This window comes from Coturnix japonica, chromosome 2, assembly GCF_001577835.2.
Source record: "Coturnix japonica isolate 7356 chromosome 2, Coturnix japonica 2.1, whole genome shotgun sequence".
Classification (NCBI taxonomy): Eukaryota; Metazoa; Chordata; class Aves; order Galliformes; family Phasianidae; genus Coturnix; species Coturnix japonica.
In genome coordinates, this window is record NC_029517.1 from 35,710,398 (window position 1) to 35,782,486 (window position 72,089).

The 72,089-nt window shown below is 37.3% G+C and overlaps 1 protein-coding gene across 1 annotated transcript; it reads right to left on the minus strand.

The window, feature by feature from the left end:
• Positions 1–421: 421 nt before the first annotated feature.
• On the minus strand, positions 422–21,117 carry AZI2 (5-azacytidine induced 2). Its single transcript, XM_015853955.2, has 8 exons — positions 20,886–21,117; positions 14,271–14,500; positions 13,837–13,962; positions 13,455–13,554; positions 11,773–11,924; positions 9,184–9,245; positions 5,791–5,906; positions 422–2,756 (listed from the first exon to the last, which is right to left on the minus strand). The coding sequence occupies exons 2-8, from the start codon at positions 14,493–14,495 to the stop codon at positions 2,371–2,373; spliced, it is 1,167 nt and encodes a 388-aa protein (XP_015709441.1). The 5' UTR covers positions 14,496–14,500; positions 20,886–21,117; the 3' UTR covers positions 422–2,370.
• Between the last annotated feature and the right edge of the window lie 50,972 nt (positions 21,118–72,089).

Here is a 72,089-nt window from a genome sequence, read left to right on the forward strand (position 1 = left end):
TCAGATCTCAGCACTTCTTAAATACCTCTCAGCAAACATCCTTTTCTTCCCCACTGGCCCCTTCTCCAGCATGAGAAGCAGCTCTGGTAAACCAAGAGCTTGAAGCAAAGCCTGGTAATTCTTACATATTGTCCAGCAAATCTTCATTTTCAAGTTCTGCTGTCACAGGTTGCCGGGGAACCTTTTGACCCCAGTAATATACCGCAACTAAAAGTAATTAAGTCCTTCAGGCTTCAACATCAAAGAGAACACTTCTCCCACAACACACCAAAGCACTCAGTGGGCTGTTTTATTCCTGAATGGAAGAGAACAAATCTCAGTTCCTCCACATTCAGAATGGCCATAATATAAAACCAAGTATTTAAAGCCAAGTAAAAAGTTTTTGCACCGAACACTAGAAAAGATTTCTAAGTTAAATCAATTTCAGTCAAAAATAAATTTATTTCAAAATCTTACATAGTAGAATTCCTTCATTGCACAAATCAAGAAGTATTCATGTTGATGGCTGTGGAATAATACACTAAAAATAAAACACCTCCATGAGGATGGGCTGGGAGGAACCCCAAGTAAGCTACTTTTGAACTAGGCACCGTGTACTTTATGCAGCCACATGAGAAATGCTTCCTGCCGCTTTGTTATTACACAGGTGGTTGGTTCTATCAGCTAAAGCCTAGTGACTTGGGTTTGTTTTATGCATATTGGCTTTTGTTCTATTACTTTCCAAGAGATTGTACTCCCCTGAGTCAGCTGTGTTCATTGGTCAGAATAAATTCCAGCATCTGACACCATTTCCATTAATCACAGACAAGCCACTATACGTGAGCAAGATAATAGAAAGATAAAAAAACCCAGTATCTGGTGAATGGGAAACATTACTTATGTATGCTGTTCACTAATACAGTAGAAGGTATCTGAAAGGCATTCTTTCAACTTTAATAGACAAACTGAAACAGGAGAAGATGGGCACCATGTGAAGCATTTATTCCACTGGGAAGAAAGTGACTGGAGCCACACAGATCCTGCAGCAACTTGCCTAAGTAACACCTTTACAGCCTGTCATTACAATGGTTATGCCATAGTCGTAACTTCCTCATGCTTTCTTGGGCAATTTTTAGTAATTTGTTACTTAACAGATGTGGAATTATTTTTTCCAATCACACTGATCTTAAGTAGGACATGTGAAGTTGAATACTTAATCCCCACAGACATCTGTAAGTAACATTTAGTACCACCTTCCCACTCATTACAGGTTAAAAGCATTCATGGATCTAAAATACAAAGCATTTTCCTTCTAAGTACTGAGTAGTCAAATCATTTACTAAACACTGTCGTACTCAACTCAGATAAAGAAACAGAAGTTTCTAAAAAACAAGGCATTAATTCTATTTACCTAAGAACATTTCTTGGCCTTAAGGTGAGACCCCTAAAAAAACCACTCGGACACACAGGCTACAAAGCAGGCAGTCACAATCTCAGTAACTTCAGTTCTCAGTGAAGTACTAAAGATACCAAAGCAATTATTCTATCAACAACTACTCCAATTAAATTAAGGCTTTATTTCTTTAATAAAAGAAAATTAGTAGCTTTAACAACCACACAAATAAAAAGTCAAGGTTCTGGTGGTGTGCAAAGGAGGCACGGTAAGGATAACTGCACCATGAATAGGATGATTCTGTGGCAGGCACCGCCGTGTGCAGTTTCCCACAGCAAGAATACGCAGTGGGAATTGGGCTGCTAAGATTCACTGCGTTCAGCAGCGTTGCTTACAATCCTTTTTTAATTCATCACACCCCAAGCTGTGTGATCTAAACAGGACAGCCTACAAGTGATTCTTCCCTTACCTCCATCTCAACATAAATAAATTTTAACCAACATCTCACCTTCTTAATGAAAAAAAATCACACAAAAAAGCATTTCTAAACCATAGGAGTAAGAAAGTTAATTGAGAGAGGGAAAGAGAATCCAGTCTTCACTTAATGACTTAATCTGTCAAAATAAACCTGTCAAAAATAAGCTCAGAGCTGTTACAAGTTTAACGATACCAAATACCTTCTTGAAAACATACAAATAGCAAATAAATACAGAATGAAATTTTATTTCAAGAACTTTTCGCTGTAATCTTTAGGAAACACGTGCTGTTTGCAATACAAGACCGCCTAAGCCCCACACTAGATTCATTCACATTATACCATCACAGCTTTAACTTTATGAAACTTGCTCCCGATTTACAGCAGAGGAAGACAGGGTTTTCTGTTTTAGGAAAAAAAAAAAAAAAAGAACACTTGAACCAATTTAATTACCTCTTCAAAAGTTCAATAAGGTGCCTATTCAGAATCATTCTAAACTGCCACAGTTCATTCTAAAAATTGCTTAGTTCTTGTGCAGACAGTTTTGATTACACTGATCCAGGTAATCTGCTGCAGTGTTCGACAAAATCTTATTTGTTTCCCAAAACACATTCTCATTAGGTTTTGGAGGACTCGGGAATACCCAGGAATTATCTTCCAGAGAGCTCTTCCCATAAGAATGGTGTTCCTGAAATGTTTTACCATCAACAGGAACGGGTCTCTCCTCTGTCCATGCGTGTAGAATCACCCTTTCAGATGGGATTTTCACGTCTCCTGGCAGAGGGGGTGGTGCAGCATTGCAATGTAATTTATCACTTTGTGAAAGTTTTTTGTACACTACCCCAGACGTCAGATTCTGCTTCGTAATATTCTTCAGCTCAACACATTCTACTGGTGCAGAAGAGGCAGCTGAAAAAGATTTTAAAAGGTTTTTAAATGGACTATTTAGTGTATTTTTCATATACTCTAAAATGTACAACAGTACAGCAGGTATGTTAAAGCACGGGTTTTCAACCTACAGATTTTCAAACCATCTTTTGCTTTAGTAACGACTAATTAAATGTTACAAACTGAATATACTAACTTCTTCAGTCAGAGTTCGCAAGATGAACCAGAGATCCTCGAATCACAAAGTCTAAATATATCCAACACCAACTCCCATTCCCCACTTCAACACTGGCGGACTGAAGAATTTTTTTGACAAGACTGGAATGAATGCTGAAACAGATGACTTCCATGTGCTTGGAAAAATTGACCGCATTCAGAATATTGCTTACACAGGAGCACACTTCTTCCTTCTTTACTAATTCTTTTAACAAGTTGTGTTCTCAGGCTGCCAAGAACCCAAATTCTCACACTCCATAAAGCAGAAGGAGGAAATGTATGTTCACAGGTTCCCCGTACTTCAGTATTGTCTGACTTTTGAAAGTAAAGCCACAGACTGCAATATTCAATCATCTGAAATTCCAGGCAAGTTTTTAACTGCATTAGAAAGGAAAGGATTTTGAAACAGGACAGTGTTCACCTGAAATGAAAGAGCTGCAACAGCACACCTCTGTCTGTTCAGACAGACAAAAATGCTCAGGTCATGTTTTTGTAGTGCTACTTCAACAGAGTAGATAAATGATTGCTACAGTTGAAGAAACTCACAGGTAGCTTTCCAGAATAGATGTGAATTTGAAATAGGAACAACTGTATTTTACATCATTTGTTCTTTGAAAGAACAAAAGGAAGAGGCACTATCTTGGTCTAAGTACGCAACTGCAACTTGTCACTAAAAATTAAAAGAGTGTTACCCAATTTGCAAATGTCAGCCAAAGGCACTTGCCAACAGTAGAGACACTGTACCTGGAAGAGTAATTACCTGGGATAATTTGGATTCAGCCTCTTCATCTTTGCAGGTCTAAAAGACCATTCAAGTTTCGGTAAACCTTTAGAAGCTTAAGGAGAATGGAGTCTACTGAAGCACATTTCAAGTACTACTATAGTACTTCATCAGTTGAAAGGTGGTAGTAATCATTAATAATTTATAGACAAAGAAGGCTTTACTCTCTGGAATATTTATGTTATTTTTTCAGATCCACTGGCTGTTTGCAGTGGCACACCCATATGCAAAATCCTGTGGCATTACAGCACCATGAGTGGAACAGCTGGAATAATTTACCTCCGATAATTCCTTAGATTAGGGCGAGTCAAAATTAAATATTTGCAGCATTCAAATAAAAACGTAGCCTCATAACTGGCAAATAACAGAGATGACCATCTTTGTGGCCATGTTTTCTCTTTGCTGTCAATGTTTTCCTACAGTTCAAGTAGATTACAGGGTATACACCATCGTAATGTAGCAACAACCAACACACCAACTGATGGCTGGTACCCTTGAGAAGTTCTGTGAAGATTCCTCTACACTCAGTTTGAGATACCTGAAGCACCTGAACAGAATTAAGATTCAAAACTAATGTTTCTCCTTTGCTGAGTAGTGTGTCCATGTTATACCTGCTATAAGGTGCTCTGCAAGGCACTGGGCAAAAATGAAGGCTGAGCTTCACGTGCGCTGTAGAAAAGGCCTTCAAAAACAACAACAAAAAAAATATCCATCAGCAGAAACACATTTGTTGATGTTAGCTCTTATTATAGATAGAAACTGAATGTTAACTGACAGTGCTAACATCAAAAACACAGCAGTGAATGGTGTTCTGCACACTTTACACACCTTGAAAGATAATGATCAGTAATGATAAATAATACAAAGCTTCACTCATCCCTGATATATATTCTCATAGCAGAAACTGGTTTGTTTATGGTAAAATAGCTAGCACTACAAAGGTTTTTATGCAAATCCTACCTCTGCTCAGCATAAGCCAATATGTTTCTACAAATACCAGCAGAGGTGTATTTGCATTACATTCATTAGTGTGGCTAATGAGCAACGTATACAAAAGAAGCTTTCATTTCCACTGAAGCTGTGTGTAAGAGTAGGTGGACATCTGAAAATGTTAATTGTTTCTCAGCCAAGTACCAGAGAATTATCGTTAATCACTGTGGGGCTGTAGATAAGCCAGCCAGCCATTTACATGGAGTTGAATCCTGTCTTTGGGTCACTGAGCCCAATGCTGTTTAGAAACAAAAAAGGGACACTCGAGACTGTCACAAACATACAGTAACCAAGTTCAGATTCTCTGACCAATAGCTTCTGTATTCTGAACATAGTAAATACCACAACACAAGCAAGAGAAAAACACTGAGATAATCTAACAGACCAAAAAGTCATGCCTCAACAAATAAGAACCTTCCTGTAAAGCATTTGCCTCAAGAGAAACATACATAATGAAATAGAAAAAACATCTGATAAACTGCTCAGAGAAGTTATTCTCCCCTAAACTGTTTGCAAGGAAGCAACAGAAATAAGACAGTTTTATACTATCAGTCAGAAAGTCATCTTGCACAGCAGTCTGCCAGAAAACACAACTTTCCAGAATGCTGACAAAATAAATAAACATAGGGGAATTTCAGCCTATTAAAAGTCTAATTTTAAAAAGCTCCCAAATTAATACTACGCTAAACTGGGAAAATAAGACAGCAATTGAAATATATGTATTTTTTAAATACGAAGTAGTTGCGGTAAAAGGTCAAATACAAGTAAACTTAACACCTCAGCCTTGTGCACATAAGCAACACTTGACTGAGAAAAAAGCCACAAGGGGAACAGAATACAGTACTGAAGGAAAAACACATCAGCAACACCTTTATGTGTGAAGTTGACCAGTATAAGACAGAAGCAAAAGCAGAAAATGGGTAGGCTGGAACCATAATATAGCCTAGCTTATCAACTTCAATTGATGAGATTCTGATAAGATATGATAGCTAACTTCTTTTTTAAAATGGTACAGCTTGGATCTATGATTTGTTTTTGTAAGGTCTGTTACTGCAAACACTGACTTGCCTTTCTTGGTCGCTGTTAAGTTTGTTTTCAGTTTTCGTAGAACCTCAGTTTGCACTTCAGTCACTAGCTGCAAATTAGACATTTCTCTCTTCAGTTCCCAATATGCTTGCTGCACACTTTCAAAACAAACAAAACAAATCAGCATTAAATACTTGCCATCTCTGGTGCATCCACATGCTTACTAACATTTCCAAGGCTCACTGAGCGTTAACAGTTAATTGTTTTTGCCTGACATATATCACCCATTTTACTGGAGTATCAGAATTCAAAATGAACCAAGCACTTCTGATGATTACCATAAAGTGAACAAACTTCGTATGTTATAACCTTTATTAATTAAATGATATATATTACACAATAAATGAACACTAAACCGCAAAGGTAGGCTATTATATCTGAATGGCTTTTGATGAAAGACCATATGCACTATCACATGTTATGATAGTTATGTGAATTGATCACAGTCTTAAATACTCGATCAAAAATTGATATTGGGGTTTTTACACCATTCACTTCTCTATAATGATTTCAGACTTCATATTAGAGATACAGAGAGCACACACAGATCAAACTAAAATAATTCAGAGTGTTTCAGATTCAAGTCACCTAATTTATATTAATATACTGCTATAAAAATAATAAAAACTAGAGACCAATTTCATTACACCTGAATAGGAAATAATAGGAAATATTAAGCAACAGCAGCACTGTTCCCATGCTGAAGTTTCAAATAATTAGCTAGTAAGAAAGTGAAGATGAACAAAAAGCCACAAAATCCATCTTTACACTTTAAGAAGTTCAGTGAAACCTCAGGCCTTTAAATGCAGAATCCTTTTGGCAATGAAAGTTTTCTAAGAAAAGTCACATTTTAAAAAGCCTAAAAAATTAGACCAATCATTATTTATATCAAAACTGTCCAATTCTTAACTATATTTAAACATAAGAATGATAAATATAGAACAGCACCATCCAGAAGGAATTTTGTAACATAAGCTGAGCTCCTTTAAAGGATCTTACAAAGGGATGCCAAGTAACAAAAGTCTACTTAAATCACACATTGTAATTGCTTTTGTAGATACTGACCTAGAACCTCATTGCAAAGATTGATAACAAAGGAATCCCGGGTGTTTGGCTGTTTACCCTGCACTGTCTTCAAACACATAATATAAACTTTGATTATAATTCTCTCCTTGTATGTGCTTGTGTGCTCTGCCCACTCTACACTTTATGGGAAAGCAAAAAGTTCCAGCAACAGATACTCATTTTTTGTTCTTATTTTCTTTTAATAGAAAGCTACATTTTTTTTTTTAATACAACACTGAATTTAATCAAGTTGATCTTTTCTTCCCATTATTCTTATTACTACAGTGACAGCAAAGGAATGTATGAATTGTGCACCTCTCAGAAACACATTTCCAATATTTTGCCAACAGTCCCCAGCCTGAAAATCAAGAATATAATCACCTTAAAAATTAAAAGCTATATAATAAGAATTTAGAAGCAGTTCAACTCAATCTACAGTAAAATAGGTTTGCAAACTGAAAAGTTAAAGATGTATTAGATGGCTGCTGACAAATGTGCAATAACCACTTTATACAATATTAATGAACTGCAAGTACCTCTATCCTTCATAATCAGAGTGATTGCTTGCTACAACAAATGTTTTACATAAGAGTTTTCAGGGTTTTCTTTCCATTTTAATTTACCCTGCAGATTTTCAGACAGACATGTATTCCTAAAGCACTATATGCTCATTCACTATATGCTCACTATGTATATCACATTGCAGTAAACACTATGCTGCATGTATGTGAATTCTGACAGCCACCACCTGAGTGCGACTTCTTGAAATAAATTCTCTTTGTAGGATCAAAGAGAGAACCATTTTACCTTGAGCTAACACCTTTTCTCAGACATGTAAGACTATGAAGCTCCAGCAGAAACCACAAGAGGAAGTGAGAGTGCAAATGGCACAGTGTTATCATAATTTCACCAGAGAACATATGAAAGTCGTATCCACAGACACACTGCAGTCTTCTTTCTCAGTGACTGATTTCCCCTCTCTCATCTCTTCAGTAGCCCAGTAAGCACGAAGATATTCCTCTAATCATTAGGAAGGAATACTCTACCCTCTTGTGGAATATTGGAGAAAGTGCACATGTAGGTATAACAGTATAAGAGATGGAGACAGTATTTCATTTCTTCGAGGCAGAATATTCTGGAACTTTCAAGCAGTCATGAATTGTTTGTTTGCATAAAGAGTTAAAGCACGTTACCATGTTCTGGACTTCTCTGTTCCAGAAAGCCAGGGAACTTTTGGAGAGAGTCCAAAGAAAATGATGTGAATCCTAGAACAATTCCCTTATTAGGAATGGTTGAGAGATCTGGGACTGACTGAGATGGCATCTTATCAATGCTTACAAATACCTAAAGGACAGAAGACAAGAGGTTGGGGCCACACTTTTTTCCAGCAGTACAAGGGCCCAGCAGCAGAACGAAGGCCAATGGGCAAAAACTGGAACAGAGGAAGATGGTCCATTCAAACACAAGGAAAAACATCCTTACTGTGAGGGTGACAGAGCATTGGAACAGGCTGCCCAGAGAGGTTGTGGAGATATTCAAAACCCACCTGGGTGCTTTCCTGTGTAACCTACTCTAGGGAACTTGTTTTAGCAGCAGGAGTTGGACTGGATGATCTCCAGAGGTCTCTTTCAACCCCTAAGATTCAGATTTTGCAGTATACGTACTTGTTCAATGTGTGCCATATTAAAAACAGGATAACAGAGGACACCATTCAAAAGCACAAATTTTCCTTATTTAAATGGCTGTAAAATAAGAACAATGTTTTCCCTAGGGATTATAAGGAAAACTGCCATTTCTTTTTGTGTAGCTTACATAAAGGCACCTCAGTTTAAAAAAAAAAAAATCATTTAATGTGATACTTAATAGAAGTGTATATTCCAACACTAAGCAAGAAATCTGAAGCCACCAGACAGGCAAACATAGAAACTTCCTCATACAGAGAATGAAGAAATTCTTGAAAAATGAAAAGAGACTTGGAAAATAATCTACCAACCCCTCAACTGAACCAATTATTAAAGAGCTGAGTTACAAATCCAAGAGAATTTCATTTTATTTTTCCACAGGAGTCTGAAGATGTAAATATTTCCATCATTCTGGACTTCATAGACAACATTCATTCATCACAGGCAGTGATGGGGGGAAAAAAAAAAAAAAACAATTTTTTTTTTCAAATGAGTATGCCTGGACTTTAAGTTAGATTATGTTGTATGAATTAACACATTTGAAGAGGCTGTAAGAATATCTACTCACTCATGTAACTGTCTCTCAGTAAACTAAGTATAAAACATGAAAGCCACTTGATTTTCATACCTCTGAACAGCTTGCCTTTGAAGAATGTCTCCATTTAATGGATTTTCATCTTGGTCCTGGTCCTGCAGAACAGAATGAAGAAATCAAAGAAAATTAACAAACAAGCTCCAATTTATTGGAAAATAGAGCAATAAACCTACAAGTTAACTAATATGAAACATCACAAGTAGTTTGCATTTGTGCTGGCTACAGCAGTTCTCAAAATGAGCATAAGGAGCTCTGCTAAGAATTTCCACTTAAAAATGACTAAACAATCTGCTTATGTGAAAACATTCCTCAGTCGTGAATTCATTAATAAAACAGCACGGGTTATCTTACAACATGATGATCCTATATGACTAGACAAAGTGCTTCGAACCAACCACCCACACTACTTTTAGTGTTTACGGTTACAGCTGAGTCCTTGGAATTTGTGTTTCTTTGGGAACTAAGACTTGACAAAAAAAATCTTTGGACTTCCAAAGAGTTTGCAGTCTAGGTATGAGAACAGTAATGACTTTTCTTTCCACGCGTCAGTGTAAGACCTTTAAATCAGAGCAAACTCTTTCGCTGTAAATTCAGTTGCATACATTATTTTTATCATAAAACACAATTTATCCCTCAAGTCTGCAAGAGTGTTTTAAACTGTAATAAAAAAAATAAAAAAATCCATGGTCCTGGGCAACCAGCTCTAGGTGTCACTGTCTGAGCAAGGGGAGTTGGACCAGATGATCTCCAGAGGTCCAGTCTAACCTTCACCATTCCTTGTAATTCTGTGATACAAGCAGCCTCACAGAAGTTAACAGGAGCGTTTAACAAATCAAATGTGCATCTTGCTTCATCAGTTATGCTTCTACTCATCTCTCACCTGAGACGAGTTCTCACTCATACCCCTTTTTCTTCACATCCCCTTTCTATCATTCCTTCCAGCCAAAGATGCATTTTGGCACCAGTTACTGTGGTTTTATGGCAGTCTATTAAAACTTCAAGAAACTTGTCAGCATGATGTACAACACACTGCATCAACCACAATGCAAAACTTGAACAAGAATATTCACACAGAAAAAAAAAAAAAAAGTATATCTGATTTTAAAAAAAGCATCTGAAAATGTTAATGAATTTAATTAGACACTAAAAAAGAAAGTAGCACCTCGTTTTGAAAATAATGCTCACCTGTCATTACCATTATATTTCTGTAATTCCCCTGAGAATTTTCCCCTCTCCCTACTTCTAAAGACATTCTTACTGCTCATTAGAGATTCAATCTCATTGTTCATAAACTCAGTTGCACTATGCTACCCTCCATTTAAAAAACATTTTTGGTTTCTATATTAAGTAGTTAAAATGATTAAGTAGAAATGATATTTAAGGAGAGAGGTCTTTACTTCCGTTCTTTACAACAAAAGCTGCTGGCATAAGCATTATTTCATAGTTATGTCTAGTATTCCTCAGCAATGCTGCTTTACTCTGCTCATTCCAGGAACATTAATTCTCACACTGAAATCTACAATCTTCAATTATTTCTATAAAACTCCCTGAGGGCCTTAAAACTCTACAGAAATTTAAATACACCTTCCAAATTTACAAGTTACTGAAAATGTCTAAAATAAGACCAGACTTTAGTGAAAAACACAGCAGCAATGAAGATCAGCAAAACACCTTGCATACCTTCCAAGTAATGTGCTTTACCCCCACCTAGTGGAACAGACTAAAACTGAGACAACTGATGTAAGTTTCTGTGTAAGGTTGGACTGTGATGGCATTAGATTTTCAAGATCCTTCTATTCCCAATTTCCCTCTAGCACTAGAATAGTTCCTCCTAGCCTCAGATGTTCAGATCCTATTCTGCCCTCTATTTCACCTGTTTCCTATGGACAACTCAAGGTAAGATCCCCAACTACCAAATCCTGTTCTCACCCATAACCTCATCTGGGGCAATCAGCTTACAGTGTGAGCTCTGTTCCCTGTAACTGTGAAAGACTAGGCTCAAGATAATTCAACAAGCTGAGACTTCTTCATGCAGACAGAGACTTCAATTATTTCATGTGCTGGGGGGGGAAGCAAACTAAAAAATATAGAAACTTGAAAAAATTGGCTGGATTTCCAGTGAGGCTTAAAAATGGAATCTTGTTACAAAAAAAATCTGCCTTCCCAACAGACATTACCCCAAAGAGAAGAGGCAGAGTTCCTTAAACAAAGCTCATGTCCGTTTCTAATGCAAACATTCAACTGTTGCTTTTTTTAACACCCATAGTTTACCCAAACTTTAAAAAAAAAATAAAATTAAATTAAAAAAAAAAAAAAATTAGCCTGAGACAAATATCAGCATAAACCACTTCGATCTTAATGGGGTCCTAAAAGCAATCAGACCGCTTTTCTTTCTGATGTTACACTGTAAGACCTGGGAAACCTCCTCTATGTACATGCACAGTTTCCAGAACCAAGACAGCCTATGAGAAAGTTTAGATGTTTACTAATGTTCATCTTGAACTCAACTATTCATTGCATTTATTTATTTACTCTTTATTTTACTTGAAGAGTGTATTCAAAGTAATGCAGTAACGAAATCAAAACTATTCATACAAAAAACCACTTAAAAAATCAAAGTACCTTCTGTTTATATTTCTGCAATTCCTTTCTGAGACCATTGCACTCTTGCTTGAGGTTCTCTAGATCCTGTTCCAGACTGTGCACTTTCAGGTCACTGTTCAGCTTCTCTATTTCCCAGCTGGTCTGAGTACAACAATTCAGACTTTTCATAACTGTTCAAAAAAAGACAAACATTTACATTTAAGTCCCAGTTCAAGGACTCCTATAAATATACAGTTTCACCTCAACCAGTCCATACCCTGTATAACAGCCTAAGAAGAGAATGACAAAAATGCATGCTATATACCAACTTACACACTTCTTACAATGCTTTGAAAACATTAAGCCTCTTTTCCTCAGGCTTACACTGTTGCACAATTTACCCATTTTCTTTTTCAAGTTTGCATCTCAAGAAATCCCTAATAGAGAAAACAAAAGACACAAACAAAACAAAAGGAAAGCCTAGAAGTCTTTATTAAACAGAAATAAAATAACGTAGTTAGCATTAAGAAGCAACCTAGGATGATCCTAGCATCTCACCAGTCTTGGGAGGTTACTTTAAGACAGAACAGAAAGAAAACCCCCAGTCTTCAACTGCATAAAGTTATGCATTGGAAGTAGCACATCACATGCTTGGAAATGAAGGTAATGCAGTTTAAGCACTGCAATACTTAGAACTTTCCAAATGTCTGCACTTGTACAGGATCTGAAGCCCGATATATATTTTTTAAACTTTATACACATAGCGTTTTCTTATATACTGTTTCAAGAAAAGAGAACAAGGCTTTTTCCCCCTATGTTTTATCTTACATACCCATCATCAAAACAGCACTTCTAACAATGGCAGTAACAAGATGTGGATTTGGGCTTTTGGAATTGACAAAGAATACAGTTTGCTCCCACTCCTGCTTTCCAGCAGGATCTCTGCAAACCGCATTTACTTACCCTTCCCCATCCTCCAACCCTCTAAATAGCTGAAGTGCATTGCAGCTACAGCTATACAGTATTTTCTACTGTCATACCCCAACAGCAAGCCAAAGCACTACCCAGATCATGTACAGGTATTAAAGGAAGTGATACCAACTGCTGTATTTGATACCTGAAGTACTGTATCTCTGCTCCACTGATGAGAAGGTGATGAGGTCCAAAGATGCACGTCACTGACCTATTACAGCTGTCAAGTTGTGCACCTTTCTCAAATTATTAAAATAAACTGCAGCACAAGAACACAATAGCCTCAGGTCTTTACCACAGAGCTCCTTGCCTCTCGATAATTTAACATGCTTGTCATCATGGGGGTATTGATTGATGCTCAGCTGAACATGAGCCAGCAGTGTGCCCAGGTGGCCAAGAAGGCTTGCATCAGAAACAGCACTGCTAGCAGGAACAGGAAAGTGATTGTCCCTCTGTATTCAGCTCTGGTGAGGCCAAACATCAAAGGAACTGAAGGAACATTTGGACATTGTGTCGAGGGACACAGTTTAGTGAGAACTATGAGTGATGAGTGGATAACTGGACTATGCGATCTTGTGTGTCTTTTCCAACCTTGGTGATTCTATGATTTACAAGCAACACAAACTCAAAGTACAATATTTCACCTTCTTTACCTAACCACTACAGAGAATTTAAATCCTTAATGCTCTTAGTTTGCAATATAACCACTAAAAATAGTCAGTGTAAACCAAGACAGAGTAACTGAGTACCTTGCTGTGTTTCCACTTCAGTTTTTAGTTGTAAGAGCTCTACTTCTTTGGACTGCAACTGTTCATTCAAGTTTTTCAAGGATTCTGCGGTTTCTTTTGTCTATTTTCAGAAGAGAAAACATAGAGAAGGTTTTCTTCTATCACCTCTGACAATTCAACTTTTTTTCCTAAATACTAGATAAATACTGCTTTGATTTTTTTCAGCCTAGCCCTGTAAGAAAATATCTTAACAGTATTTCTCCAACACATAGCATCACCAGGTATATACCTGAAGGAGTGATAAAACAACTACCTCATATATTCAACAGATAAAAGTTCACAAATAACATCTACAAACTATGCCGTATTCACTCATGTTTAAATCCTTATTAAAAAGACGCACCATTTTATCCAGTTTGCTTTTCAGATTATCTCTGTCAATGCAGGCCTCTCGATAGGCTTGATATGCCCTATTGACTTGCTCACGTCCAACTGAACTGCATTCCTCTTCCGGACGGGAGCCACGCAGCTGCAAGTTTAACATGAGAAACAAGAAGTTTTGAATGTTATACAGAAAAATCACAAAATTCAGTAATTCAGTCATAAAAACAGCGCATCTCTACCCCTTGCTTTTGTACTGGCCCTCAAAGTACATTTACTACTCATTTTGCCCTTTATGTTTCTCTGCCCACTGAAGAAAACACTTCCAAATATAGGTACTCATTATAGAACACGTGCCTTACCAAACTTTTGAGTTCACATACACTTTGAAATTTGAAACTCAGGGCAACAGCCCATTTGTTTCTTAATGAAGATAGTAACTGCCTTCTCTCTTACCTTCTCTTCTAAAATTCTCACTCTTTTCTTTAGAAAGGAATTCTCCTTCTCTGTCTCCTTTAGCCGCTTCTTGATATCTTCATATGCAGTGACAAGTGCAAAATGGGAAGCAACAGACTCATCTCCACTGTAAGCTGAAACAGGAATCTCCCCATCTCTCTTATGACTGTTGTCTGCTTTTTCATGGTTCAAAATACAGATGTCATCCTCCACCAACTCCTCCATGACACCTGTTTAAAAAGGCAGACGTGAGTAAAATTCTCACAAGGGCAAATTCATCTCAATCTTAATCTTACCAAAAACCCTGAGACCCATTTTATATCTTACAATATTTTTACAAATATTATTTTACAATAATTTTAGAAAAAGATCCTTCACTGTTACTTTATACAAATATTTTGAGTATTCATCAGATTTATGAGCTCCTCATTTCTATTAAAATGTAATATCATCCAATAAACTTTGTTAACAAATACATGAACTTCAAAGCAATGTCTAATTAGATCTTTTGCAAGCCAGTACCGAACTACAGTCAAAGATTATACTTGTAGGAAATCAATTATGCTTCCTGGGCAGAGGCACACCAAAAGGAAGGTATTGAATTTGATCAGTTCTTGAATGCAAATATCCATAGATTTCTCAAGTTTTATAATACAGCTTTAGCATGTGAATTAAGGTACACTTAATGGCATGATTTGTCTCAACATGTGTGTAAAAAACTGGCAGTCAGGCCATCATTAGGCAAACCCACCTGGATGGCAAATAATAAATCATTGTCACACTGAGCTTTCATTACAACAAATACTACGCTACCATAGACTCCAGGCTTTAAGGCAGAAGTCCCAACAGCATTTCCCTTAATATTACTTGTCATAATAAACAAGTTCAAGGCCATTCAATACTGATTTGGTTAACAAGATTCCTTGCCTTTATGTGCCATATTAATGAACACTGTAAAGTATTCGAGCACATTTCCCCCAACCCTTAAGCAAACTAAGGATGTTAATAGTATCAAAACTGGAATCTCAACAGCTGCAGTCAAGAATGGAAACTCATGAGATATTCACACTGTATGTACTCAATAGAAACAATGAAAAGTAAAAATAACCATAATATCCACGTTCCATATTTAACTGCTACAGTGACAAAAAAGTGCAGTCATTCCAGCTTTACAAGGCGTACAAAGAAGTCTGTACTGCAGCCATGCCAACAAAAACGTATCTAAGTAAATAAACAAAGCCCGATAATAAAATGAACTCAGAAAAGTGCAGTTCCGAAAACAAAAACAACCTCCCCACCACCAAACAAATGCCAAAGTTATTTCTCCTGTGCCTGCTAAGCTCATATTCAAAGGACAACAAGATACAAGCTCATACAAGAATAAACCCGGCTGTTAAACAGTAAGATGAGCAGTTCTGTAAAGGTCACTGTGAAACACTTCACACAGCTCTGTTGTGCTGTCTGCGAAAGAAGAAAACTGGAGATAAAGTTTTGTTAATCAATTGAGAGAAATCCTTAAAAACAAAACGTAATCCCATTTGTATTAAATCTGTAGGAAATCCCTCACCGTAGCCTCTCATTCTGTTGCTTAAAGATAGGAGTTTGGTTTTCCTGCTTTTTCTACATCATTTACAACATATGAATGGCAGGAGGGGAACTAAAGAGCCTTCTGACACACTACACATAATCGGGTTATTCCACAAGTGAGGGCTCCCCACATCTGGCAGCACAGACCTCTGCCTTTTATTCTGTTTGGTTTCTCCAGCCCAAAGCTACACATGTATGTGCTGCTGCAAATGCCACACAGCTGTCACTCCAAAGCACTTGAGTGAATTTAGAGCTGCCTGGAATTCCAAAGCATGAGATAAACTGTGCTATGGTAAACATTTAACAAGAGATTTTCTACTAAAATATATGAAGTAATATGCAATACCAAGCTATTAGTATTTATGATTAGAATTATGTCCATCTCAGCCTACTTAAAGGAACTTTAATATCCCAATTATTACACAATCCATATCACAAAGGTCTCCCCAGTACAATCTGTACACGTTACGTTTATCATGTATAGAATGATCTGCACGTGAAACAGCGTATTTCAAAGGACCCTAATCTTTATTCCATCAAATAAATGCATTATACAAATAGCAGTATTAGCTTTTGTATGAAATAATTCATGATCTCTTAAAAAAGACACAACACAAACTACAACACTGCTGACACAATGTAGTATTAAGTTCTACTACAAGTATGTCCACAGCTTTTAAGCATATATGTGCGAGTAGACAGCACTCGTAAGCTTTCTTCTACCTAGCACAGAAAGGAAAGCTTTATAGAAAGCACTTCTGTTCAGTGACACAATGAAAGTTACAGAACAGCTGCAGGATTTAACATTCAGTATTTTGAGAATAAGAACCTTTTTCCCATTTCACAGAATCACAGAATGACCCGGGTTGGAAGGGACCTCAAGGATCATGTAGTTCCAACCCCCCTGCCTGGCAGGGCCACCAAACATACGCCTTTACTAGATCAGGTTGCCCAGGGCCCCGTCCAACCTGGTCTTGAACACCTCCAAGGACGGGGCATCCACAACCTCACTGGGCAGCCTGTTCCAGGACCTAACCACTTTCCTAGATTTCTTACTAATAATGGGCAGAAATGCTGCTCTTCTCTTTGTAGAGCTTTACAAATATTAGTCAGCAACACCATGGGAGGTAGTTAAATATAAAACATGCTTTACATATGAGGAACATTATTCAAATGGATTCCAGGACGCAAAGGCTCTAATAGCAAAACAGAGAGCTGCACAGGCTCTGTAGTTTGAAACCCCAACCTCGTACTTGGAGCTGGAGCTGTCAAAAGTGGACATTCACAGTCTAGTAACAGTCTACTAATGCTATCAGAACAGGGAAGGAAGATTAAGTACTGAAGGTTCCATAATGAAAATGAACAAGCATCAATTTGATCTTGGAGAATAAGTATGGAAATGCTTTAACTATAGATCAGAATAAAAGCACCAAAAATAAAAAGTGTAAGGACAATCTCAATAATAACACATTAAATAGGGCTAAAATAGATTGAAATGTAAGTACGGTTTATTCACAATACTAATTAAGTGGATTAGCTGTCTCTCCGTAACAGAGGAGGAAACGAACGCAGTATAAATCACAGAATGGCCTGGGTCAGAAGGGCCTGGAAATCTCACTTAGTTCCAACTCCCTTCCATAAGTAGGGCTGCCAACCTATCAGGCATCCTGCCTATCAGGAGATGGATGATCAGGCATCCATCATTTACATCTGAGAGCTTAAGTTCCCTGCAGCTCCAGTCCTGAACAGTCTGCTCTGCAGAAACAGTTTCGTTGTTGTTGCTGTTTTGTTTTTTTAGACAGACACTTGCTCCAATCTTAAAATCTTTGCATACATGCATCCCAATGGCTGCTAGCTTTGGGCACAGCTTTGCCATCCGTACAAAGTCCACAGCCCTGCCCCTTAGAATTCACGCTGACAAGGCCTCAGCTCTGCAGTTTCAGCACACTCAGTGCTCTTCACAACCACGCCAGCTATGTGAAACCTTCCAATTACTTTCACTTTGCTGCCTTCAGGAAATGCAGTTATTGTCTGTATGCTCTCAAACCAGATCAGCGTGGTTCATCTGTCACAAAATCTGCTTGAGCTCAAGCATACACCCAGATTTCCTCAGGAACAGGAAATATTTTCAAATCTCAAGCTTTACACAATAAATAGTCATCAATTCTCACAAAAGCAAGAGCAATAATAAAAATCCTGTTTTATAACAACAGCACTCCATAAATTTTACTCTCTCTGAATCACAGAATCCCTAAGAGTTAGAAGGGACCTCAGAAGGCCACCAAGCTCAACTCCCTGCAATGAATGGGGACATACACAGCTAGATCAGGTTGTCCAGAACCTTATCCAGCCTCTCTTGAAAGTCTCCAGGGACAGGGCATCAACCACATCAATGAGCAACCTTTTTCAGTGCCTTCATCTACCTTCTTTGAGCTTGAAGCCACTTCCCCTTGTTCCATAACCACAGACCCTGCTAAAAAGTCTGTCCCTTTCTTTCTTACAGCCCCCTTTTAGATACTGAAAGGCCGCTCTCAGGTCACCTTGCAGCCTTCTCTTCTCCAGGCTGAACAGCCCCAGCTCTCTCAGCCTGTCCTCATAAGAGAGGTGTTCCATTCCATGGATCGCTTTGGTGGCTCTCCTCTGAATGCACTCCAACAAGTCCACATCTCTCCTGTACTGGACACAATATAGTTTTCATCTGGTATTATCTTCACTGCTAATTTGCAAATGCTATGCACCCTCACCATAATATATTCAGTTCACCTTTTCATGAACACTGTCCCTCCCCACTTTCTGTGCCAACCATCAGAAAAGGAAAAGAAAATGGAGTTGTATTCTAATATTGTCCTCTGACACTTGAGGCCATTCCATCATATAATCCTGCCTATTAAGCAATCAGATGAATCTTGAGAGTCATCAGAAGCAACACTGCCAGAGGAATACCAGAAAGCAGCAATATGTGTTTTGGCTGTTGAACGTTTCTAGCATCAAACACAAGCATATTCAAAGGCTACTGAGAACTGTATGCTGTCACACTAATATTATCTATTACTTTAATAGGCATTTTTTGGTGTTGTCTCCTTCCTGTTTAAAAATGCTTATAGAGAAAAACACACCAACATCTTGGCAAATTAAGAAGGTTGCTTTCTTTGGTTGATTTGCTTTCACTTTCCAAAAACAACACCTTTTGTAAGACACGCAGTAAGCCCTAGCATCCCATCGTTAGTTTCCTCCCATTCAACTGAACCGTCAAATAAATTCATACTCTGTAAGTTCACACATTCACAGATAAGGTATTGTGAAAGCCTTGTGTAACTGCATTAACCCAACCAGAAACACCTTGCCTGTTGTAGCAATAAAAAGGAGAGTCCAACTAAATTGCACTGACAGCCCTCAGTCATAATGTAATTCATTAACATTCTCAGGCTTACGTCTCATCACCTTGAACAACCATGATCACTTGAATACAGTTTGCTAAAAGGAAGTTCTAAGTGGATGCCTTTCAACATTCAAGCTACTTATACTTCCCTTCCCAAACATCGTTTCTTCTTCCACAAGCATGCTGTCAAATCTTATGATCTTCTATCATTTTCTATAGCAAGAATGCCATGTAATAGAGTGCATCAGGCCTAGCACTGCCTTCAGGCAAAGGAAGCAGTCATCCCACTCTGCTCTGTGCAGTCTCATCTCAAGCACTGGTTGCTGGTTTAGTCATCACAATGTACGGAAGACAAAACTATTGGACATCATCTCAGGAGCTAAATGTAGTAATACAGTTAGATTTGTAGCAATTTCTGTGGCAAAAACTGTAGCATACAGATTCCAACCAGTAACTGGTATTACCAGCAGTAGCAGCACTCCAGTATCCAAGATATTCGATGTTTCTTCCTCCATAGACATCTTTGTTTCAGGGGAGCAGCTGACCTCCAAAGCCCAGAGAAGGCTACCACGATACTTATTCTACCCTCACTCCACCTTTTCCAGAGCTGTCTCCCAATAAGATCCCCAGGGAGGTGGTTGAGTCACTATCCCTGGATGTGACTAAAAACCATTTGGATGTGGTGCTCAGGGACACGATTGAGCAGAGAGTTGTCAGTTAAGATAGTATGGTTAAACTGAGGTCAGACTCTATCTTTAAGGTCCTTTCCAACCTGAGTGATTCTATGCTGATGCCACTGCACATGCACAGTGTGAGACAGAAAAGGAAACAAAAGCATTCCCTAAGAAATGCCAAAGCTCAGCTCCCTGGACAGCTTTCAGCCCAACCTGCTCATCACAACCGCAAGCTGCTGGAATCACAGAACCATAGAATGCCTTATGCTCTAAAAGACCTCGAAGATCATCCAACCCCATGCCCCAGGCAGAGCTGCTGAGCTCTATATCAAGCACTAGGTCAGGGCCCTATCAGGCCTGGTGTGGAAAGCAGACTTGTTTAAGGAGATTAATTTCCCTGCTAGGTGAAGCATGGGAAACTTAAGCTGTAATTACTCCACAGTTGACAGTGTTACATGCTACTAGTAGACCAATACTCATTTCTACTTCTTGCAGCCCAACACTGCTCACAAAGCCTGTATTCCCATCTGCTCCTGGATTCTACGGTGTTTCTGTTTTCACATCTTGCACCAGGAATCTTGGTTTGTTCTCTTTTAAGAGCTTGGTTTGCTGCTCACAAACAAAGCCACAGAACGGCTGGGGTTGGAAAGGACCTTAAAGCCGATCCAGCCCCAACCCAGTCTCGTGTGCAGGGACGAGGCTGTCCCGATCCCCACGCAACGCATCGTCATAACTCTCCCTGGTTTACAGGCAGCTGTCTGACAAGCTTTAACTCCTACCCGAGGCCGGCTCCCACCTCCCTCGCTCCCTCTAGCCCGTGCCACGCACTCACTCCTTACCCACGAATCGAAAGCAGGCGGGGGGCGGCGCACCAGGCTCTCCCAACACGGACTCGCTGGGAAAGACCACGGCCCGGCCGAATCCGCCCCCCGAGGATCCCTACCTCCCCAGCAACAAGGAGACACCGGCACCAACCTCTCCGGGCCCCGCTCGGGCCAGCCAGGCGGTCAGCAGCGGCCGTTCAGCTCGGCGAAGAAGCAGCGCCGGCCGTGGCGCCGTCCGCTCGGCTCCCCCCGCTGTCCCATCGCCTCCTCCCGCCGACCCGGCGGCGCTGCCGGAGCCTCCGCCACAGCGGGGAAGTCCCGGAGCGCGACCGGGAAGTCAACACGAGCCTCACGTGATGACGGAGCCGCATCGACCGGAGGCCGCCACCCCCGGAAGGAAGTAGAGAGGCTGGAGGTGCTCGGCAGGACTGCAAGTACCGGCACGCAGCGCACCGGGAAGGCCGCTGGTATCACATGGGATTCAACGTGCTCCGATACAGTGTGATAAAAGCTGTGACAGCCTGTCTGTATTAGATACGCTGACTAACTCAGAGCTGCTGAGCTCATACAGAACCTTCCGTTCACTAAGAGCTGCTGGATACAGCCACCAGTCCAACTTAGAGCTGTTTGTCTGACACTGTCCATTTGACTTAGACCATCTCACCTAGACCTTTCCATCTGATAGACCACAATGGACCACTCAACCAATTCAGAGCCAACCAATTAACTCAGAACCAACTGACTGAGAAGAATCTATCCAACTGACTTAGTTAGAATGGACTCACTTAGACTGACTGACCCATGGAATCTTACAGAATCACAGAATTATCAAGGTTGGAAAAGACCTAGAAGATCATCTAGTTCAACCATTACCAATACTTCCAGGCTGAATCATATTCCTCAGCACCACATCCAAATGTTTCTTGAACACTCCCATGGTCGGTGACTCCACCACCTCCCTGGGCAGTGCATTCCAGTGCCTGACTATCCTTTCCGAGAAGTAATACTTCCTAATGTCCAGTCTGAATCTCCCCTGACACAGCTTAAAACCATTCCCTCTAGTTCTATCACTGATTACACGAGAGAAGAGGCCAACCCCCAGCTCACTACAACCCCCCTTCAGACTTAAAACAAACTGACCAACTCAGAACCATCATACTTTCTCAGGTCTTGTTGCAAGACATTGTTAACACTGAAATGGAAGCAGCCTTAAACACATTTGAGAACTATCTTGATGGAAAGAGTCCTCGAAGATCATCTAGTCCAGAGTCCTGGACACTTCACTGCTAACCTAAAGTTAAAGCAGTGTGAGCTTCTGTTGGCACAGCCTTGTTCTCTCCACCTATTCTGTGTTCCAAGGAAGATGATGCCAGCACCTCCCTCTCTACTTCCCCTCCACATGGAGCTGCAGAGAACAAGGAGGTTACTCCTCAGCATCTTCTCATCCAGAATGGATAACCTGAGTGTCCTCAGCCTCTCCTCATAGGACATGCCTTCCAGCCCTGTTACCAGCTTTGCTGCCCTCCTCTGGATACAATCAAGGAACTTAATATCCTATGCAAAACAATGCATAAAATGTTTAAGATGAGGTCAAATCAGTGCTAAATAGAGAGAGAATCACTTCTTTCGACTGAGTCAAGACTAGTAAATTATCAAACAAAAAAATTAAAGATGATTTTATCATAAGAAAGCACTAACCAACAATAAAATAAAGTTGTTTACTGTAAACTAAATTAAACTTAATCACGACAGATTTTCCTTCAGGAAAAAAAATAAATAAATAGAAGATTAGATTAAGAAATGTTAAGGACACAGAAGACAACTAAACTGTAATACTGATGCATTAGAAACGTTTGCCTGGAACAGCTTATTCCCTGAACTCTGTTCAATTCTCTTGACTATTCCTAATGCAGGATTTAAATAACATACAATTAGAGCGCTACAAAATGTTTTTCTTTATAATTACAATAAAATAAGCTTGCTATAAAAATCAGCATGCTCATAAGAACATTTAGATTCACTTTTGCTAATGTAAAAGCTGCTTTAAGCTTTGCATCTATTGATTCAGTTTAGCTTAGCCTCCATAATAAATCTTATTCTTCATTCAGTGCAAATCCTTGCAAATACAAAAATAAGCTTCAGCCACCCTCCTCAGATGCTTCCCTACACTTGATGGCATACAGAAGTAGCATAAAGATCATAAAACATGCTCACAAAGGCAATGCCGTAGCAGACTTTCTGATGACTTTGCAATCCTTCCATATCACCACAGTAGGACAAAAGGGCGCATTACAGTATGGAGAAGAAAGAATATTAATCTACGCAATTAAGTCCTTGCTATGTATTTCTCTTAACTGTTGTTAAAGTACCTGTAGCTTTTTAAAATACAGATGGCATTTGCTGAGTTTTACTCTTTACAGGTTTACACTTGTGTTAATTCCTTTTCAAGAACCACTTACTCCTTTTTCAAGATAAAGTACTGAAACTGAGGACTGAAGAGGTGTCATGGCATAGTTTTTACTGAAACAGCCATTACTGTGAAGCTATTTCTACAATATCTTCATTAACTCATCAGATGTTCTCAGTTTACTCAACTTCATTTGCTATGAATTCCTGTTTTGTTTTTTTTTTTTTTAAGTCCTTCAAAGAGAAATGCTTATACACAGACCTGGGCAAAACATAAGGCCACACCATTAATTCTTCAGGCACCACAGAAGAGTTGTTCTGCCTGCAGAGCATGTTTTAGAGGAAGGGAGGTGATGAGGTAACGGCAGCCATGAGGTGTGCTAAGTAAGATTAGGGTGAAAATAAAGGCAGAAAGAACCTAAGCCCTCCCCCACTCATTGATTTCCTCAGCCCATTCTTTACAGAACCTGCCTTTAGCAGGTGTGAGAGGTAAGTTCAAGCAGCACCTTGGGTATAGCAGTGCATGCAGATAGCTGAAATCCTCACATTTTTGCTGACTGCGACAGCTGGAGCTTGTTAGCACTACTTTGAGAAGTGTATGAAAGAGAAGATTTAAGGTTAGTAATATACATTAGAAGTTATTAAGGAAATAATTTAGGATGTCTGTGCTTCAATACTTTATCAGATCATTAAATATTAAAATTAAGAAGCCTGGCTAGATGATTTTATTGCTACAAAAGCTTGAGTAAAAGCTAAGAATAATTATAATAAAAAAAAAAACACTTTATTTTCCTGTTGTAGGTGATACACACTTCCCACTGTTAACTCCAGTGTGTTTTTAATCCTTAGAGGAAAGAAAAGCCCTAAAGGTGAAGTACTTCAAGAGGGGTGAACTCAAGTGATGCTTTTAAGAAAGCAAGCTACAAGTGAAAAATACTTTACAGACTCTTTTGCCAAAAAGCAAGCAAACAAAAAAAAGCATCCTGCTTTTGAACCTTGCAGTCTGCATTAATCATTTTAATTCCAGAGCAGCAAGAGAAAGGCTAGGAGACTAAGGAGAAAGATCTGGGAAAAGGTATAATTAATTTCAAATGTGGTTACAGAGTCTTGTTTCTATCTAACAGCTCCTGCCTCACTACCATTGAAGGAACTGGCTGAAAGCTGAATTACTAAGCTCACAACTGGCAGCAGAGCAGCCCCTCAAGCATGTGGACAGGCTACCCAACAGCTAAGAGAAGAAAGCCACAACTCACCCTACCCCATCAGGTACTAGAAGCCATCTCTGGTGCCTTTTACACTCAGGTGCTCTTCTTCTGGAGGTGATGGTGCTGTATTAATACTGCAGGTACTGCATATACTTTTGTAGTTCTATCAGTTTACCTTAGTGCAGAGTGCCCTGAGTTAAGCACGAGGCTGCGTTTGCAGTTCTTTTCTTTGGGTCTTTCCCTTCATCCTAACTGTGTAAACTAATACAAGTTGTAGTTCCACATAAAAGCAAAGTGTTGGAGAGCTTTTTCTTACCACCACCCCCCCCAAACACACACACATTTCTGTCACCCTAAGAAGCCCTGCTATGAGTTAACTAGCCCTGGCTACAAGCTACTCAGAGTCTGTACGCTGAGGAGTGCTTCTTAATTAAACAAAGTAGATATGTGTAGTTTACTTCTAGTACTACTGCACTGGAAGCTGTATTAGTTCAACTGTTGAATCCTTGTAAGAAAAAAACCAAACTATTTTAGCGGACGAAAAATTAGCTTGTTAGGAAAGCATCAGAATTATAGCTTCTATTGTCATTAATACTTTAAGGTATTTCCTCTCCCTTGTTGACAAGTTGAGAGCAAACATTTGACTGGATTTGACTGAGATAAGTTTATTTTATGCTCATAATACTTATGTGTTAAAATGCTAAATTGATCTATATACTAAGAGTATTTGATTTTTATTTGTACTTACATGTTTTTTTGCGTATGTTTTTACTTTGTACTGTCCTTATTTGGGAGTTAAAACCAACAATTGCCCTCAATTTGCATTCAAGGTCACCCATTAACTTTTCTTTCTATGAAGCTAGAATACTTACATCCATCATGCATATTCTAAGCATCAAAAACTGACTATTTGAAGCTCCATACAGTGATTACAGCTGACTTCAGAAGATTTCTAGAAGTCACTTTTCCTTCTGTTTAGCGTTGCTAGGAGGCAAATATGCATTTGAATGAAAAGAGGTAGGAAGTGGTCTGTCCAGAACTAATTTGGTGGTAAACACTGCTTTAGAATGCTCATTTTCTTGAATGAAACACTGTCCAGACAGAAAGCTTCTGTTCTGAATGTGGTAATTAGAAACTTCTAGTCCAACTCATGGAGAAGTAAGTTTTAGATTATAAAGGAGTTGGAGGCAGAGTCATGAATACATTTAATATGATTTTTTTCACTGGCTTATTAAGTGTAGAATTTAACTAAAGGCTTAGAAATCATTTAAAGCAACACTTTTCCTTCCCTCTTTAATGTATGCATGCAGGTTTTTTTTCTTGCAGTTAAATTAGGATATGGTGCAATCAGGTCAGAGAAAACTGAGTCAGGTATTTTCATTATGATAAGGAAACAAATGTAATGATTTTATTATGTTTGTTTTATTTAAGAAATTCACAAGTGAAGTCAAATTGTTATTATCAATGTAGTATTAACTCTGGCTTAACATCCATCAAGTGCCTCCTAAAACAAGGCTGTGGCTTACCTACTGGTAGCTTTGGTAATTACTGTAGAAGAAGGAGGTATCTTCTAATAATCAATGGAAATCCCATTTTGCTTTGACAGCTTCTCATCAAAAACTGTTCTTTTTGTTGCTTGACACCACAGTTACAATTAGTCTGGCTGTTTCCTTAGTTTTGAAATAATTTTACTGCCTTACATAATTCTTGTATAGGTTAATTACCTGGGGATAAGCAGCACAGTATCTTCTGTCATCTTATTCAGAAGCTGCGTTATTAGTCATTATTGCATGAGTATTGTTATTTTCAAACCATTTTCTATTAAAATGTAGAATACAAGGTAAGAGTCTTCAGATCTTGTAGCTCTCTGAAAATGTTGATTTATAGAAATTAAAAAAAAAAAGAAAAGTCTTAAATCCTTAATCACTGTGCTTTAAGTGGATCAGAGGATCATGGCTGTCAAACACTTATTCTTGAGCAATGTATAATAGAGGTAACTGAGCCAGGTTAATCTCTGGTCTGTTGGGGTGCGTTCTGATGGCCTTCCAGTATGTTTGCAGTCCTGTAAGTTCCTTAGATCTTTCTTTCTTTACTGGGGATCTAGGTTACCCAGCTCAAGTCTGCAGCTTGTTTACACTGTGAGAGTGAGCTTTCTCAGTTGATCTACTTGAAAACCCATAGCCTTAAACAAAAAAAGCCTGGGCAGTTTTTCCTAATAGTTCTTCTTTACCTCTGGCTTGGCTTTTGTTTCCAAGTCAGTAAATTGAAACAGTTTCTCTTAAATGAGAAACCAAATTAGATCAGTTTGCATAACATTAATTATAAATATAAATATTTCACATTCTTTTGGATGTAAAAATTAAGAAATGCAGACATATACTTTACTTGATTCTACTTTTCTTCCACTTGGTTATTTTTCTTATTCTACTTTCAGCTACTTATAAATAAATAGTTGAAGCAATCTTCTGTATGACTTGTGACTGTCAGCTTGTTTGTGTCCATTGAGGTAAAACAACTGTGCCACAAGACCTGACTCTTCAATGATGAAAAGTATTCAAACATTTTTCACTAATGAGTTCCCTTACAGAAATCTGTTGTACTTATCATAGTTTTTAAAATATATAATACAATTCAACACATACCTTGAAGGGTTGGCAAAAGCTTGACTTTTCTTCAGCTAAAAAATGATGATCGAGATGAAGTATGGGATTGGAGTTAAGCATTTTTCATCATTGCTTGGCAGTAGCACCTGTCTGGAAATGCTATGTAAGCTTATACAAATCAGGCATGGTATTGTGGAATGAATATTAAGCAACAGTTGAATAAATGTTTGATTTTTGACAAGCTTACATGCAAAGAGTAAACTCCATGGAAATGGAAGCAAGTGTACTCATCCAGGTCTTCCTCTAGGAGCTAGTTTAGTTGAAGTTATACAGATGGCTAAGATAATGACTCAGATAATGCAGTTTAACTGCTTTTTTAGTTAGTTTTTCTTGAGATGTGTTCTATATGTGTGGAAATACTTTGTGCTCTTTTCCCAATTGTGAAAAGTAAGCCTGCAAAGTAAGAATTAGAAAAAAAAAAACAACAACAAACACTTAACAGTAGCTCATTCAATTATAAAACATCCTCAAGATTTTCACTTTTTTAGTAATACTTGTTTTTGAGCAACCACAACTTCTCCAATGACCTAGATGTTATTCTTTTAGTATAATGAAACAATAGATACATACAGTGCAATCATATTCCTTCCATCAACACAAACCTGCCAGCTCCCTCTTCTCCTCACAAAAATAATATCCTATTTCTCTGGGTCTTCTGTTTATTTTACTCTCTTAAGAAATTCATCATTATCTTACCTGCAGATTAATTTGTCAAACTCTGCCAAACCTTCATCCAGTGCTCTCTAACAGACAGCTGTTCTATTTACTGCTCCAGAGAAGTTCACACCAAACACTACACTCTCTAAAACAATGCCTACAGCACTGCTTTTTATGGTGCTTGGTTGTACAGTCTGTCTTACAATTGCCAAGCCTGTTTGCACTGATTCTAAACAGCTGTGGCACTTCTTGAAGGAAAGGTTAGCTCTTGATTGCCAAATGTTGTGCTGACAGAATGCATTGGTCTCTGCTGTAGAACATAAATGCTTTCTGATTTATTTTGTGAATTTTGCTTTTATAGCAATATTAAGAGTGTTGAAATTACAAAGCATGCATCTTGATTGTTGTTTCCACTGTAAGTTCTTTTCATTTTCATTCATTCTTGGCATTATTTAGGGTTGGATGAGGCAAGATGATTTTTAGCTGAGCAAAATTATGCAACTAGTATTTATCATAGTATGATTTGATTTTAGTATTAATTTGTCTTTCTAATTCGTGGTAAGAATTTCTGAATGCCTGTCAGAACAACTGCAATTATAAATTGTATCACGGGAGGATCATCTAAGCTTTGTCTATATATTTGGTGTTACTTTTTTATTATAATATGCTAATTCATGATATCAAAAAATGAGCAGTTAGTGTCCTGTCATTGCAGGAGTGTAATTGACATTGAAAAATTAACTTCTTAAATGTAACAGATTGAAATTGTTCTATGTTGATGCATTGGTTTACTACAAAATTGAGACAAAGATGGCATGTGTGTATATTATGCTTATCATATATTGTGTTCATCTTTGGAGCTTGCGGAGTAAGATAAGTATTGCTTTTCTTCTTCCTAATGCATTCCTTGCAACAGATTATGGCAATGGAAACGTGTGTAGGTCTCTCAAGGAGAATACTTGTGTGGCTGTATTTTCTGGGAGGTAGTTTCTGATACTCACTTTGCCTTAGTCTAGCAGTGGATAGTGATTACATGGTATGGGTTTGACAGCTGTGTTTTGAGTCCACTTAGTTGTTGTTCCAGTGTTTGGGTTGCAACATAACATTAATGATTACTCCAAACTCTTGTTTCAAATACTGAAAAGTAGAACTGTATTGTAGAAGTGGGTTCAAACTTAATTTAAGAGAATTATTATTTTGAAGGGGAAGAAGAAAATGCAAAGTGGCTGATTTTTCTCTCATCGTGAAGGTGTTGGATGATGGGAACACGGAGCTGTTTAATGAATCATACACTGCTAAAGCTATACACTAATCCAATTAGTAGGAGGTGAATGTAAAACAAAATGCTGCTTTACACATTGAATTTCTGGAGTTTTCTGGAGGTTGTGAACTCAAGTAGCTGGTTCAAAATTGGACTGTTGTCAAACAAGATGACAATTTTGGAGTTAAGGAACTAGTTCAAGAAGCATCTTCTGATATTCATGACACATTAGTGGATGCTGTAGGAATGCACTGGGAGAAACAGTCTGGACTTGTGTGTTCTCCCTAAACAGCATTCCTCTTGCAATGGTTTTTACTATTCTGATCTGCTGTGCTAGGTGGATCTGCAGCTGACGTGTGTAAAGGTGATAACAGATGTGTGAAGACAAAGTTCTTCCACATGAAATATTTGATTTTTAAGTCAATTTTTTTTATTTCTAGTAGTACTTACTGGCAGTCTTAAAGGAGATTAAAACTGATATGAGAAACTCAGATAATCTTCTTTTTCAATTCTTGTGATTATACTATTTTTGCTTTTTTTTTGTTTTTCAATAGACATTCAGAACATTAGCGTGCATTTTTTTTTTGCCAGTATGTACTACTGAAAATGTCTGATATTTACCATAAAGCTATTGTGTGACTGTTGCTTCAACTGCTTTTGAGTACTTGCCGGGAATTAGACTGCGGGTATAATTTCCTTTTAAGAACTTCATGTTGGTTAGTCTGCACTCTGGTTTATGCAGATTTGTGCCAGAGCAAATCAAATATGAAATATTGTCCTATTTTACATGTAGAATTCCAAAATAACTTATGGATACTTTGAGAATATGTTCTGTGTATGTTATCAACTGTAATCTTCTCTGCCTCCAGTTAAGTATATTAGCACTTCTTCCTTGAAGATGTGTGTTTCTCGGGTAGATGTTATTACTTTATTTTCAATAAATCAGTAATGCATTTCATGGCACTTGCTATGTTACCCAGTCTAGCTAGTGCTTATTTTTTTTATTGATGGAAATGGCAGAGTTTTAATGTAGCATAATGCTACACAAGGGTCAGAAAGCCTCAATATACAGTTTTTTGCACTGAAAACTATTGCACTGCTGCCATTTTTGAGTGTTCCAAGGCAAAGCATAGCTTTGTTCGTATATGTAGGTAAATAACTAGAAAAACGTGTGTCAGTGAACTGGAAGTTTGATAGCTGAGATTACAAAAGAAGTTGCTTTTAAATAAATAAAAGTATTGCTGAGAAATATATTATATTCAGTGATTGGTTTTAGGTTAGTTTTCCAAGCATTCAGTAACAATACTATAGATTTTTCCTTTTTTGTGCAACTTTACTACTTTAAGTAAAAATATCCTTTTTTAGTTTTAATTTCTAATATTTGTACAATTTTCAAAAGATCATTAAAGTTGACATGTAAAATGTAATCAGATGTGCCCTCAAGTCTGACACAGTGCTGACAATTTCAATACTTTCCTATTTGGTTTAGACTGGATGAAGGAATTTCTACGTGAACGGAGACAATGTGAACTTTTTGGCCTTTCTGCTGGGCATAAAGTATTTGCCAAATGCCTGATATGACTTCTGAACTCACCCAACTTATTTGCATATTTAGTAATAAGGCTATTTATGTTACTTCCAGAAACTTCAGTTCCTTCTCTCTACAAGGACTTGCATGTTCTTGTAAATAAAATCTTTCTTAAAGGAGTTACTGTGTTCTTGCCTTTGGCTGAAGTGTACCTTGCAGCTAGGACTCTGAGGAAGCTGTCCAGGCTTGAATTACTTGAAGCACTGGTATCAAAATTAACTCAATGTATATTACACATGATATCTGTAGATTGTTCCTCCAAAGTCTCCAGAGCCATCCACCAGCAAGAACTCCAAGGCAATATGATTCATGACTTTATTTCAATTTTCACATCCATCTGTTCTGGTTATTAGACACACCAGTCTCACTGTTGGAGACTCCCCCTCTGATAGAGAGGGATGGGTTGAGTGATGCAGCTTTATGTAAGGATTCCAGGGCTCTTACCCTTCTCCTTCTGTTCTTCGTTCAGAACTGAGCAAGAAATGCGTCTTTCAGTGCCCAAAACAGATAAGAAAGCTGCATTTTAATGAACATAAAAGAGTATATTTACTTTTATTATTACTTCGGGATTGGTATCTAGGTTTTTCAAGTGCCTCTGATCCAGCCTTTGCCAAGCAGATGTAAAACTCCATCAGCAACTTTACTGCTTATTTCAAAGTTTCAGGAGCAGATAAGTAGATAGTGGTATTTTGACATATTCAAAATGTGAGACGAACTATCTACAGACAGAGTTGTAACTTGCTGAATAGAAATTATTTGACAGCAAAAATGTGTATATATATATATGAGAATATGCATGAATTGAAACTTGATCATGAAAGTTCTTGTTTGATTTGTTTTGCAAGCTTGTGGTCAGGTAGATACACTCTGAATAATTCTATTGTAATGACATTTGTGGATTTAACAGTAGTGATACAAGTGCTTTCTCCCCTTTCTTACTAATAGCTTTTCTGTATAGCTAACTTAGAGAAGCTTGTCTGATCCTTGTATGATCTAAGGTATGACCAAGAAAGCACTGAACACAGTTGATTTTGTAAGTAAAGGTGCTATCTGGGAATTCAGGAGAAAATATTTGTAGCATAGCAACATGGTTCTGCTTACTTTGTATCTAATTGCAGTGTGTATGAGATACTTGTGCTTCCTCTTGGCCTCCTACCTGCTCTTTTCTGTCCTTCATTTGCGCTTACCTTCCTCTTGTGACTAAGACTGTTTTGAATGGTCTTAGTGATACTTAATTCCTAAACAGAATGTCTGTTCTGACATGGAATGTCAGAAAATGTTCAGAATATTAAATAAAATGTTCAGAATCGTTTCTATTTTAAACAATATTTTTAACTTCAAGTGTTGGATGTGCAGAGAATGAATAGCTCTGAAAAGGTGTACAGAGGCAAAGTATGGGGCAGGATGAAGGTACCTTCCCAAAGAGTTTCTAAAAGAGAAGATATGGCTTACTTCCCCAGGCACTAATCTTACAGATTCCTTGTCTGCTAGCACTGTGCCACAATGTAATTCAAATCCAATTGCATTCACAGCTGAGGGAGAATTACAGTAAACCTGGTGTTCTATGCTTCTGAGATCAGGTAAAAGGTTGCAATTTAGTCTGCTTTCCTCAGTATTTGAAGTATCATATTTAAGTGTTAAAGTATGTCTGTTTTAATGGTGGGGCAACATTTGAATTAGGAATTATTATTTTCATATGTCAGTATAGAACTTGGTATTTTGAGACTTGAGATCTGTCAGGCCCTACCGATAACGCCCTTTTAAAGTATCAGAAAAAAAACTAATATATGTATTCACAGAATTTAAGTAATACATACCTTTGATTTATTATTATTATTATTGTTATTATTACCCTCCCTGTCACCAGCATTTGTTTCCAAATTGTAAACATCTGTCACTGATCGTGAATTCAGACTCTTCCCTTTAAGCAGTGCAGCACGAGAGTGCTCTAACAGCGTTGTCTTAATGCATTTGAAATGTCTGACCACTAGATGTCATGCCCTTATCTTGGAATCTTAACACTGGCTAACAGCGTTTATTGCTTTCTTTACAACCAGTGTGTAAAGATTTTTTTTCAGAACTCTAATATTGTCATTGGAGTAGTATTTGTTTTTGAATGGCAACCATTTCTTCAGCTGCCTTTAATATTGCTTTCCATTTACTAACTTGCTAGTTAAGCTACTATTATTCTTGTGACAAATGCTCATTTGGATTCGTTATAGCTTAAAAACAAGCAAAAAATACCACTGGGAATTCTGGAATTTTCTTCCATTTTGACTGTAATGCATTTCCAAAAGGGTATGCTACCTTACTAGCGTCTTTGCCAATAATTCAGTTCTTTGGAGGCCTAATATTAATCTTCAAGCCAGGATTCTCTTCCTGGATCCAGAATACTTTATCTAAAGCTTTCAGTCCGTAAGGAAATCTGATCTACCTCACCCACTAATTCTTTTCTACCATCAAATGCATTTTGTTACCTCTTGAAAGAACAGTGCGTTTCCTTCTTGGCTAATCCAATACATCAATTTTCTGTTTTTTTTCCTTCATGCAGGATGATGTACACCCATTTCTCCAGAATTCTAAATTTCCCCATTTTTTCTGTCTTCCTATTCTTCCTCCAAATAACACTCTTTCCAAAAATAAATTAGGCTACGCATAGAGAAATACTCAAAAGCAAGAATCTGGGGAAGAGGTTAAAAAAAATCTATACACATAACTCAGATATAATGTAGAAATGGTTCTAGAAAGTCAGACTGCTGGGTCACTTAGCACACCATCTGTTTTCTGGTCAGTTAATGTTGAAATATAGCAAAGAGTATGGAAGCAATGCCAACATACCACAGTGGCTCCCTAGGATACTCTCCTAGCCTTCAGCATTTTACTGTTGTATGGCCTTCATTCTCAAAGGTCTTTGTGGTTTGTTCTTTTCCAGAAGTTGTTGTTTTGATCCTATGTCAGTTCTAGTGTGATGTTGCAAGGGGTCTTGTAAGAAGTAGGATCTTCCTTTGGTAACTTAACTTCCTTTGGTAGGAAGTAGGAACTTCCTTTGGTAACTGCAGTGCGCAGAAGTTGGTGCCCTTTAGTTCTTATACTGGAAGCCAGGAAATAATTCCATGTTCGCTTTCTGTATGCAAATCCAGATTGCATTTTACCATGCCAACGATCCCTTTTCTAACCTATGGAGTTCTACCTTGCCTTGAAAGTCATTTTATATGGTAATTGCTTGTTGCCTCTATTTTCATTACTGTTGTCTGGGGCCGTGATTGTGGAATTAAAATACCTGCAGCACCTAATTTGTGAGCACTGTGGAATCACACAGTGACCTGATGTTTTCTTCTGCTCCATCCTTAAATCCTAATAACTAGTTTACTCTTCATTGCTACCAAGCACCAAACCAATTGCATCAGTGTCTTTGTAGAGCTGTTGTAACATTAAGGTCATACTCGAGTGACAATTTTCCATTCAGAATCTGTAATATGGGTGAACTCAATTTTTTTCATATTTACAACTGTTTTTTGTTTGTTTGTTTGCTTGTTTGTTTTTAACTCTGGATTTGTTTTGAGTTTACACTGGATTTCACTACCCAGTCAAGACTAGAAAGACTTCTGCAGCTCCTTGTCCCCCTGGCTTTTATTCTTCTGGAATAAGTAGTATCAAGAGACCTTATCTTAGCATTTACTCACTGTTTTAGATAGTTTATGAAGATGTTGCACAGATAAAGCCAAGCATAAACCATTTTGGCATTTTATTAGGGAAATACCATTCCTGGGAAAACAGACCAAATTTCTTTGCTCTTTTCTTCACTTTGTCATTGATTTACTCATTTGAGGCATTCCACGATCATCTTGTTTTGAGAGCTTATGGTAAGGAACTTAAGTGCCTTTTGGAAATGTGAGGAAATGGTATTAACCTGATTTCTTTGTATTTGCAGACTTCAGAGAGTTCCAGTGGATGTAATAATCTTTACATCTATCTTCATTCTCTAGAGTAATCTGTGATTTTTTTTTATTCAATCAGCTGAACGATCTCACAGTGTTTCTTCAAAGTAATGATTCAGCAGCACTACTTTATACCCTTTTCTCCATACTAATGCTTTATGTTCTAGCTCTGTATCCTAAAATTCACATGGTACAGCTTTTGCAGTGTCACTGTGGATGTACCCTCATCCACGGTATTTTCTCTTCTAGTAGCACAACTTCAACATTAAGAAAAAGCAAGAGAATAGTAAGATTATCTTTGCAAGTTTTTAAAAAGGAACAAATGGCATTAATTGATGTGCTGTTTGCTGCCACCCTGTGTCAGTCTTAGCCTTTCAGTATTCTGCAAAGCAGAAAGTCTACAAGCAGGGAATTTGCGTAAAACAGGAAGTCCTTTGTCATATAGTTCAGATAGAATTTTCCTTCAGGTTAAGAGCTCTATTAAATCCCTAAGCTGTTTTGAATGGTCCGTGCAGTTGCTAAATGAGCTGCTTCCTCTCCTAAAAAATCTGAAACGTAACCCAAAAGCCTCTCACAAACAAAATTCCAATTCAGTTCTGCCTGCATTATTGTCTGAGTAGTAGAATTGAGGTACCGTTTTTACTACCCTTAAGATGAAGTGTTTAACTCATTGAGTGACAGTCTAGTCTATTTCTTTTGGAAAAGCTGGTGAGTTATCTTAAGGCTTTCTACTGATGTGATACATCTTCATGTAAAACTGTAACTATAGTTTCTGTCTTGAATTGGAGTTATTCCAGGTGCTGATGGTAGGTGCACAAATTAAATTATGTAAATAGAACAAACATCACTTTTTCAATAATCAGTACCTTAATCATTAAGCCTGATTATGTGTTTCATTTCATCTTCTGCATTATACTTTTTCTTACCTCTAACTAGAAAATTACTCGCATTTCCTTATATCCTATGCAATGATTGTCTGCATTCCTCTAAAGATGTACAGAGGCCTTTGAAAAAAGATAACTTTGTTAATAACGGTGGTTCTCTCTGAATTATCACCATATGCAATACATCTCAGCCTCTGCATCTTCTGCAGCAAAGTTCACTTTGCTTAAGGTAGCACAGATGAGGATTAACTCAGTGTGTGACTACTTCACTCTCAGATATTCCCAAGTCAAGTTTTAAGAATCACTGGAATGTGGGCAGTGCAGGAGGAATTTCCATCATTCTCTTTTATTGTCCTAATCCCTGAGCTGCTCGTCCTTGCTTCATCATTTGCCCACGGAACTAGATCAGTCAAGATGGAAATTCAATTGGCAAAAAAAAAACCAAAAACACCCAAAATGTAAATAGGTAGAAAATAATGTGACAACAAAGTAAAAAACATCCCTCATTAGTGAATACTAATAGAAGGTGCATAAAAGATATTGCTGAGGATTTGAAGAAACAAGTATTAGAATAAACTGCACAGTGTGGTAGATTTCCTACATGCTGAATGAACATACACTTTTCTAACACTTTTTGGCTTATCCTATTTGCACTTCAGTAATCAAATGAATGCAGAATTGCTTTTGTGAGCCACTAAAGGAGAGAGATATTACATGTGATGCTCTTTATAGTAAATGGCTTTTGATATTAAAAAAGCTGCAACGTATTTATGAGAAAACTCTGCAGATGTAACCATTGACAGAGCCACTGCTTTGTCTGGAATAAAATAGGAATTCCTAGAAGAGGTTACAGAGAACATCATGCATTAAACTTTTCCAATGCACTACTCATAGGCAAGCGATTTACAGGAAAGATGTTGGAGCCAGAAGTGCACAAAATGCTACAGGATGTTACCAATGTAGTTAGCTCTGTGAAGCAAGCCTTTTAAGCAGCAAAATCTGGACAGGACTTTGAAATGAGATGGGAATTACCATGTATATCCATGACTGCAAAGCAGGCGTTTGCTGGTTAACTCATAGCAAAGTGTTTAAAACAGCAGTCAAACTTGAAGTGATTGTATGGTTTTTTTTCTGTGTTTTTTCTTTTTTTTGCATTTCTTTTACAGACCACTGTTGCAGTTTTGCTGACCTTTTCTCTGATGATTTGTGGCTGCATGTAGTTTGCTACCTGGCAGGTATTTTTAAAGTAAACCCACTTAATGTGTCCCTTCAAGGTGAAGCTGATGTTTCCTTCTTTCTCAGTGTTAAAACTGCTTTTCTAAAGAGACCTGTGCTATGGAGACTTGTGCTCATTTTGAAAATGGATGTTTAGGAATGCTTCTGTTAAGTGATTTTGTTGCTGGAATCAGTGCAAGTGATACTTATAAAACCCTATCATATCCTGCTACACTTAAGCCTAGAAATAGAATTTTCTAATCTGTTTCAAAATTTTCCAAGCAATGAATTTCAAGGGATTTTGAACACTATTTTAAAAAATAAAAACATGTAATAGCTTCAAATAAGTTTAGAAAGCAACAGATTTCAAGCGTGGAAAACAGGCAACTGCAAGTCTAATATGAAGAAAAAATTCTTTGTGTGTTTGGTGGATGGGGTTATAAAATGAACAACGTGATTTAGACAGCACAGGCAGCAATTAGTCTTTCTTTGGTTCTACCTATTTCTGAGGTGACTTTTTCATTGATGTCCTCCATTAAAACCAACTGTCAGAATACACTGAACATAGACCCAGACCTTTGGATTACTGTATCAATAAGTGTTTGACCACAGCCTTAAAAAATAATGAATTGTGTTCAGTCACATAGCTCTGGCTAAAAATATACATGTACTTATTTTCTAAACTATATATGTACTCCTGTTCTAGTGTTATACACATTTTGAAACACAGAGAAAGTAAAAACTAAGAAAGTGAAATAAAGATGAAATTAATAGTATTTTAATATACTTTTTTGATAGCATCCACAAAGTAATTTTCTGTACTAAAATACGTTACAGAAGGCTGAGACACCTAATTAACTACTGCAGAATTTTTAATGATCAGATTAAAACTGATAAAATATGATCTTAGGTTCATATTTTTGAACTGTGCTATCTATGCCTCTCACTGTCAAATGTTTTTTAGGCTTTAATCTCTTTATGTTATTAAAACAAACAAATTCCATTGTTTTTTATGCCAGAATACACTTCAACTGTTATGTGTTTCTCTTTAGCTTGTCTGTTGAACCATAATAATGTGTTTCAAGACATGATCAAAGCTATTGTATTTGCAAGTATCATTTTGGTCTTGTATTCCTTTCACATCAATATCTTCTACATGCTTTTCAGATTTTTCACATGCTCTTTTCTTTGTATGTTTTTTCGTATCCTATAAGTAGATACTTCAAGTGCGCTGGTAGGACTCCAAGACACAGAGGTGGCATCCTCTGGGGGGGAGGAAAGCAATGTCAAGTCTGGAATCTGATAACTTGGTTACTATTTTTTGATGTTACATGTAGTTCAGGTTTACATGGTTTCATAGGAAGGTTGCTTAACAACAGGCACATAAATACTTTAAGGGTTCGCTGGGTCAGACTATTGTATGTAATCACAAACTTTATATTTTGTTTCCATTTGACATGTTAATGTGTTTAAAATGGTTACAAACAACTTTAACATCTGAATATCTGATAACTATAATCTGTAATAAGTAACAAGTCTTTGTAAAAAAAAATAAAAATAAAAAAAAAATATCAGTAATTTGTTATTTTCTTGCAAAGAATGTGGAAAGCAAAGCAATGCACACTTATTGCTCCTAGCGTGGACTTCCAAAGGAGCCGCTGTGCTACAAGTCAATGGTATAAAAAAGAAGTACTTATGTATGGTTAAATATAAATGATTTTCTGTGGTTTGAGATGCCTTGAGACCTTGTAGTGTATCAAGTTTTGAATGCAACATAATGATATCTAATCAAGTTCAAAATTTACATCAATGATCTTTGAGGAGGACTTCTTTTTAGAAACACTGAGCTTCTATTTAAAGAATATCAAAACAGATTGTCAGCATCTGGGGATTTCTTGTGATTTTTATTTTTCCACATGGCCTTTTCTCAGTGAACTAAATGTGAACAAATCACAAATATTCAAAATGCAGGAGACCAGAATCTCTTAAGTATTGTAAGTATAGTAATGGTTCTCAGAGCGCATGCGGCAACCCTGAAAGTCTTATACAACATGTAAAGTGATAAATCTTAGAGAAATGATGCTCAGTCTGAAGCCTACTTTAACTTTATTATTAAAATGACTCCTAGTGTTAGATGTCACAGTACTAGTCCATACAAGTGATACAATTTAATTAATTTGCCAATCTGGAATTCGTGGTCTATTTTAAAATCTTTTTACCACACTGTGACACAATAGTTTGTGTGCCTATTAGCAAAAAATTGAGGAGCAGTTGTTAAATATAGGACTGAAAAAACTTCTTATGTACTGGTAGATGGCTGGCTGCTCAACTGTAAGAATTAGTAATGCTTTTGTTCCTTAACCTGGAACTAATATTTCGGTCTAGTTTTAGAAACCTTCTAATTTTAGGCCTGAAGTAATCTGTAATGCATTTATAGCCATTTTGTTTTGCCTTGCTGTCCTTAAGTTTAAAAAGGTGCTTTCCTCCCTAGTGGTACTATGCAACATATTTGCAGCAAACAGCAGGATTGTCCTGCACTAAGAATTGATATTACTTTTACCTCTGTTCCAGGCTCTATTTTGTATGTCTAGACACCTATGCTCAACAAATAAATCTTTTAAGGAAAGTAATTATTAAAAGCTTTTCTTTAATGAAGAATTGGTTTCTTGGCCCTGTTTACTGCATGGTTGCATGAGCATTTAGGCTGTTGCAGATTGTACTGAAGCAGAAATGCATGTGGATTTGGGGGTGAGGATCTAAGACTTAAAGATGGAGACAAGAGGAGAAAGCTAGTCTGTCATCACTTCATGCAGGCATCAGTTCTGTTACTTGGTTATTGTAAAAGAGGGTTTTTCCATTCTGTGATCATTCTAATAACATTTCTCTGCACGTGTCCCAGTTTAAAATCTTTTTTTTAAAAAAATGTAAATTGTCAGAGTTCTGCATAGTGTTATACTCAGGGACTCAATAATGTAATGCAAAATAGCATAAAGATTTCTCCTACTCTTCTGAAATAATCCTTTCTGATTTAAGGTCATGTTTGCCTTGTAGGGTTGCTTCACAACGGGGACTCGGTTGTCTTAAGATTGACTAATATGTTATGATCTTCATTTCTTTAGTGTATTAGTTTCTGTGGAACTGTCATAGAGCTGGCTTGTAGGCATAAATAGTTGAGTGTGATCATAGAACAGTCTGAGTTGGAAGGGACTCTTAAAAATCATTTAGTCCAAGTCCCCTGCAAAGAACAGGGTCACCTACAGATACATCAGGGTGCTCAGAGCCCTGTCCATCCTGACCTTGAGTGTCTCCAGGCATGGGGCATCTGCCACCTCATCAGGCAACTTTCTCCAGTGCCTCAACACCCTTACTGTAAAACAAATAAATAAATGGTTTTTTTCTACCATATATCCAATCTAAATCTTCCCTCTTTAAGATAGAAATGATTTCCCCTTTGTCCTACCACAATGCACCCTTCTAAAGAGTGTGTCCCCTTCTTTCCTGCAGCCCCCCTTAGATACTGAAAGGCTGCTGTGCTGATGTCTGCAAAACCATTGTGGTACCAAATTCCTCTCATAGATCATTCTTTTTTGTCAGCTCAGGGTGCCAAGGTTATGCAGGAATCAGTTTCTTGTGACTGTTGCTCTGCTGGCAAAGTACTCAGCTCCTTGTATTCGTGCTTCTTCCTCAGCCCTGTCAGTTCAGCTGCTGGAGGGGATAACAAAATAGAAAGCAGTTCATTCACTTCCTCATATAAGAGCAGATGGGTATAAATGCTTAAATCTGGCCCCTGCTTTTATCAGGGCCTGATATTACTAGGTTTCGTAGGCACATACTGGGGAATTGTATTCACTCTGTGGCTCTTTTCCCCTCCACTTAACTTCTTATTATTAGAGATAATAGTGTCCTAGGAGGACTTGGCTGTTCCCAGAGATATTCACAGAGCACACTCTGGCATTTTGGCTATCTAATATTGGAGCTGGGAATTCTGAACTGGGATGTGCTTGTCTCACTTCTTGATGTCCACCAGCAGTGTTTCCTGTCTTCCTAGACAAGGTGCACTCTGCCTAGACAGAGCTGAGTCAGAGGGGGCTTGTACAGGGTGTGGGGGAACTGCAGCCATCTGTTACTGGCACTCAGGAAATTGCTTAGCTCAGCAGTTCTCAAACTATTCATGGAAGGTGTTCCTCTGTCATCACCATGAAATATAGTTTTGATGCCTGCTCATACTGAGAAAATAAGTAATGTTATCCTTTCCTTGAGGGCATCAAAATCTAATTTGGTATACACTGTTAAGAAGCCTTTATTGCTGAGCCTTTGCCCAACTTCATACTTTGTGTTATTAAGTGCCATGACACTGCTGTTACTCCAGTCCACAAGTCACTCTTTTTTTCCTTTCAGTTCATTATATTGACACCTGATTAGGAGGCATTGGCATCACTCCTACTCGTTATGCCACAGAGTTCTAAAAGCCTTTAGTAAGATATTTGTGTCATGATGGTGTTTGAAGAACTCAACCACTAACCTCCCCGAGGATGGAGGTCTAGCACATAGCCACTTCTTACAACTGTAGCACGAATCCCTGTTTTATATAAAATGTCTTTGTCAAGTGTAACAAGATGTCTGTATAAATCCTATCCCATATTTTCTTTGACTGGAAAACTTGTCCTATTATCAAAGATCCAGTCATTGTAACATGATTACTTTAGTAGTAATGTCATTTTATCTCATTTTCCATTCATCTTTATGTACTTAGTAGTAGTTACTTCCTGTTTTGGATCTCTTTTACTCTAAAATCAGAGTAATGTGTTCAGGTGCATAGATTGCTTTTTACTGAAATGATACAGCATTGGAGAAGTAGGGCAGGGTTAGCTTATGGTAGAAGTTAGGATATTCCTGAAATATTATCTGCACTTATAGTTGTTATATTTCAAAAAAAGAAGAAATACTGCTAGTGTTCAGAAATAGGGATGAGAATGATTGTGGTGTTCATGTATTATGATTCACAATGAGAGATTTAGAAAGTTCAGTCTGCTTAATATATTGGATTGAAGATTCAGATGTAATTTCATCACAGTCTACAACTCAGGTGCATGAAAATGAGATTTCTAGTATTTGATAGCTTTAAAACAATAAAAAATACAATGAAGTCTAGAAACTCAAAAGTGAAAGTAGAGAAATTCTGACTAACAAACAAGGCAGATATCTTTTAACAGTGGAAATAACCTTTGGAACCAATGACATACATTATCATAACTTAAAATCTTTAAATCAGAACTAAATGTCTTTGTAATGGCAATTGTATGGTCATACTGATATAGTTATAGTCCATTTTGAGCTTGATGTTTTTCTACTCCTCTGTTAAAATTCTGAAATAAAACCAAGCCCCTCAAAAAAGGAAGAAGGTAACACTTACCTCGTTTCAGAATGCTGAATACAATGCTTGTATTTTGAGTTTCCTCTGCTTAGGAGGAAATCTTACAGAATACAGTCCGCTTACGCTCCTGTCTTGATAATCTGTACAAGATGACACTTTATAGTTGTGAACTATTGCAACTGAAGTCTTATTTTTATGATGCAGCAAAATCTATGATCCAGCAAAGTTTATCGTTCAACCTAAGATTAATTCTGAGACATTCTGTTTTCAAGTAAGCATTGCTTTCTTTGTGCTATGAGAACTGTAAAATAACATTTGTAAATATGTTGGCCACTTGAAAAGGCAAAGTGTTTCACTTCTCTTATATGTGGGAATACAGTGGTATATGAATGTTTTTCAACTCTCCTTATCTCTCCAGTCTTAACTAATAATTAAGGAAGGAAAGTTTATTAATTATAGAAGGATTAGGAAAATATGTATGAGCAAGCTTGAAAAATATAAATTGTCAAAAGAGTTTTCTTCCTGGCCTAAAGGGTACTCGGACTGCATGGCATGAAGGCTATAATAAATGCAGAACAGTTGGATTATATGGAAACTAGGTGTGTTTCCTGAAGGTAAGTATTAAAAACCAGCATGAACCTCTGGGTCCATATTGAGACTCACCAAGGGTTAGGCATGAGCAGCAATAAGAATTCAGAGTTTGTACGGTGTCTTTATATATATTGCAAAACACAGCATAGGAAAATAGAAGGGGTAAAAGTAGTAGCTTCTGTTCAAGAGAAATCTTTTAATGTTTACCACCTGATAAGTTAAATATTTTGTGTGTAATGCTTTACAGGTAGATTAGGAGACTGCTAGCACAAATGTTATCATGACAGTGACACAGAACAGTTAATGCACATTTCAGATGAATTAGATGTTGAGATTGCTTTTCTCTCTGTTTGGGGCTCTGCTCTTCATGTGCAGCCAGTGTGAGACAGAAACTTGTGTAACTGTTGGGAAATGGTGGAAAGTAATCAATGTACTGGAAAACGAAGGCAAGGCAAAAATGCTGTCTATTAACTATTTGTTTATATTAAATCAATGGTTCTCAACTCCTTCACAAATACTGTAATTTTATAGAAAGTAACAGAGCAATAGAGCAAGGAATACATCTTAGAGAAATAGTAGAACCTTGTTGTAGTGGAAAGACATGAATGAGATTCTGTAGGGACCTGATCTTAGTCTGCTTTTATTCATTATTTAAACTAACAATATTAATTGTTAAGTGAAGAGAACCACAAGTGAAAATGATCTTAATGAAAAAGGATTTTATTCAGTACAAAAGAGTTAGAGGCTTTAAGCTGTGATAATCCTACAGGTATGAGGTTGGAGAAAGGGATGAGTAAACAGGGTTATAGCTGACAAAGCCATATAAAATAATCCTTCATCAGTGTAAGTAACACTGGGATTGATTTATCAGATTTGTGGCACTGTAATAAACATGTGGTCTATGTGGATAGAATCCAGAAGAAAGTGCTATGAGTTATCAGATACTAGAAATCCTGAGCTGTGAAGAAGTACTGAAACACAGGCATTTAGTGTAAAGAACTCTGTGAAATGTATGTACTAAACCTGTGTTGGTTGATACTCTGGAAATTACCACAGAATTTTGTTCAGTTGTTCTAAATTTGAGTGTGTACATCATCTACAAAGACTTTTCCAACAGTAATAGAAATAAAATAATGACTGCAATTTGACCAGGTTTTGCTGGCTGGGAGGGTGGGGGGGAGCTTTTATCCTGTGTTAAGTAGGACTTAGTAATGTTTCCCTTGCCATATTTTATCTGTTGTCTGTGTACTATGTGAACAATGTAAAAGTTATAATTGCTTTAGGAAGGAGAAGCTTGAATGGAAACGTAATAGTTAATAACATTACATAATTTCATTGAATAGGTGAAAACTTCTAGAATGTACAATGCTTGTCTAGATTGGTCAATTAGAGAGATGACCAGAAAACTATGTACTAATTTTAATCTTTAAACAGGATATTTAGAAAGCTTTGGTTTTGGTTGCTCTGGAAAGAACCACAAGAATTTGATTTTATCTTTGAAGTGTCAGCTCTTTTGTGTGTGTGTGTGTGTATATATATTCTTTCTTTAAATTGTCGTATTGCTGCTATCCCATTCCCAGCAGCTACTGTGTCAAATTAAATCATGCCAAATTGTTGTTTTTACAATAATCCACTAGAGGACAGAGATAATATTCCATTCTTAAATGTTACACAGTTGCTAAATAGTAGCATATTGCTTCAGCAATTTTTTCAGTGGACCTTTCCAGCCCTAGGAGAAAAAGTGTGGAGGAAATCTGCAGTAGCTAGAAATAAGGAATCGTATTAATTGATCATATGTATATATATACTCTCAGTAGATATATTTTAAAAATAATTGGCATCTTGGTATCATTCTTAGATAAGCTTTCTTATTAAATGAAGAAAAAATATATAGTAAACCTCAATTATTCAGGGAGCTTTAAGACCATCTAGTTCCAAACCCTGGATGTAGGCAGGTGCATCACCCATTAGATCAGGTTACCCAAAGCCCCATCCAGCCTGGCCTTGAACACCTCCAGGGATGGGGCATCCATAGCTTCTCTGGGCAGCCTGTGGCTCATCCTCTGAGGAAAAACTTCCTCCTACTATCTAATCTAAACCTCCCATCTCTTAATTTTAAACCATTCCCCCTTGTCTTGTGTCTACATGCCCTTTTGAAAATTCTCCATCTTTGTTACAAGCTCCCTTTAAGTACTGAAAGGCTGCTTTAAAGTTTCCCTGGAGCCTTCTCTTCTCCAGGCTGAACAAGCCCAGCTCTCTGTTTGACTTTGTAGGAGCAATTTAATTTTCTATTGAGTAGTCCGTCCATCAGATCCATCACTTTCCAATTTAGAGAAAAGGATAGTGTGTGGGACTGTGACACTGATCTTATGGAAATCCAGGTGGGTGATATTGGTTGCTCTTCCCTTGCCCACTGATGCAGTCACTACATCATAGAAGGTCATTTAATTGGTCAGGCATGATCTACTTTTGTTGATGCCATGCTGTCTGTCTCCAGTCTCATCAGGCAAGTGTTTTCATCATATCTTCCAGGATATGTCCCATTGTCTTCACATACGTGAAAGTAAGTCTGTAGTTCACAGGGCCATCTTTTCTGTCCTTTATAGAAAGAATAGGTATGATGTTTCCAGTTTTCCAGTCACTGGGCTCTTCACACAACAGCCACGATTCGTCAAATATGGAGGAGAGTGACATGGCAAATCTTAGCTGTTCAATGGTTCAAGATTTGATGTGGGCATAAATTCATATCTTGCTATCAGTGCACAGGTAGGCAGATCAGAAGGGAGTTTTTGGTTTTAAGTGTTACCACAAGCAACACTTGAAAAGAAAGCCATTTGTTGTTTGGTTGCATGATTCTGTACAGATCGTTAACCATCTTTAGTGATTACATATTAATTTTAATTATCTTCATCCACCATTTATTGAAAATATCTTACTCAATTTACCTGTTTTTCCTCAGTGTAAACTACTTTATAAGACCTTGATTTAAAAAAAGCAGTAAATTATGATGGTGCATATGAAGCACATTGAAAAGCCTACTAGACAAGGTGTGGTAGGAATACACTGAAAGGTAGCCATTTCCAAAATAAATGGAATGTTGCCCAGTATTTCAGAGCAGGTCAGTGATAGTGTCTGAGGTGGGACTCACATCACCAAACTGCCCTAACAAAAGGGCTGCACTTCATGTTTTCTTTTATTATCATCAAAATTTAATGAACAATTATATGGAAAGCTAGTGATGAAGAGCAATTCAGTATCTTATGTAGATTTTATTTCCTTTGGTATTAAGAGTCTAATCAGATCATTTGGTGAAACATATATTTATGTGATTTCCTCTATCATTACACTTTATTTTTTATAGGCAGACTAAAAAAATCCCACTGTGTCCCAGCCCCTGCATGAAGACTTGAGCTATACTGGCAAAATTTACAAATCTTGACTTTTCACACTGGCATATAGCATCTCATTACTTTTTTGATTAGAAAAACTTAAATAATGATAAATCCAAATAGAAGATAATTTTGTAGTGAAACGTATTAACACGTAACAGAAACAAACCATTGCAGATAATTAATCACTGAAATACCAGAATTTATTTTTACTGTCTTTAAGAAGTTTTGGAGTGTGCCTTTAAATGTGAGTTTATGTGATCTTATAAACACTGTGAATGACACAAATAATAACTTTACTAAGCTTCATCTGTATTCTTCAGCATAGAGGACTACAGAAGGAATGTCACATTGTGGGAACAGCTATGTATCTATGGTTTGTGTGGATGTAAGTGTGCACTTAGTGTATTGTAGTGAGCAGTAAATATCCACCACTTGAAACCCTGTTCTGGGATACAGCCACAATTTCTTAGTAGTCAATCCACAGCATTTGAAAGGAAAATTTCCTGTGGTTGCAAGATCCCTGAGCAAGGAATTTCGAAGAACACACAGGCAAGGTGTAATAAAAAATGTTAAAGATCCCTATAAGGGATTATTTTATTATCTTTGTTTTTATATAATCTATATTATGAATTATATTATACAAATATTCATTATGTAGATCATATAAACTGTATAAAAATATTTTATTTACAAGTTGGCAACAGTGTTAAATAAGAATTCCTTTTTCCATCTGCTGACCTGGACAAATATGCGAACGGTTGGACACCTGTCTACTAGTGGCTAAATAACAACTGTTTTATAGTGATCTGTTCTGTTGTTTGGCATCCTAAACTGGTTTGCTGTGGTCTGGTTTGAAAGCACTTGTAGAAAGTTGTGAAAGCAGATACTGAGGTGGTACTTGCGAATATATGGAGTAAAACCAGTTAAGAAAATGAAATTAGGTCTCTTCATCACATGCTACCGCCAACCACAAGACAGAATCCTAAAGGAAATAAAAGCAGAATCCTGAACATCCTCCTCTTTCACTATTCAGATTTATTTTCTTTGTACTCTCAGTAATGACATTATAAGTGATTAATGTTGTTAAGAGAGTTGTGTACAGTTATGTTTCCTTAGCTACAAGGCTGGGGAACACTGTTTCACAAATATTCTTAATACTCTGAAACAGCCTGAGTGTAGGCTGCAATAAATAAAAAAACAGTGAACTTTTGCCATTTTTTTTCCTTTTCTTAGTATTTCACCCTGTTACTCTGAAAGAGAAACTTTTCTCGATAAGCAAGAAATAAATAATACACACAGTAACTGGTTTGTATTCTGATAGCTGATGTTCACATACACAGCATGAAGCTGCTGTAAATTAAATGTTTCCTGCTGATCCACTTCCTTTTACTACACAGTAGGAGGAGCATTAGTTAACATTAAGGCAAACACAATTATCTGTTGACTAAACTGTATTAAAAATAGCTAGCAGTGATAATTCTTTGGCTTGTTCCATCACTGCAGGTATGTTATAAAATTAGCTCATGTAAACATATTGGGCAGCGGTAAAACACTTTTTAATGATTTCCTGTATTCCAATCTGTTCCTTAGCCACATAAGTAATTTTCATTTGGGAACAAGCATGTTAACCATATTAGGTATGAGTAACATAAATTTATCTTATTTTCAGTGAAAAAGTATTTTTGGGGTAAACAGGAGGTAAATCCAATATTTTTCACTTTATGCATAATGTTTTTTTGTTTGTTTGTTTGTTTGTTTTTCGTACTTGTCTTATACCCATCTATTTGAATATGAAAGGTGGTTTTGTATGGCCCTTTGTCTCCGGAACCCTGATGTTTCCAGGTACAAATCTGAGAGCTACCCTTATAGTATGTCTGAAAGATATACTACATGAAGGGAGGTTGTGATGAGGTGAGAGTCAGCTTTTTCTTTCACGTAACTAGCAATAGAACTTGAGGGAATGGCCTCAAGTTGCACCAGGGGAAATTTGGGTTGGACATCAGAAAATACTTCTCTTGGAGTGGTCAGGCACTGGAATGGGCAGCCCAGGGAGGTGATGGAGTCTCTGACATGTACTGAGTGACATGGTTCAGTGGTAGATATTGGTGATAGGTAGATGGTTGGACTGGATGATCTTAGAGGCATTTTCTGACCTTAGTGATTCTATGAAAAGAACAGAAATCAAATTTGTAGCTAAGAGTTCAAACTTAGGAACTTTCTTGTGTTTCCTAGTCTTTCTTCCAGAATGTTTTGCCCAAAAAGCTGAGTTGATCAGTTTTTATTTGAATAATTAAAATGTTAGCCTTATGTTTCTACTTTTAGTGGTGTTTCTACTAATATCAGCTATACTACTTATCCTGTAATTTCATATTCAAATACAATTATTGTCATTACTCACTTTATATTAGGTATTTCAAGTGAAAGTAACTGAAACAAATACCAGTAATCTGTACTCACATCAGGATAAATGAGAGCAGAACTTTTATTTCCATATGCTTTAACAATGTGAAATCTTTTGTTATGGTTAAAGTCTTTATTTTTCATAGAGTCATAGAATTGCTCAGGTTAGAAAAGACCTTAAAGATCATCGAGTGTTTCTTACAGGGGGTCCTTCAGAATGACTACACTAAATGATTATGCAATATTATTTCTATTAATTGAAATAATGTATGTGCTAGGTAAATTTTACACTTTAGTTATCTCTGAAATAGCAATTATGTTAAAAGAACTGGAATTAATTCTGAGATGTTGCAGAGTTGTTCTAAGGCATCTTGTGAGTTGTATAGAGAGAGAAGGAAAAGGAATGAGGAAAGGAGTTACAAATTTAATATATTTTTACTGGTAAATAATGACTGGAGAAACTTTTACATTTTTGGTGTTTTGTTCTCACTTATAAAATGTTTTTTAAAGTTTATTTCCTGTCAGTAATATCTAGTCATAAAAGAATATAATGCTGCTGAATTTTCTGAGCACCACATACCTGATAAACAGCCCCACTTATGAGGAACTCCGAGTGGTTTTTACACTAAAATTTGAATCTCTTCTTGCTGGGATCTGTTAAAAGGTGCAGTGATACTCATGCTTGGGCTAACTTGCTTGATCTGTCTGTAAAAACAGAATGACAATTATTGGCCCAGACAGAACTTGTACTCTATTCATGTCTGGTTAAGTAGTGTCTTAGTTTTTGCTGGTTTATTTTCACTTCTTCAGAGTTTCTGGTAAGTTGCCATGTTTTGGTTCTAGGAAAAAAACAATGCTAACACACCGATATTTATAGTTGCTGCTAAGCAGTGTTGTACAGAGCCAAGGCTATTCTTACTGAAGGGCTCGAGGAGCAGGGAGGGAATGGAGTTAGGACAGCTGACTTGAACTGTCAAAAGGGATATTCTGTACCATATGGTATCATATGGTATCATAAAGAAGGAGTCTTGAAGGAGGTGGGAGTTCATCTCACTCTCTTCTCCCTAGGGGGCTATCTGGGTGTTGGTTGGGGTGCAGTGAGCAATTGCTTGTGAGTTGCTTGTTATATACATTTCTGTAAGTTTATGTATATAGTTTTAACTATTATCCTTTTCCTTTTATTCATCTGAGAGGATATTTCAACCTCACCCCACGAGTTCTACTTTTTTTATTCTCTCCCACACCCCATTGGGATGAGTGGGAGTGAGCAAATGACTGTGTGGTGCTCAGCCACCTGCTGGGTTAAACCACAACAAGTAGTTATGTTTTATTGTACTTCATTTGATCGGTGAGAAATTGTTGCTTTGAACTCCCAGAGATGAAGTAAATCTGGAGTGCTGCAATTCAAAAAGTGTGTATTGTCTGTGATTGTTTTAGAAACAGATACAGTTTTTTGGCATACTATAAATGAAGGACAGTCAGATGTGGAAACTCATTTTCACATTTTATTGATTGTTTCTGCAGCTCTTCTCAGACAGACTGGAATGTTCATGTGTTTTCTGTAAGCCTTCAAGTAGACCATTGTATCTTTAATGAAGGTCTTGGGTGTACTTCGAAACACAGACCTTCAGAAAAGAAGTCAAAATATCCTCTGATTGCCCGAATATTACATCAAAGATCTGCCTTTCTAAATCTCAGCTGGATTTAATACAAGTTCTATTTTGTGAATAGGAAATAAATTTAGGAACTGTAGAGATTAACAGTAACATACAATCTTACTTTATGTTTGCATGTAGAAAGCATGTGTTCTAAGAGTCAAATGAAAATGATGGGGACAATCTCATGGCAAAGTCTTTATACAGACAGCGATGTTCCAAAGGTAGTTGCAAACTTAATGAGTAACACACATTGCAGCACAAAGATAACTTTTGAAATGGAAAAGATGCTTCCTGAGTGGATTGCTGCTTTGTGTGCATGTGGTTCAACCCTTTGACTGCTAAGGAAATTTGCTACTAAATGTTAGGAATCTGTAGGGATGCATACTTGGCTGCTTTTATTTATTTATTTATTTTTTCTCCCCATGAACTCTATTGAAAAATGAATGATTTGAATAAGCTAAGTCTTCAGAAAAATGTTTCTTGTAATTTCTGGCACTTTTTGGAATGTTCTGCTCTGTTCCTTTTACAGCCCTTGAAACCAGTGAAAAGCACTCATCTGCAATGCTTGTAGAGCCTCATTTTGAGCATTCTTCAGATGTAATACTACCTGTATTGTAGGGATCATCAAAATATGATATGGTGTGAAGGAGATGGGCTTTTTTCTCCTTCAAATAGGGGGAATAAATTCACGTGCTCTTCTTTTTCTTTATTTCTTTTTAATTTAATTTAATTTATTTATTTATTTATTTTTACAGATGTACTTCTAGTTTGCAAATTGACTGGGGAGAGCTGTATGCTGGTCAAGCATTCTGCATGCTCTGAAAGCTCTGTTGATTGTGTTGACAGGATAATTTTGTATTTATGTTCAGAGAGATGAGACTGAAACTAATACAGCTTTTTAAGGCAAAGAGTCCTAATCTTTACTTAAATCAAAATGTTAGACATGTGCAGTGTCTATTAGTTCATATTGGCCCAAGGCATTTCTTCAGCTCAAATTTGTTTGAAATCTCTTCCAAAATGCATAAAACCAGAGGCTGTCTTTGGAGGTATCAAATAGCTTGTATTTCTAAGTTGAAAACCATTAAGTATAACTCCATATAGCTGAAGTCAGTTGTTCTTCAGGCATTCAGCTGAAAGCATTGTCTAGCACAGGGACAAAACAGAAAAGCCCAGAAGTGGTTGTCCTTTAGTCTCTATCTAATCACACATTAGATACAGAGTTGTTAGGATTCTGAATTTCTGATAGAAAACCTGTAACACTGACTGAGTTACAGTAGACTAAAATGGTGGAAGTGGTGGATCCTGAGTTAGTAAGGAAGACATTTTGTTCTACTGTTATTTCTCAGCAGAAATAAATTGCCACCAAGTTTTAAAAGCAAAATGGGATAAGATACTATCTAACAGACTACTTGAATCTTCTCCTTAGCATATTTTCCAAAAGGCTTTCTAACAAAAACAAAATTTTCATCAAGTTCATAGAATTGTAGAATCATGAGTTGGAAGGGACCTTTAAAGGCCGTTTAGTCCAACTCCCTTGTCATGAACAGAGACATCTACAGCTTGTGTTATCTTTGTCTTTTGGATGATTTTGTTGTGATGTTCCTCAGAGCATAGCCTCTGGGTTGTTTTATCTCTCAACTTCTCAAACCAGTTCTGGCAAGACAAATAGTACTGAAATTATTATTCAGATTCCTATATCAGACTGATCATATTTATTGACAGGTTGTGTATGGAAAGAATCAGCGTATAGATTAGTGACTTTCATGAGGCACAGAATGGTGTTCAGTATCATGGGTATGTTTAATTCACAGTGCATTATCTCCCTTATTTCTATGCATTTTTGAATCTCTCATTCAAGAATAGTTTGATTTATTTTTGCTGCAGTTCTCTAGTGTCACGTATTTGCAGCTATAAAGACTCTGAGAAGCTTAAATACTTCAGGACACATCTGAGATTTTGGAAAATCTGAGCAAAAAAAAGATTTGCTCTTTTTTGTAATTGCATTGATTTTCATTAACTAGTAGCAAGGACTTCAGTGTCTCTCCTGAGGAAATGCTCAGGGATCTGAGGCCTTGTAGCCTACAAAGGGCTCAGGGTTTTGTCAGTGTGTATAAAGGAATGGTGCAAAGAGCAGCCGGACTCTTTTCAGTGATGCCTATTGCCAGGACAAAAGGTACAAACTGGAACACAACACTCCATCTTAATATGGAGAAGCACTTCTTTACAGCACAGGCAATGGAGCATGGGTTGGTGTTGCACATAGAGGCTATGGGATCTCCTCCTGTAGAGATCTTCAGAAGCCACCTGGATGTAGTTGTGGGCAGCCTGCTGTAGGTAGTACTGCCTGAGCAGGAGTTGGACCAGATGGACCCAAAGGTCCCTTCCTACCTTAACCATTCTGATAATCTGATTGTGATGGAATACATTTGTGGCCTTTTGTTGCCATAGTAGCTCCGAGTCTCTCTTATGGATGAGGGCTCAGAAAAGGGTCCAAATCTCCAGGCATGGCTTTCCCAGTGCTAAGCAGGGGGGAAGAATTACCTCCCTCAGCCTGCAGGCAGCATTTTGCCTGATACAGCCCAGGGTACCATTCAGCTTCTTTACAGCAAGGGCATACTGAAGGCTTGTTATCACTAATGGAAGAATATTTTGAAGATAGAGATGTGCTGAGTTTTGTCTCCTACCAGAGTTCTCTTCAAAAGTGTATGCTATGTAAGCAGCTGGATTTTTTACTCAGCTTTCTCAGTGCCTTCTTCAGTACCATGCTACCTCAACTTTGAAGAGTACTCTAGAGCCCCATAATGGAAAATTATTGCAGAACAGCGCAGTCATATGAAACATAGTTAGCAGTGTTTGGAAAATCAATTATTTTGTGCAGTGGAGAATGATGGAGGCTTTTATGAGAGACTTACCAAGAAATCTATGAAATATATTGTTTGTTTTTGTTTTATGCATTCAATTTTTCATACGGTAAGGTGGTACCAAAATAATGGCAGAATAAAAAATGTTGCCTAACTAGGTTTATTTTTTTTTTTAGATCCTTTGTGTTTACTTTATAACATATCTTGGGGATTCAGCCAACTTGTATCATCAGGGCTATCACTACTCTGCTGAAGTACTCATGGACTGAGTGGTTCAAACACCTATAGCATAGGAATAGGTACTGCATATTTTCAATATAGAATATTTGTATTGAGATTTGAAAAAAAAAAAAAGGTAATTGATATGTAGGGTTAAAATTAAAAACACAGAGAAACTCTTCTGCTCTTAACACATTTTCAGTTCTCAATACATTATAACAAAATGCTGGATGCCCATACATTTGGAAGGAACTGATTTTATGCAAGTCTTTCACCAGTTAGACTCTAGGTCTCAACTGAATAATCTTGACTACATGCCTTCTTTCAGTATTAATAATGGCATTTCGTTGTCCTTTGATCCTTATGCATAATCCCTTTTGGTTTACACTAAGTTGAAACTCAGTACTGGAAAATTCAGCCCTGCAGACCTCCAAGTTTTTCCTATCAGTGTTTTTTTTTTTTTTTTTTTTTTTTTTTTTTTTTCCCCCCACTTAAGAAACAGAATGTTTGTCCAGGGGAATACTAGCTGCTACACAGCTTTTAGATATGTCAGGGAGCATTCAAAGAATATCCATTTCCCTGTCCAACAACTACAATTATTCTTGAAGAAGAAAAAAAATGACAGAATATAATAAAGATCAAAGTACATCTCTTCCCTCCCAAGCCCAGGAGTGGGGAAAGAGGAGAGATAGAACAAAGTGAATAAAATGAAATTAAGGAAGAAGCAGAGACAGATAAAAGTGTAAAATTAAATATGAAGTGTTTCACTTCCCTATTTTATGAGATAAATGGTCTTCACCTCCACCCTAACATTTTTTTTTTCAATGAAAAACCTTTTGAAACTATTTTATGCTGTTTTTGTAGTAATTAGAAATAATTATTTTTAGGAGCTTTAAAAAATGAAATTATTACTGATATTCTCAAGGTGTTTCTGTTTTGTGTGTGAGTCAATTGTAGAGTCGTTACTGAGCTTTTTAAAGTTTCAGATAATTACATTTTAATGTTAAGAAATATTTTCAGTAATACATCCTCTCATTTAGGCTAGTTACAGTCATTTTGGTAGCCTCAAGCAAACCTAACTTGTCTTTGAAAATATTCCCTCTACCTACTTTTTTCTTGTGAATAAAAGGCAAAATAATTCCAAGAGCAGAGAAGCAACAAAATGTGGAAGCGAAACTATAAAATCTGCACTTCCTTTAAAGTCTAAAAGTCTAGAACTGATTTCAGGATTCTAGATGACTGGAGGTATAACAGTCTGACTAACTTCTTGTCAGTATTAGGAAAAAATTGACAGTACAATTACAGACAGATTAATGAACGTTTGGATAAATAGATGCTGATAAGATCAAACCAGCATGGTTGCAGCATATAATGCATTCTTGACTTGCTAAATTCTGTGAGTCAGCAGTACAGCTTATAAAGGGCATCTTGAGACAATAATTTGATTTTCCAAAGGGATTTCTGATAAAATCTCCCATGAGAAGCAAGTAAGAAAAATAAAGTAGTCGTGCACTAATGCCAGAACTCTGAAAAGAACTAAAAGTGAGCAAGCCAACATCAACAATGTTCTAGTAAATTGTTTCTCCACATACTAGGAAGGAATTCTTAACAGTCAATATAGAACTCTTAAAGAAAAGGTAAGGTCTTGTGGTTTTACCCAAATGCTGATAGTTTACCCTGATCTAGTAATGGTACGAAATTCACAAGAGATATCCAGGAAATCTCTCATGATTGCCTTTTCATCTGAATTAACTGTAGTAGGACCACGTGTTTGTTATTGGTACCATTTGATTTTAACTAGACTTTTCTAATATTGCTCCTTTGAAGCATCAGATTGACATCGCAGTGATTCCATTTTTTGGACTTTGGTTGTTTTCCAGTACTGTTTGATACAGCTGAAGTATTTGTGTATCTGAATTGTGTGTATGTTTCATGTTATTTTTGCAGCTGTGGCTAACTCTGAATAACCAATCACATCCAGTTTAAACTTGATTTCTGATAATTGTTAACACAGATATGAATGCAAAGGGAGAGAGATCCTAAAAAGGGTAATAATAAGGCATGATACATCCTCAGGATAAATCAATGTAAAGTTCAGACAATTATACTGAGATTCATTTTACTTGCTTTTTTCTTTGCTTAATGTACAGTCACACTGGTGGCAAAAAAGAAGAAATGTTAATATTTGAGTTAGCACAGTTTTGTCTACGTTTTGGATAGGTCAAAGTGATTAAAAATACTGAAAAATGTCACCAAACTTTATAGAATCTTTGAAAGTTCACAAAGCAAAATGTAAGCATGCGTGGTGTACTGTATTAAACGTGCATATTGATATGACTTTTCACATATAATAAAGTCAGCCCTCGGCCTGTTTTTCAATTGGTTAGAAGTAACAGTCAAGAACAGCTGGCTAGTGAGGCTGAGTGCAAGGGGGAGAAACATCTGTTCCACAGAAGCCTCAACGCAGCACTGTATCATTCACCATTCAGATAAGTAAGTAAATAGCTTAAATCACTGGTGTATATTTTCACAAATAGAAATGTAGAGATGAGAAAGCTGTAACAAAAAATGGTTCTTTGGAATCTTGGTTACACCTGAGCAGGTAGTGATGTCTCATGAATATTAATGAAAATAGAGATAATACAGAAGAGCAAAGAGGTTACAAATACAGGCAGGAAGTAAGCAAAAGAAGGAAAGTTTTGCCCGGAAAATTTGAATATAATTATATGCAGAAAAACAGTACGAAAAATATTTAGTATTAAAAATACGGGAAGTGGGAACACTAAGGAAGGTACAGGACAATAACTGAACTGCAGATTGGATATGAATGTGAACTGGAACATAAAAGAAAACAAGTGTTTTGATTTGAGAGGCAAACTCTTCTCCAGCTCTCTAATCTGCAGAGCACATAAATAAACTGCATCATCTTTCAAGGCTGTGCATCTTGTTCTCCCAAGTTTACCTTGCCAATTTTGTGAGCTGGTTGCAAAAGAGGCTGCATCACTACGATGCAGCATTTTATTATTCACAAAGTTAATGCATGATGTGAGCTACATTCCTATAAGCAGAGAAATGGTAATCCCTCACCCTATCTTTGAGGCCAGAGGTAGCTGCAGTCTGGCTGTTAATGGCAGAAGGGGTCTGGGTTCCATTTTCATTGTTTTAGGTCATTCCCTGCAGATGAGGTCATACGGTGGGGCACACTGCCAACCTTAGAGCTGCAAAGCACATTTTCTGCTCTCATATTTTCAAGTGCTGCACAGATCTGTAGCTTCTTTCCAGCACTGGAGGAACTGAAAATAAATGGCAGTTCTGTGCATAAGTAAAGGTTGAGTGAGTTAGTTGCTAAAGAAATGGTGGTCAATGAGAGAGGAGGTACAATGCTACTAATAAAACTGTCAGTATTTAATACCGTTGTTAACTTATAGCTTATGGCATCTCAAAGATTTCTTTTCTCTGCAAGAAAGCATTGAAAGTAAGACCTTTGAGATACTGGAAGAGTTGGCTTGTGAAAAAAGAGCAGAAAAAAACACAAACATATGTTCATGAATATGATTATACCTACAGTGAACCTCAGGGCCTGGACCACAGAGCTCACTGAACCTGCTGTTCCCCTTTATGTGCATCAGTGCTTTGTGTGGTATACAGAACACCTGTAGCTCAGTATAATAAACCCTACAGGCTTTGAAAGACTTCTGGAGCTTAGATGACCTGCAGATCTATCTGCCTTTTTATTTTGCAGAATTATGAATCTTCTTACGAGAGTCCTTTGCTTGACTTATTATTGGTTGCAGGGCAGCTGATATTTGATAATTTTACAGTCCAATCCTCTACCTACTCCAATTCATTAGGGCTTCAGCTAAGTTTCACACCTACAATATGCCTCAAATCTCAATTAAAGTTCATGATAAACATATAACTCATGACCAAAAAGTATGGGCCTGTGAGTACCTGCACAGTTTAATGTTGAGTAATAGTATAATGGAAAAGTTCATGTTAGGAACTCAGATTCATTAGGAGACCTTTGATATGAACCCTGTATGTTGACTGTACTGGAAACTGCCACTGCTGTTGTCACTAGAATATCCTACAGTTGCATATCATTTTGTTGTGCACCTTCACACAAGCACATAGGGAGTCTGCACTGCTCTCATCTTGCAAGAATGCTGACAGGGTTGGGTATCTTTGTTTTGCACCACGATTCCATTCATCCTTTCTGGCTGCAGGTATGTGAGAAGATAGAGGTTCATCTTGTCTCCTTGGGCACTGTGTACTTGTACCTTTCTCAGAATTGCACTTGACATTTCAATATCCGAAACTTTAGTATACATGGTATGTCCTGTTGATTTTCACACTTGAGTTGGAAATCAAGAAAAGTTCAATGTTCCTGCCCCAGAGAAACCAAATATTTCAAAGAACTGAGCCTGAAAATAAATTCAAGACGTTTCATGACATGAAAAATATGAGGCAGAGTGAATAATTTAAAAACAGCGCGATGCAATATTTTGTAAAGCAAACAAAGAAACCCCGGCACATACCATGCAGTATTGATAACCTTGGCAGACAGATAGAAACCTCACCACAGAAAAAAAGAAAAACTTCTAAAAGCATAGAAAAATGTTAACAGTTGGCCAGCTGTTAGGGAAAAAAACCCTTATCCAAGTTCTAAACACTAAGCTGCAAAATAGCAAGGCTCTCAATGTGTCTACAGCAGGGAAGCTGAGCACAAACATGAAATTGGTGCCAGTGGAATACTCCCTAAGGGCGAAGCCCCGTTTTATCATCTAATCACTAATCTGAAGCTGCATGAGTACAAATGTGGCAACTGGATATACCTGTTTTTGTCAGCCTCTCTCCAGTCAAACTAAGTCATGCCTTACACTAATTCAATTACTCTGAGATAAATTCTGGCAGTCGTGGAAAGTGCAGTGCTGCTTTTTCCATCAGCATTTCCGTGGACATTTGTTTTCATCCTACCTAGATTAAAAGTCTTAATATATCCAACATGATATCTAATGTTGAAACTTGTCTTTCTGTAGACCGTTAATGCCTACTAATGCCCAAATGCCTATAAAAATCTGCTAGCATTCTTACATTCTACCCAGTTTTCTTTTTAATATTTGTTCTTTGAACAAGTCATCCTTGTTCTTTTCTTTTTTTGGTACAGCTCCTAACACAGTGAGGCCTGATCTGAGACTGATTTTCGTAAGTAAAAAAGTTCTGTAGGAGATGTATTGGGAGTGAAAGTTTCAAAATAGATCTATGCCAGTTGAGCTTCTATACTTCACTGCATGCTTCCCGTTTTAAAGGCAGGGTCAGATTCAGTGTAGTAGCTGGAAAGATAAATGGGGGACTCCATGAGATTTCTGCCAAAAATAAGATCCTTCGTTCACTGTCCTGCAGCCTTTGAGACTGACCTATCATGTTGGAAACTCACGTACCACGCTCTCATCATATTTATGATGAGAAAAGGCAAAGACAGAAAGTTACAACTTTACGACATCATGTGGAACTTTGACAATTGCTCAAATAATGATTACTTGATTGACTGAGATACAGCATCATGCAGTCAACACTTTTTCAATTGAAAGACTAAATTCCAAAATACACAAATCTTGTATTATTCAGACAGATAATATAAACCAAACTATAAGAGACTGGGAAATAATTGAAAGTAATAGAGTTTGCAGTTATTAACATACTGTTTTTAATTTCATGTTACTTCATTGTAAAGGAATTTTTATGCAGCTTCATTTCTTAAAGAACAGAGGTGTATTATTGTCACGGGTTACTTAGATTTACCTATGCCTGTGACAGGGGGAAGCCACCCCGTAGGGCCTCCCGGGGCCTGGAAAGGAGGGGGAAAAGGGAAATGGGATAAAAACAGCGGCAGTCTAAGGAGGAAAAACTTATTTTACTAAATATGATATTGGAATACAAGATAACACAATATAATATAATTGAGGCTAATAAATAGAACGAAACAGAGAGAGAGAGTTCCTGAAAACTGAGAGGCCTACTGTGAACTCTAGGCGACATGGCTGGAACGCTTCCCATTCTCCAAGAGTTCGAAAGAGAGAGCACTCCAGCCTGGGAACAAGATTATATAGTGTACTGGTCCCACGACTCATCCCTGACCGTGATGTTCTCTGGGATACGTAGTCTTCTTCTGTGGACTGCACATTCAATAGAAGTATCCATGCTTTACATGATGTTATGATGTGGAATACTGATAGCAAAATTACAAAATTACAAAACCATGACAATTATGTAGTTGCATAAAGTACTTGCTGATAAGCAATCCTTTGAATCTTTGAAAATCCTTTTTCTTCTGTAATTATGTCAATCTTGACCCTTAAACACAAAGCAAAGCTTACTGATCTGGTGACTTTAGAAATGCAGCATTTGCCTAGAAAGGCTAAACGGGATATTTTTCTGCATTTATTTCAATAGATACTTGCAGGCAGAGACAATCTTTAAATGCATGTACTTTCATAAATATAAGGAAAAAAAGCAAACAAACCTCAGCAAATGGTTCTCTTGCTGATTTAAGATTCTGTAGTATTTTTTATAACTCCTTAGCAGGTATTACAAGTAGCAAAAACCAAAAAAAGAAGAAGGAAAAAAAAAAAAAAAAAAAAAAGGAAATTTCCATTTTAACCAGGCCTCTTAATCCTAACAAGTATTTAATCTTTTGGAAATTCCTCAGTGGCACATTGCTGATGGCAGGCAATGAAGGTGGTTGACCTGTCCCCTGTGGAGCAAACCCAAGGCAGCCTGCCTAATCTCATCCTGGGAAACACATCCAGCATCACTGCAACTGGAGAAATCACATGGGTGTTTTTTCAGATGCCTTCCAAAGGCACACACAAAAATTATTAAAACAAGCTTTGCTCGGTTCACAGTTTAGCCCTTCTGAAGTATCTCCCATACCCTTGAAGTATAAAGACGCCAGCTCTAGTTAAATTGTTTTTGAGATTGTCTGCGAAGTGACTCTCATCCCCTTGAGAGGAAATAACTTGATCCTTGCTATTCTGTTTTTCAGGGGAAACTGTGATATAGTCAAAGCCAAAAATAAACACATACAAAAAGTGGTAGAATAAGAAGGCCTTATTTTTAAGACGTTGTCTTTTTCCAGTATAAAGCGCCTTCAGATATAGTACAATTTTGCTGAATTTTAAGTACTCAGGCTGAAGTTTCTTATGGCAGATGTCTGCCTCAGGCTGATACGCATATTGTTCTCTACTTGTTTTGGTAACCTTAAGCAAGCAGTTCATTTATGCCTCCCAGTAGGTTTATAGGAAAATATTTTTGCCCTGCGAAAAATGTTTACGGTTACCTAGGAAGCTATTATCTCCATGTTGTGGAGCAGTGACCTAAATTTGGCACGAGCTATCCTATGGAAATCTGCCTGCAGTTGGCTTTTATTTATAATCCACTGAAATTTCAGCTTCCACGTTTCCAGCCGTTAAGGTTTGTCACCTATCTTCTCCAGAGTTTCCTCTGCACTGTATCTCCTTCTTTCTTGGACTAACGGGGCTGAGTGGGACACTGTGCAATTCCTCCTCTTGGGCAACTATTGTAATATGGGGTGCAGAGCTGTAGCTAGAGATTATCTCTCTTTTAGTGTCCCTAAAGAACTCCTGCTGATGCCACAGCAATAAGAAGAAAACTACCTAAGTGGAGCCAAAAGTATTACAAGGCTGGGAACAACCATTAAGCAGAGAGAAGAGAGTGACTAAAATTGTTAACCAAGAGATGTAAAGACAGGGGAAGTAGTGAAATTAAAGTATAAAACTAATAGAGAGGAGTGGAAGCAGATGTCAGAAAGGAGTTATTTGACTGGGAAGGCCAGCACAGACTCTTTGACTGAAGTCTGAAAGAACTGGAGATCTCACAAGTGTAGGACTTCTTGGAAAATGGCAGATAAATATTTAGCTTTGACTGCCCCTAAAGCTCAGCATTTTTGAGTTCTGCCTTTTCTCCTATTAGCAAGTAATTCTGTAGGTCTGACAGAATGCTTGTCTCATTTGTCTCTTGTGTGTGATACATAGAGGGGTGACAGCTTTGCACCACTCTGGTACTTCTCCACACTGTGTGTCAAATGTCTCTTCTGGGCACCCAAAAACTCAACTGAGAGTACATCCATTTGATGTAACTTCTGGTTATAATACTTTTTAAAAGTTAGGAAGTTGCACTGACTGTCCAGGCATAGCCTTTTTTTCTTCTTTCCTTTATGCTTTTATGCATAACATATACTTATGTCATCAGTTCAGAATAGCAAGTTTTTCACTGAAAAATGGTATGAGCTGGTCATTCTTAGGATACTCTCAGAGCCTACATATGTTGCATTTCTATCATCACATGTCTCTGAAGAGGAAAGCTAAATCAAAACATCCGAGGAAAGAGGACATTTGAAACATATTCAAAGACACAGAGCATAAAAGACAGGGACATATGTGTATGCTCAAAGCATAGCTCAGTGATGAGAAATTTGCTGGGATTGAGGACAGACACAGCAAATTTCTTTCTGGTCATTCAGTTACATTGCCCACTTTGATAGAGGCCTGCAGAGAAGAACTGACATGCTCCCACACACCATGTGGTACTCTTACAGTCTTTGGATGTATAGGTGCACATTGAGGAATTTGCATTGGTATAGCAGCGCTAACCGTACAATTATGCAAGCATTATATATTTTAGTTATTGACTTTCCCCATTTGTGAACTACTGTTATTCTAAATAACACCGACATTTACTTCCATATAAAATGGCAAATGATTTTTTTAAAAGAAATAGAGAGGAACGTTTTGTCATCAGTTTCACTATGTACATAATGCTTTGCTTTGGTAAATATTCCCCCCATACACAGCATCTCATGACCACCATTTCTTAGAATTAAGAAAAAATACCAAGCGTCCAAGTGATAAATTTGGTATCAAGATCTGTGGAACACAGAGAAACTCCATTCCAGCTGTGAAAACCGAGTCGTTGCCAAGACTAAGAGAAATGAGGTGACTTTGCTCATAAATCCCAAGCAATCTTTATCTCTTAGACATGATAGCTAATGAATAACCATTTGTTTACAGATAGCTACATCATCCTCTGGTAGTTGGAAGTTTCAAAAGCTGGATCACATTTACTTCCATCTGAAGCCTTCCACTGAAACTCTACAAGATTTCACTTTAAGTATCTGATGTCTCTAAAAATCAAATCCACCTGAATTCCTTTGGATACTGTGTTAGGTCAATTTCTCTCAGATCTTGCAAAAAAATCTAGGAACAGCTTTATGAGTTTTTTTAATATGTAAGTCAGTTTAAACAAAATATGTGCATTTCCTTTAGCTCGGTGGCTTTGTTATCTTTTGCAGACAGGATAAGTTATTTTTCCTAAAACTTTGAGCTATCATACAACTGCCAAGTTTTCAACATGGCAAATGATGATGAATCCTTCCCAATTATTAGAGCTACTAAGCTGTGAGAAATAAACCCAAAATTCTACTGAACCAATGAACATCAGGAGGAAACTCTTTATCCAAGTGAAATTCATGGATTTTGGGGATTTTGAGAGTTTTTAAAACTTTGCTCGTCTTTGGACTATTTTGTTTTGAGATCTGTTTTTTTTTTTTTTTTCTTTCCTGTTGTGGTGGTGGTGATGGTGGTTTTTCATTTTTTTCAGGGTAAAGGAAGTATTTATTGATATAAATAAAATTCCTTCTGAAGGACATGGATTTCACTCATTGAACCACCACCATTCGCTGTAAAGTCTTTTATTAATTTTACCTCTACGTCCCATTCTTTTATGTAGTCTTCTGAAGACAAAATCTTTCTAATCAAGTGTTAGTGAGATAACATGGGCTGTATTTTAAAGAGTGCAGTTGAGTTGGTTGCTGTGACAAAAATTCAAGTTTTCACATTTAAAAAAGAATTTATTAAAGGGAATTTCCCCCCCCAAACCTCTTAAGGTATGTGCCAGTTCTAAATCAGCATCCTTTCTTGCATTACTAGAAAACCTGAGCCATGAAATTTCATCTCAAGGAATTATTAAGAATTCTTTCTGCATTGACAAGTAATAAATTCTCAACTAGTTGCCCAGAGCTGGTCCAACAATCCAAAAGGTGTTCTTCAATATACCTGTATATTTACTTTTAGTAAAATAAAAATCTGTGATTTTAACTTCCCAGTATTTCTGAATTTCTGCTTGAGGGCATGTATGGCCAAGATGGTCCCACAGCCTTTCAGTTTACATCTCCTGTGTCTGCTACTCATGAATCACGGACTTGTTCTTCAGCCATCCTGTCCTACCCGATTCAATTAAACTTAATATTGGCTCTCTGAATCAGCCTCCTATTCTTTTAATACTTGCCCACAATCAGCTATACCAATTAGTGCATTTCTGCTCAGGTTATTTTTTTTCCCAGCATTTTAGAATTGCTATGGCAATCAATGTTTGATTCCTTTCTTTTCTCTTGAGACTTCTTTCAATTCTCCTTTGTCTTTCAGGGGAATTTTCCAATTTCCACTCATAAAGACTCTTTTTATTTTTTATTTTTAAAGAGGGCTGGAGGGAGGAGTATTACTGTTTCCCTGTTTCCACAGGGTTTCTTGCTAGTGAATGCCTTTCTAGTGCATTCTCAGGTGTGGCAACGCAGACAGGGCTAAGAACAAGAGATATTTTGGCTTGCCATCTAACTTTTCTGCCCTGTACGTGTGTCTGTATAATATGGAAATATATGCTTTATAAATGCATGTGCTGTATATACAGATGCATACCTTTGTGCTAAAATGAGCTCCTACACAGGACTGTCTAAGTGAATTGTTAATGAAACATGGAGATTAGCTTTAATATTTTCTTGTGCTCTTTGCTTTAGTGCATTCTGCAGGTGTACTTGAAATGTATTAATTATTTGCTAAACAGAAGAAGCTTCTCAACTTGGCATTCTTGAAGTTATGTTGTACAGAAAGAGTGATTGAAAGACAATACAATCTGCTTTTACATATTTAGTGCTCCCATCTCTCTGAGTTATGTCACTGGATACAGGTTTCTTTAGTAGGAATCAAATCTTACATAAGAGCTTGAATTGCTATGTTGTTGTGACGTAAAAAAAATAAATCAAAATCAGCCATTGGATGTCAAAGGTGTGGAATCATGAGATTATTTAGAACTTTCATCTGATTGTTGGCACCACACTGGAAGATGCAGCCATAAAAATCAAAATGAATAAGTAAACAACTCCAAGCCTTTAGCTGTATTGTTTGAAAAAGTGATGTTTACTGACTTGCATTTGTTTTGCTGTAGCTTATCTTGGATTCTGAAAAAAATCTTAACAGATTCTTGAGTATTACACCCTTATACGATCAAAGGGAACAGTTACAGCAGTAACGGTAAGAATTGTTCTTCAAACAGTAGATAAAATTTGCTATTTTTGGCATAAATTAATGGCAGTGTGATGAGAGTTAAGAGGAAATGTGTAGCATGGACTAGTTATTGCATATTTATTCAATACTTTGAGCAATTTATTTTCTTTTGAAGAGCATTTGGCACTGGGCGCTGTCACGGCATTAGAGTAGGAGGCCTATTGGTTTTATCTAGGATGTCAGTTCCTAATATTGTTGTAATTTCCTTTGGAAAAGACAGAAGGGAATTGCCTAATAAAGTAAACACACAAGTAATTGTTCCAGTGAGCTTAGTGTAGGGTTAGCAGAATGGGTAACCTGCCATGCTTATAAAATTTGTATAAACATAGTAAAATATGTAAAATGTAATGATTCTTATTAGAAAGTAATAGAAATGGAAATTGATTTCATAGAAAGCAAACAAAATACTTATTTTTTCCTGTAAAATAGTTTTGTTATTGTGAGACGTCACTATAATAATATCATCACAAACAGCAGGAGTCTTGCTGTTGCTTGGTTCAAAGAAGATAGGGGTTTTCTCAGTACCAGGTCTGCTTAGGTTAATGTACAGCTGCTTTATCTCTAATTATAGCTGCTTAGTTTTTTGACTGCCTTCCAGACAAAGCTCTTGCCTCACTGAAAATGTTCACTAGATCAATTCAAGTAGACTATGTCTTCAGGAACATCCCCTCTAGCTCTCAGACCTGCATTCTGTTTTTAAGTGTGCTAAATTCTGCTTCAGTGGAGCACTGTTTATCATATGTTGAGCTGTAAACTGACTTTCATGAGAACACAAGGTAGTTTAAGAGATATTACCGCTCAGGGCTTGAATTCTGAATACCTTAACACGTACCCAGGAGGATGTGAGGGCTCAGGTTTCACATGCTGGCTCAAGAGGACCAGCATTTAAACTCTGGAAACCAGATTTCAAATGGGCCGGGTACAGGTAGATCAAAGGAAGGTATCTTTTGGAGGTTGAGAATGGATTACGCTGTTGATGAAGTAGTAAAAATACAGTCTCTCAGATTGCTGTTGGTCTCTGGATTGTTCTCTTCATACAAAATGTGCTGAATAGCTGAACAGATAAGATCATAGACTATGAGTGAATGTGATTTACTGTATGAGGAATAATATTGTTTCTTAGAATGAGTGCAAAAGTTAAACTGCCCAGAAGGGCAATGACAGTTTAGCAGCCCAGTTTTGTTTTTTTTTTTCCCTGGCATTTGGATCTCATGTTTCAGAATTAAATCGTTCACTCTAAAAAATGTTCCTGTAGCTTTTTCTAAAATATTCCATCAAGCACAAATGTGCAATAAGCAATGATGTAATATAGTTTAAAGGTAAACAGGGAGAACCCAGTGGCTTATAAGTATTGCAGTCCTAGCTGGGACAGCTGGAACTACGCTGATGCAAAACTCAGTGAAGGACCTCACTTGATGCTGAAGATGGCATAGAAAGACTTTAGTTAAGTCACTCACGCCTGTTCAGAACCAGGAATTTTTACTCTGGTTATGCAATAGTCACCATTGTAAAGAACAGACATGATATGAATCTTCATCCAAGGATCAAACAAAAGTACTGAGTTAAGAACTGTGTTTACTTGTAGCAAAGGAACAGTAACTTAACTGATCACATATAAACTGTCAAAATTATGAATGACTTCACTGTTAACTAAAAGGCATGAGAAAGGAAGCAGGCAGACACATGCTGGGATCTCCATATTTGGTACCTTGTTTGTTTGAACTTAAGCTATATTATCTTAGTTTGGTGTTGTTGATGTCAATAGATTAGATTGGGTTGTTTTCTTTTGCTGAGCATTACTCAAAACCAGATTTCCAAAATACGATATCTGCTTTTCCAGGTACAACTTTGAGCACTGCTTTTGCAGCAAGCAAACGATAAAAAATACAGATATGCATACAAACCTCAGCTGCATGTGCTAACTGAATACAAACTAAGCACAAATGGGCTTTTACCGATGTAAATTCTATCATTTGCTTGTACAAGTGACAGTGATAAACAACCGCACACACCAGTGATTTGCATTCACAAAGTTGAAGTTTAGCCCTGAATGCATTTTGAGACCGTTAAGTGTCATACTCTGTTGACAGCAGAGCTGACCTGAGAACATCAGCTTCTTAATCAAAACATTTTCCTTGCAACTTCAGTTTATTTTCTTCATATCCATTACCATGTCTATTTATTTTTAATCTGTCATCAACACATCTGGTCTTTGAATTGTTAGGCTGAATGTTGTTCTTTTGCTGCCCTATTGCTAATAAGTTGTCAGGCATTGCTATTCCAGTATGTTTGTCTAGTTTGGGATCTAATCCTACTAATTTTGAAGTTACTGGACACCATTCCATTGGCTTTTGGACTGTACACTCCTTGGGGCAGGGATGTGCCTTCCATTGTATTTTACGAGTGTAGTACCCAGTGATAGCATCCAAGAAATATGAATAGTACAATAACCCATTCTTCCAAGGAACAAAAGACTGTCCTTTTGTGCATTGATCTTTCATCTATCTTGAGTTTGCCATTCAAAATCAGAATACCATTTGCAGGGTTTTCACTTTCATCAGTTTCCTGGGTTTTTGCGTCTTATGGTTTTTGCATGTGTCTACATTAATTTGCTTCATAAGCAGTTGTCCATACGTCTGTTTTTAACTACGGTTCTGGGTAGAGAAATTAAACAAGAATATAATTTGCATGTTGCTTTTGGAAAATATGTATTGTCTCCACTCAGCAAATGTTTCTTATAAATTCCTGCACTTTTTTTTTTTTTTTCCTTTTATGGTATCTTGCAATACCTGAAGTAACAACAAAAATGTGACCTTTATTGCTAACAAGACATTGATAGGTCAAAAATGGACACACATTGAAATTATTTATGGAAATTAAAATTATTTCGGAATGGGAAAGTTCAGAAACTTTTCTTCATAGCCCAGTTCTTCATTCCACCTTGTAATTGTTGTATTGAGGTTTATTCTAGGCAGAGATAACTAAGTCAGACTCTGTCCTCAAGATTAATTAAAATGTTTTATTTATACCATTTAAACAAATATGGTCTAACTAAGTGGGTTCAGCCACTTGCAAATTAAGATCTGAGTACAGTGGACAAAACTGTAGTTTAATCTTAAAGTCCCAACAGTCAAATAGAAGAATAATTAATCGTGTACATGCTTGTTATAAGATTTTAGTCTTAAGAAGGTGTAATGTATCGCATTTAGTCTTATTTATGCTTTATGCATACTTTTTTTCCTTTATGTTAAAGCATGCTTACTTTTTTATATTTGAAATTTGGTGAATTTGAATGTATTTCTAATCTAAAGAAGGAACACAGAGAGACTGGGGTGTATCTCAGCAGGGCCACAGAATGAGTAGGAACTAGAAGAATTCAAACTGAGCAGCATGCATTAGTTTAAAAAGTAAAACCAGAAACGTTTTAAGAAAGTCTTTTTGTGCATATTGTTTACACAGATGCTACCACATGGATTACTCATATATTTTCATAATCAAGAAAATTCTCCAGACTTCAGTTTTGGCAGTTTTAAACAAAATTCATTACCCCAGTTCATAGCTATTTGCACATGTACAAGGGCTGCTCTGAAAGTAATGCCTTTTATTTTATTATGTTGCCCCAAGACGTCAGAGGCAGACGTTGGTGGTATGGTAGTAGAGGGTGAACCTTCCCAAAAATATTCTATTTCATTTTGTTGCTGTGTGACAGTTGACTTCAGAGGGGCAGTCCAATAAAACAGCATGGGACACAGAAGTGTGGATGAAGCAAAGTGTGTCATTGAATTCTTCCATGCAGAAAACATGGTGAGATTCATAGGGGCTTGCTGAATGTTCATGGAGGCCAAACAGTGGATGTGAGCGCTGTAGTGAGATAGGTAGTGGGTGGTATATTTCAGCAGTGTGTCACCTCCACTGGTGCAGACTTTTATGAGCACAGCATGTGGGCTCTTGTTCGCTACTGGTGAAAATCTGTAGCTAATGGTTGTGACTGTGGAAAAATAGTGTCATGTAGCTGAGAGTTTGTTCTATCAGAGAGTACTATTGTGCTCTTTGTTGTAGTTTCCATGGAAATAAATAGGAGGCATTACTTTCAGAGCAACCTACAAATATATGCAGTCTACCACTACTACCACCAAAAAAAAAAAAAAAAAAAAAAGTTTCTTTCACATTAAGTCCTTATGATTCTCTCTACTATAAGGGACATAAGTGGGAAGAAAGGGGTGGTTGGAATTAATAACCTAAGTGCTCTGGACATTCTCCTTAGATCCTGGTATGTCCCAGCTCCAAGGCTGTTTTTCTAGGACCCAAATATTAGAAATAAGATGTAGAGACACTTCATAGCATGGAAAACTAAAAGTCCGGAACTAATTCCTACAGAAATCCCCTCAGCACTTTATGCAGCAGAGCTGCATGTTGTGTGTGTGCTTCAGATCAGCTGGTAAAGCATAAAAGCTGAAGGCCAACCCAAACACCAACATCAAGGCCTAGTCCTTGTAGTGTCTGTCTGGCCCATTTAATGAGATTCTGAACTCCAGTGGCCCAGTCCATCCACACCAACCTCTGCCTGCCTCTGGATGTTCTATCCCTTGCAGAGTATTCTCATGCCTTTATTCCCTAAGGATTAATCTCTGTCAGTGGTGATTTCACCTCCATGAAGAAATAACGACCATTTATTTTTCCCTTGTTTAAGCGCATCTCCCTTTTGCTTATGTATTATTATAGTGATAAATGACCTTCTTCCCCAGTTTGTAAAATAAGTGAGCTCAGATGATGTTCTCCTTTTCAAACAACTGAAAACTCAATGAAATTATTCAAACTGGCACAGCTCCAGGCTTCCACAGGAACTGAGAAGATTGCAGTATCACCCAGCGCAATGCAGATGTTTTGAGGATGTGTGGAACATACTTCTGTATGGCGGTGTTACTCTCCCATTTAACTCCTTGGTCCAGCTGAGTGAGGCTTTCTGTCTCACCTGGAGGTGTCTTGACCAACATGCCCATTGCACTCTTGGAATGAAACATTCTGGCTATGGCCAGAATGGTTTTATTTGTCAGTTATATGTAGTATGAACTGCAAGGAACTGTGTTCTTGTTTAAAAATCATGTAGCTTATAAATTCTATTTTGATGGCTTTCTAGAAAAGGAGATCAGACCACCTGAGGGCTATGGAATTTTTTGTCCCCCCCTAAAAAAGGGATGGAGATAAGTATTTAAAAGACTGAAAAATGTCACACAAGTCTGGAGTTGTGTATTTATTCTTTGTGTCTTCGGTACTTGCGAGTGAGAATGTTAGAATGCAGGGGAGAATCGATATTATCAAGTTTGTGGGTGGAAAGCTAGAAGGCAAGATACTTTTCAAAACGCAGTTTGTAATGTATCAATTTTCATATCAGACCGTGCAAAGAATGGTGGAATTCAAACAGTATTTTCAGCTTTTCCTCTTTCAGAATAATCACAGCACGTCTTTACATCTCCATGCAGCAGAATCCTTTTAGGATAGCGTTACTAAGCACATACAATTATAGACGTACTGAGACAGAAAATACCTGCACAGATAGATCTCAAAAGCTTCGGGAGCCCCCAGATTTGCATACTTGCAGCAAAGCACCTTAGAGAACAGAAATAGAGATGGATGGGTGGGAAAATGACTCAATGAACATCTGTGTCAGCCACTCTGAAATGTATAGTACAGAGGGAATTATCGATAAGGTCAGAGTCTTCATGTGAAGGCAACTATGTTTGAAACTCTGAAGCAAGAAGTGAAATAGCTTGGAATGCAATTTGACAGATACGGTAGTGAGTGAGGCCCCAAGGAGCTTGCACTGACAACAGGAAACCTTTGGTTTGAATTGTCTAAGGTTGCTAAAAGGTCAAAATTATTCAAATGCTGAATATAGCAGCCAGGTGAATCCTAAACTAACAGATATGGGAAGCATTGGAAAGCCAAAGGCTGAATCTCTCATACAATGGTAGGAGCTTTCTTTGTGAAGTTTACATCTGTCCTTTTAAGTTCTAGTAGCCATTTTTGTACATTTTACACACAACATTTACAGTTTGTACATAAATATGTACATAAATATGTGCTTGAAAAAGACTTGAAAATATCTTTGAATGGGAACTGCTATGTGAATAAACATCAGTAAATTATTTAGTTAGTTTGTGAGCAGTTATTTTAAACCTGCTCATAGGAAAGTGACAAATTTTAAATGAAACAAATGACAGATGACCAAAAGAAGAGACCTTGGAATGGGCATCGATGTTTTCTAATCTGCTGCTGAACTACTTTGTGATCTTAGACAAATCCTTTGTGTACAGCTTCCCACCATTTCTAGCCTTACTCATTAGGACTACAGAGGATTCCCCTGCCACGTGGCTGGCACCTTGTGGTGTATCACCATCTGATCATAACCAAGAATAAGAACGCAAAAATAAAACTTGGTTATAGGAGAAGAAATCTTTGCCCCTTTCCATCACATCATTCTGACAGGTGGGCTGTAATTCAATTAACAGTCTCATCACTCACAGTTTTTCATTGTTTTGAGACACAAAGAATGCAGTTCTTCTTGAAAAGTTCTCCATTATAAAATGTCAGTGTCTCTTGAATCTTTTCAGTCACCTACACCTGTTTTATAGCACAGCCCACAGCTGCAAAATATGCAGGAGCATGAAGCATGTGCTAATGAATTGTAGTATTGATTCCATCAGCAGTATTTTAATGTAATTTCTCTTGAAAAATGAGCGATAGATCTGGGCTCCAAAACTCTTAGTAACTGTTGGGTGTGGTAATAGACAGTCTGTATACTGTAATGCGCCGTGTTATTCCAGAGTATAATCTAAACTGTGTGCTGTTTTGTCACAGTGAATAAAAGCAAAGTATCCATGCTGGCTTTTTTTTCACACTGTTGATATATCTGAAAAGCATTCAACGTGATATTGTTTTCTTATGAAGGCAGCCTTGCTGGTGTGGATTGATTTACCCTCCAGTGAGACTCCTTAGTTTCTGCTTCTCAACACATCGTCTTCCAGAGGAGAGTTGACACAGGACTCTGGTTTGCCATTCATCCACTGGAGATTCCAACATTATTCTATAGACTTTGAGTTCGACATTCATACTAAGTTAGCTGAAGCTACTGAAAACTCACCATTACACAGTAATGATGAGCTGCTCAGCTGTCTGGCTTGTTGCATTTCTAGGGTCTGTAGTACACTCTTCTCTCCATGCTTACCCAAATAACACAGGTCAAAACTTAACTTCCTTCTGCTTGGATCTGAAGAACCTGATACTTGTCAGAACAACAGAGAAGACTGGAAGGTCATTTTTCTTATCTCCTCAGCCTGCTGGTGCAGATTTCCAGTGTGCCCAGTTTATAGGAATTTCTGTTTGTATCCCAAGTATGTTTTACTGAAGACTATTGTTCCTCTCACGGAAATCTGAGATGACTTTTTAGACCTTTCTTATACCCTGAAGAAACATGTTCTACTTAGGATTATCTTGCAATCCACTAAATAATAGCAGCTGGTCAGAAACCTGGTCTTTGTGGAGAACAGCTGGGAACACAGTTGTATTGGTTTAATTATTTTTAATAATTTCATTTTTTGCAGGGACATGCTAAGCCTTCTCTTGTGA

Excerpts from the sequence above, each read along its gene's own strand:
- AZI2 (XM_015853955.2), bottom strand. The coding sequence starts at position 14,495 with ATGGAGGAGTTGGTGGAGGATGACATCTGTATTTTGAACCATGAAAAA. Across the intron at positions 13,963-14,270 it reads TGAGAATTTTAGAAGAGAAG|CTGCGTGGCTCCCGTCCGGA; the intron begins GTAAGAGAGAAG and ends TTAAACTTGCAG. Across the intron at positions 13,555-13,836 it reads AAAGCAAACTGGATAAAATG|ACAAAAGAAACCGCAGAATC; the intron begins GTGCGTCTTTTT and ends TTCTGAAAATAG.